General features: G+C 46.0%; 1 protein-coding gene across 7 annotated transcripts; it reads right to left on the bottom strand.

Annotated features, from left to right (window-relative positions):
• Positions 1–27,441: 27,441 nt before the first annotated feature.
• FAM156A (family with sequence similarity 156 member A) lies at positions 27,442–54,483 on the bottom strand. 7 transcript variants are annotated; one of them, XM_081792886.1, is made up of 6 exons: positions 43,344–54,481; positions 39,887–40,150; positions 33,039–34,723; positions 32,744–32,829; positions 32,168–32,468; positions 27,442–29,516 (listed from the first exon to the last, which is right to left on the bottom strand). In XM_081792886.1, the coding sequence occupies exon 3, from the start codon at positions 34,617–34,619 to the stop codon at positions 33,963–33,965; it is 657 nt and encodes a 218-aa protein (XP_081649012.1). In that variant the 5' UTR covers positions 34,620–34,723; positions 39,887–40,150; positions 43,344–54,481; the 3' UTR covers positions 27,442–29,516; positions 32,168–32,468; positions 32,744–32,829; positions 33,039–33,962. The 7 variants fall into 7 exon arrangements, with proteins under 7 accessions (XP_081649012.1, XP_081649014.1, XP_081649013.1 ...); XM_081792888.1 differs by lacking the exon at positions 39,887–40,150 and having other exon boundaries at positions 33,039–34,657; positions 43,344–54,483; XM_081792887.1 differs by lacking the exon at positions 43,344–54,481 and having other exon boundaries at positions 33,039–34,657; positions 39,887–43,323.
• Positions 54,484–61,787: the final 7,304 nt, after the last annotated feature.

Genomic DNA, 61,787 nt, shown 5'->3' with positions numbered 1-61,787 from the left:
TGGGAGAGTGGTCGCCTTTATGGCTTATATTACCCTGTCCTGGGTATTCTTTATAACCTTTTGAAGGGCCCTGTCTTGTACCCCTCCCCTGTCCAAGATCTCCCATTGAGAAAGGTAAGTGTAGTAAGCTCACTTCCCTCTCTGGAGGCCTTGTTGTGACATGGGTTCCTGACATTTTGGGTTATCTCTATGATCCAACACTTAGTTCTTGGGGCATGGGGTGACTGACAGAGAGCGGGTGTTTTTCCCTTGTAGCAATCTTTGTGGGGGGAGGTGAAGGCGCTGAACGCCCTTGACCCCCTTATGGTCATATAACAATCCTGCGGGCAAAGTTGGTAAGTGGCAGTTGTGAGGGTGAGAGAGGTTATCATAATATATAGGCAATACTTAATAATCCTCCCATCCAGAGGAGGTATGTGAGACCTGGCATGCACCTTTTGTCCCATGTCCAGCTTCTTGGTGCAGTCTCTATGGGCCCAACAGTAAGAAGATCAGGGCTATGACACCAGTAAGGGGCAAGGGCTGGCAGAGTTGCATCTAAACCCCTGGTTTCAGTCCACACGTTGATTCCTCAAGCTTCTGCCGTGCGCAGGCCAGCCAGCTTCCGGGGTGTGGCTGGAGCAGGGCTGGAGATCTCAGGGGCCAATGTCTTTTTGAGGGTCAGTTTAAGTGGGTTGACTGGATCTGGATCACTTCACCAGGTTGAGGGTTCCTTTGAGTTGGCCTTCTTAGCTCTGGAGTGATGGACCCATCACTCCATGGGACTCCCCATGGACTCCATGGGATGATACCTGAAACTGAATCCTCCATCCCCATGGACTCCATGGGATGATACCTGAAACTGAATCCTCTATTTGGTTGTATGTCTTGTAAGTCCACCTCCAAGTCTTTGAAAGGGGTGTGTTTCTGATAACTGTCAGATCAGGTTTAGGGAAGATATGGTTTGCATATTTAGAGATACATCCTGTTTTCCAGTTTAAATAATCATATACCCATGGGGTCTTATTATTATCCCCATACTATAACAAGCACAGAAGATTGCCTATATATGAAATACTGTGACAATTTTCTGAAGGTTATCTCAAGTTGTCTAGTTTAGGCAAACAACAAACATTTAAAGGCAATTATAACTAGAATTTAACATCCATAACGGTGCACTGTTGAAACATAGTTGTTCTCTCTAACTCCCCCCCCCTTTCCAGAGATAGCCAAATTGAGACCAATGCATTTGTAGGATAAATCCAGTCTTAACAAATCTGGCCTAATTATTTACATAAGCTCACCAAGAATAGCGATTGATCACGAGGATCTTTTAAAGTTTGCTTTGTTGGAACCTTTTATAAGGAAGCTCTGAGTTGAACTTTTAGTAACCTCTCCAGGCCAGAAGCCAAGCCAAATACTTGCCATCAGACAGGCCTGCAATACCTGTAGAATTGGGCGAATTCCTCTTCATGAGGTCCCCAAGATATCCTGAGGTTCCTGCACCTTCCAGGAAGTGACCTTTTTTACTTACCTGGTGAGGCTGTTGGGAACTCTGTAAGCAAGGCACCAGGCCAACATTTTCAAGGGGCTTTATGGCTCTATGTTTTATAAAGCCAACCCTAATTCCTTAAAGCTGTCTGGTCATATCTGTTTCTATGAATGTCACTCTCAACTATGACATTCCAGTCAAAGCCTTGGTAAAATAACCAGTATTTCCAAATGGTGACCTGTTACAAGATGAACAGATTCTTATTGAACTTATGCAAACAATTGCAATTGCCATGAAAGAAAGAATACTTGTTGAGAGTTTTGAATTTCAGGGGACTTATGTAGAGAGAAAAGATAAATGCTTTAGTTTACAAATGTATACTTTATGAAATTTTTGTATATCATATATATCTTAAGAGAAAGTTTCCTTAATCTGGAAGAGGAAACATTAGGGAACCAGCAATATTTTTAACAAGAATCAGAAAACTATAATCTTCCTCAGTTCATTTAATCCCTTGCTCCTAATTCTTGTTTAATTTGAATGCAGCTTTTAGTTCTGGAAATTCTTACCCATTTTAGTATTAATCTTAAAGATGCCAAATACCTGCATTTGTCCCCAAAGTCCTTTTTAGAAATCTCCTTGAAGAAGAAACACGTTTTGTGAGAGATAAGAACAATTATAAATGACAAAATCTCAGAAATAGACATCGTTAAAGATCTGGTGGGAGTTCATTATGATGTAATTGACAAAGAAATTCGGTTATTTCTGTGACACATAACATTTCAAATAATCAGAATATTAAGTGATGACCTTATATCAAAACATTAAAACTTTAGGAATTGTATATATTTGGGCACTTACAGTATTTACCTGTGCAATAGAACCTAAGGTTTACCATTGTATGACAGTGCTTTTCTAAGTAACTTAGCATCCTAAATAAAAGGGCCTAATTGGTCAAAAAGAGTTCATTTACTATTCAAATCCTGGGAAGTTTGTAAAAACCCCAGGAAGTCATAAGTGCATTCTAAATAGGATTACAGATCATTACAAATTTTTAAATTTTATTAATTTAACCAAAGTGGCAATAAAAGATTCCAAAGGTGAAAGTATAGCATTATACAGTTGTTATCAAAACCTAGCTCCTTTAACATTGAGAAGTTTTAACTAAGTATTCAAAGACCTGATAAAGATGAAACCTAAAACTTTGATTTTCCTGGAGGATAAACCTTTGTTTACATTGTCTTATAAGAGCAGATCAACAGTTCAAGAAAACTTTGTCATTTGAGTAGAGAGAAAAGCAGAATTTTAACCTTATACCAGCGTACTTTAAAAATTTTTATTTATCTCAACCTTCTACAACATTTTTTTTGCTTTTAAATTTTGTTTCAAAGCCATTTCTTTCCAAATAACCAGTCTCATTTAGGACAAAATTACTTTTTTTTTACCCTTACCAAAACTGTATTTTTATTTCTTATATCTTTTTTATATACCTCTTATTTTCCTATATACAGGGTTGCTTTCTTTATTTTCATCAGTCTTAAGTAAATTTAGCAGAATTTTAACTCTTAGGATATTTGGTCTCCAATTGAGGACTTAGTAACCAATCGAGAGGTGTTTACATCAGAAGTTTTGTAAATTCATGAACCAATTAAGATGGTAAATTCATGAACCAATTAAGTACAAAGCATGTTTTCCAGTAGGTCTTAATAGCCTTAATTTCTCAGCAATAAGAAGTTAAAAACACAAACCTATGTTCAATAATTAAAGCTTTAGCATTACACCATATTTGGAAAGTTTCAGGTTACCAAGGACCTTGAAAGTTATCTTAACAATTATCCATGAAAACTTTGAGACATACAAAATTAACTATCATTAAAAAATTGCAACAGAGATAACATGAGCTTATTTGACCTTTGCCGATAACTTTAAAGACAGGTCCAATAAACTTAAATTAGTTTAAACATTGAAAACGTTTCACCTGAGTCCACCTAAAAGTCAATCAATTTTTCTCCATTGTCAATTTTCATTTGGCGCTCCAGTGGAGATATCTGAAATGGGCGGTCCAAGGGGGGTGCACTTTGCTCCTTGACTTGGAGGGTGGGAGGAGGAACCAATGGTGCCTGAGACACTGGGGATGATATAGGGCCACACCCAAGTTGGTGCAGAAACATGAGGGGGAGGGGGAGGCAGAAGCAGCAACTGCTTGGGAATATTCCTTAAAGTCCCTGTCCTGAGGTAGACAAATCGCAGTTGGCTCCAATTATAGCTGTTAACCTGGGAAATGAAGAAGAATCCCTCACATCTATTAGGCAGAGGAACAGGGAGAGAGAGTCAGTGTCCCCTTTTAGTCTGATTCTATCTTGGCTAGACCGGTAAGGTCCCCTTCTCGAGGTTCCTCCTGATATTGGCTGGGTTTTTGGGACTTTCCCTGGTTGAGACACTTATTCTTTTTAATGTCCTTTCCCCTTGCAGTAGTTTCATTGACCCATTGCTAAGGAGGTTCTGGGCCTCCCTGCTTTTGGAGGCTAGACCTTTCCCCGTCCGTTTGTTGTGGCTCTCTTGTGCCTCTGGAGCAAACAGGGTATAAGCTTTGCATCACCTCTCATAATAATCCCCGTGAGAATCCCCTTGCTGCTGGGCATATTAATGGCCTTCTCAGCCCCCAGCTCTGATCCTCCGGAGTAGAGCCTCTTGATACTGGAGGATGTAAATGGGCATCCGGAGAGAGCCTGTGCCTGGCTGAGGGCAAGGGCGCAATCTGGCCACTGGTCTTTGTGGGGGAGGGTTCTCTGGCCAGGAAGGGGAGGAGAAATGGTGCCAGCAGAGACAGCAGCAAGACAAGGGAGGAGTTTCAAGCTTAGGGGAGGGGGAGGGAGCCTAATGAGTCATGAAAAGGCTGAACACTGGGGAGCAGTGGGTCTCTTCTTTGGATCCCTGGTTGAGTCTCCGGATAAAGCAGCTAAAAACCTTTGCCTGGCTCTCCTTGCTCCATCCCAACCCCACAATGCCACAACCCCACAATGCTCCCATGAGGCGGAGTTGCAAAGACAGACAGAGGGACAGGGGAACCCCCTCCAATGAGGAGACCAGCCAGATGCCTGCCTGGCCATGTCCCAAAGGAACCCAGGCAACGCTCAGCCCCACAGGTCCCAGCCCTGCTACCCATGATCAGAAACCACTCTGATATCACCACAGACCAAGTGCCATCCATCATGGAATCGCAGATGGGCCCACTCAGACTCCGTGGGCCCCTGGGGACCCCAAGTGTGCCCGCCCGTGGAGCCACAGAATCGAACTCGGCAGGCAAGCTAGACCGAGTCGCACATTCACACTCACATACACACCAGAGGTTATTACATTCCCTCCCACAGAATTCCTACCTGTGAGACCTCTGAGGTCTCTGGGAAGTGATCAGGTCCCCCTTCCACTCTTGCGAATGGGCCTGACTAGTTTGGGCCCCAGCCTTACCAGTTCCGACGTCAGGTCCAGGCCCTCACCTGCCAAGTCTCCTCGAGTCCAGCCGGAACTGCGGAGCGGGTGCCGGCCTGTGGCAACTGAGCAGGAGACTGCCGAAATTCAGGCAGGGCACGCCTTCTCCCTTGCGATCCTTTATTCCGTCACCGTCTCCCAAACCCGTGGCAACAATGGGCCAGCGCGGTTGGGTTTCCTGGTCAGCGAACCAAATATGTTAAGGAACCAGCTGGTACACTGGCGGAAAAACCAAGCAGCACTCGGAGATCTTGGTGGATCAGAGATTTATTTAACACCGGCAGGCTCAGAGGAGACCATTTCTCCGAAGATCTGAGCCCTGAATGCGAGCGGGAAGGGTAATTTATAGTTGTAAGCCTCCATATTTGTGGGGGGAGAGGGTTTCGCGCGCGCAGCAAAGGAAGAAGAACCAGGAGGAGGGGTCTCTAAGCTAGAGACCAGAGTTTGTTTTAGTCCAATCAGCCATCTTTGGTGTACTTTATCCATTTCTCCAACAACATTATAGATATCGAACACGCTTACCAGCTCAGCAATGAATTCAGTGCGGGTTTTTTTGCTCCCCTTCTATCCAGTCCTGAGAGTGGACAATCATGAAAATCACATCAGCCAGAGAGAATCACTTAACCACCGTGCCCTTGTTGTCTGAGGAGCACTGGTGAATCTGTGATCCCAGCTCACCATCCCCACAGGTCCTGCTCTGTCCACCCTCCAGTCCATCCATGTTAGAGGAGGATGGGTTATCCTTGCCTTGTCCTCTCCTTTAACTAGGACAACGTTTCATGTCCCATAAATGGACCCCCAAAGCAGAGCACAGAAAGAAGAGAAGACCAGACAGACACACAGACTGGAGTAACTCATGAGAACTGTGACTGAGGTGAGCAGGTCCTTCTCAAGTCTGTCATTGTCCTCTCCAAGTGACGCCAGGCTCCATTCTCCTTTAACAACACAGACCCCATTTTCCATGGCCTGAGCTGTGGTGCTTGGCTTCAGAAAATGCTGTAGCATCCTGTAAAGCTGGAGAAAATCACAGAAACACATTAGATCTACTGTGCTTTCATAGCCTTTGTAGCCTCCTGGGACTTCAGTGCTGTACCTGATGCTTTCTTTGGGGCTGTGGTCCCTCCCCCAGGTCCTTCTGAGGGCATCCCAAGATTACACCTCTCTCCTTGCATCCTCTGCTATACATCTATCCCTTCCCTCCTAGCCAAAGCACATTGCTATTCTCAGGTGAGATCAGGCCTTGAGAGGGAGGTAGAAGGGCCTGTGTGCTGGATGGGGGTGAGCTAATCTGTTGTCATGGCAACATTCTTCTGCTCAACCTCACTGGGTCACTCACTCAAAGGCATCAGCGGGGCTAAAGGTCCAGGACAGATGAGAAAGCACTTGTCTCCATCTCCCTCCCTTTCTGTGTTCAGCTGTTTGATGAGGTTTTGGAGTGATGTTGGGCTTCCTGGGGTCTGGAGCACCCACCAGGAAGTCTTTTGTGCAAAAAGGTGATTTTATTAAAGCAGGGGACAGGACCCTTGGGCAGAATGAGTTAAGAGTGCCTCCTTATATACCTTGAAGTTGGGGAGGTAAAGTCAAATGAGAGGCCTCCAGAGAGATTTTGATACTTAAAGAGGACTCCTAAGATACCTGAGGCCTTGCTATTGTCTAGGGAAGGTTGCTTTTCTGTTTAGCAAAGCATTAGCATTAAGACTGCAGGGAGTTCCTGGAGAAATGTTTTACTCTGACTGCCTCAACTATCTGTCAATGGGCTGCATTTTATAACGAAATTTAATTTTACCTGCCATTTCCTTCTTGCCTTTGTTTACCATATCACTGTGGAGGGGAGGGTGATGTTGGGGCTCCAGGGAACTAAGTCTATTGGTTTCTGGAGATTAGGCTATCCATAAGATTGCCATTTTCTTGTAATTTACTAAGATATTTGTAAACTGATGGAGACCCAGGTCCTGTAGGACTGTGATCTCTCTCAGTTGGCCATTTGTTTTCTTTCCTTCCCTTTGTCCTTGGACAGCCACTAGTGCTTGAGGAATATCACACACATCCCCCCTGGCGGTGGGTGGGGGGTGCTGTTACCTTGTACTCTGTCCTCAGCCTGCCCCAAGTGCCCTCATCACTTTGAGATGATTTAAAAAATAAAAAAAAAAAAAAGGTTACCAGGGTAACTGAAGCTTCATCCTTCTGACTCAAGAGGTAAAAACAAAAAAACAAAAAACCAAAACAAAACACAACACACACACACACACACACACACACACAGTAGAAACTAAACCACAGGATGTATTGTGGGAGGCCACCCACAGAGACCGGGGCCTGTCAATGTGCTTGTGTCAAGGGTCCTGTGCATGCAGTCACGTGGATTCTGCAGCGCACACCTTCCAGCCCAGAGCAGCACAGTGACTGCTACATAAGGTACGGGGAGACAGGGGATGAGACAAGGAGGAAAGAATGCAGGCTGACCCAGATCAAGCAAGGTTAGAGGGGCAATTTACCCTTTCAATATTGTTATCTACGGGTTCTCCAAAGGCTTATTTGAAATATTTATTTCATTTCGACCCATCTGTGCAACTGCTTATTTAGAGCAAACTCTATGATAAGTCACCTGCACCTGAAACATGTTTTTCCTCGCTTTTGTGGTGGTAAAATTCCCATCACATAAAATTTACCATGTTAATTATTTTTAAGTGAACAGTAGCATCAGGAAATTCACACTGTTGTGCAACTGATGAGGTTTTTTGGGTGATGGGAAGGGTTCGTGGGGTTCGGAGCCCAAGGCCAAAAAACAATTCTGGAGACGTCTTTGGTGCAAAAATGATTTTGTTAAATCAAGGGGACAGGGCCCATGACCAGAAGCACCGCCCAGCACCTAGGGTAGAGACTGGTTGTATATTTGAGATTTGGGGGAGGTAAAGTCAAAGGGAAGTTTCCAGTGAGATTTTCATATGCTAAGGAAAACTCAGAATACTGGAGGCCCAGGTGTGGTCAAGCTATGGTAGTTTTTCCCTCTAGCAAAGTATTAGCATTAAGACTGTAGTGAGTTCCCAGGAGAAATATTTTACTCTTCCGGCTTCCAGTATTTGTCAATGGGCTGCAGGTTATAAAATTTAATTTTATCTGCTATTTCCTTCTTCCTTTGTTTCCCACACCACAACCATCGCCTAATCATCTATGTCCAGAATTTTCATCACCCCAACTGTATCTTTATACCTTTTAGTTAAGAACTCCCCACCAGCGGTTCCCATCTGCACCTGGTAACCACTAGGTGTGCGGGGAAAGCCAATAAACAGAGGACTTAAAGCCAATAAACAAAGATGCAAGAATAAAGTAGCTGAGGAACCCAGTCAGCAATTTAAGAAAAGCAACATGAAAGGCAGAACTTTTTGTACCAGGGTGCCCATTGCTATTGGAGCCCTCACAGAACCTAGAGGAATATTTAGGCCAGGCAGCCTAAACCACACAGGCGCAAAAAGAAGGCCCTGTTTTTTGAGAAGTCGGCTGCGAGTTTTTTTAAGTGCGAAAGGCGGGGTAGGAGGCCAGCCAAATGCCAACATGGCGCAGCACTGCCACCTACTGGCCAGAGAAACTGCGTGTCACACACTGTGATGGAAAATCCATCTTTTCTGCTGTTCTCCAGTTAACATCCCTGCAGATTATAGCTGAGGGAGCAAAGAGGAATGCCGCTGAGTGGCAGAAAAAGCTGTAGTACCACCGAAGTGGTCAATTATGAACCGCCTCCCTTGGTACAGAAGTCTTCCTCTGCCCCGCCCTGGAACTGTGCCGGCAGAAGCAGGAAGTTCCGCTCCCAGAAGTTCCGGCACCGCGGAGGGGTAAAGCCGGGACTCGGCCCTGCGTTCCGATTGGCGGGTTCTAGGCCTGCAGTCGGGGATTGAGGTGTCTGGTAGTCTGTGTTCCTGGATCCAGCCCAGGGTTTTTAGACTGCTCCGAAGGGACGTAACCCCTGATATCGGGGTCCTGTCCCCCAATTCCCGGGCATTCCGACCACCTCTCTGGCGACGCGTGAATGTATTCCCTGGTCATTGTCCTTCTGCCTAGTCCAGCCTGTGAACACGCTCTTTCCTTGGCACGCGCGCTGTCTTCTCAGCCCTGACTCCGCTCCCTCTGGGCCTCCTCGTGACTCCAGTAGACCACCAGGCCACTCTGGTCCTCTCTGTCCTCGGGTTTGTTCTCCCCAACCCGAGCATCCCGCTGCCAGCGGACCTGCCCTGGTCATCAGAAAACCCTGTTCCCATCCCTGGTGTCGCATTCTAGCTTTCCCCTCTTTCATCATCTCCAACAGGGAAGCTACCTCTCTAATGCCTCTATATACACAGTATTCAGCCTCTTGGGAACCTCCAGTCCCCGCAACTCACAGCCACTTCATGTTCCACCAGGACGCATACCCAGGGATATACTTTTCCCCCAGCAAACACAGGTCTTTTGCTCCTTCCTCCCTCCTCGCCTGGTACACCCCAATAAAGAACAAACTCTGCACCCTCCACACCTGTATCTTCTCCCCCCACTACCTGCAGTAGTCTTCCAGAGCTCCAGGGCCCAAGCTTCTCAAGAAGTTCAATGGTAATACATTAAGAGGAAAAGAAAAAAGAAAAAAAGAGAAGCTGTCAGGAACTCTCACCACTTCCAAGCAACACATGATCTGCACCTGTATCTCTATCCCTGTGGGAAAAATGACCCACTTGAGGCCAGGCCCTTTACCTGGATCCCATGCCCATCTGCAAAGAGTAGGCCTTTGCAATGATCCCGAATTACCACCTGTACATTTATTTCTCCATCATTCTGTTATCTATGAGCACACTTTTATTTCTCATCCCTGATACAAGATGAAGTAAACGTAAAGCCATCCATTATCCCATATCTTTCTGAGATGCTGCCATATTTCCCTGATGCTGCAAACAGCAAGGCCCCCCTTGCTTGCTCCCTTGCTCCCCAGTGTAATTGTGCTTCTATCAGCCTGCCCCCCAAGAGTAAACTTGATTTGTCAAGGGCACCAGTGACCTTTAGATAACCAACACCTTTGATGATGTCTTCTCATTCACTGTACTTCTCAGATGTCTCTGGTACACTGAACAATTGCCTCATTTTTGAAAATGTCCCTCCCTCCCTTTCTTCTAGTTTGTATTTTGGCCTATTTGACAATTTATTCTTTGGGTGATGTTCTCCCAAACCCAGTGGCCACTGTGCTCCTTGTCAGTGTTTATTGCTCACTCCCTATTCCACAGGGCTTTTAACAGGGCCCTTCCCATCTACACTCTCTCTGTGGGTTGTTTCATCCTTGGTGCCAGCACAGAGCATGGACACAATGGGACCTCCCACGTTCGTACCTCATGCATCAACCTGTCCCCTGAGATCCACATTTGTCTGTGTCTTTGCTGGATGACCAGAAGGGAGCAGACACTTAACATGTCCCAAGCATGCCTCTTCATGTGACATGTTCCTTTGGTCTCCACTGCAACCCAGCACCACGTCCTCTGGATTCGATCTTCTGAAAACATCCTGTATCCATCCCGTTCTGTGCTCATCTACTGCTACTGTTTTCATATCCAAATAATCTGCTCATCTCTTGTCTTCATGGCAGTAACTCTGGCCTACTCCTGTTCCTCGAACACGCTTCTTCCCTCCTTAGGACATTGATGATCACAGTTGTCTCTGCCTGGAAGAGTCTCCCTGGATCCTTACATGGTGGGTTCCTTCTAACCTTCTGGTTTCTGCTCCATTATTGCCTCCTCAGAGAGGCTCTCCCTGACCACCCTGTGTAAAGTAGGTTGTTCCTGGCCTAGGACCTGGGTTATTTTCTTCATAACACTCAACCCACTAACTTCTTTATTTGTTGGTTGTTTGGTTGATGTTCTCTCACTCCCCAGATAAGTGCTACGTGACCAGCTTGTACAAGAGCACCACGCACCTCTTAAGAGAGGCTTTCATTAATGTTATGTTGGATAAAAGGTCACCTGACACCTGATGTTGCTTTCTTGCCAGTTACTGAAGGGGCAGTAAGGAGGTGGAAGAGGGTTCCTGGAAAATCCCCTTTAAACCCACAGGAGCATGTGTGTGCCCCATGGTAACTCCTGCAGGTTTTGAGGTGTTTGTGTTTAAGACACAAGGAAAAACTTCCTTCTCAGTGTTTAAATTAGTTCATTGCTACTTAAACTGACATACATATGATAAAGGAGTCACGGCAACATTCTTCTGCTCACCTTCACTGGGCCACTCGTCCTAAGGCATCAACCTGGCTGAAGGTCCAGGGCAGAGGAGAAAGTACTTATCTCCATCTCCCTCTCTGTGATCACACACTGAGATGATTACACACACACACACACACACACACACACACACACACACACACGGTTACCAGGGTAACTGAAGCTTCATCCGACTCAAGAGGAAAAAAACCCCTAACCATACACGGAGTAGAAACTAAACTACAGGATGTTTTGTGGGAGGCCACCCACAGACACAGTGTCCTGTTAATAAGTGTGCCTGTCCCAAGGATCCTGTGCGTGCACAGAAAGTGCACACGTGGATAATGCAGTGCATTCTTTCCAACCTGCCTCTCTCCCTCTCCCTGCCTGCTAGATCTCACTTGAGAATGGGAATGTGCTCTGGCTAGGAGGGAAGGGATAGATGTATAGTAGAGGATGCAAGGAAAGAGGTGTAATCTTGGGATGCCCTCAGAAAGGCCTGGTGGAGGGACCACAGCCCCAGCAGCACAGTCACTGAGGGAAAAGTACTGGGGGGAGAGAGGGGATGAGACAATGAGGAGGGAATGCAGGACGATTCAGATCAAACAAGGCAAGAGGGGCAATCTACGTTTTCAGTAGTTACCTACAGGTTCTTTAAAGGCTAATTTGAAATATGCATTTCATTTCGACCCATTTGTGTAATTTATTTAGGACAAACTCTATGGTAAGTCACTTTCACCTAAAAGACGTTTTTTCTCGCTTTTGTGGTGGTAAAATATCCATCACATAAAATTTACCATTTAAGCATGCTTAATTGAACATCGGTTCCATCAGGAAGTTCATACTGTTGTTTAACCATCACCAGTATCATCTATCTCCAGAATTTTCATCACCCGGACTGTATCTTTGTACCCTTTAATTAGGAACCCATCAGTACCGCTTCCCCTCCATGCATGGTAATAACTACCTGCTAATGGCGGGGAGAAGCAAAAAAGCGGACGACTGAGAGACGCAGAAATCCAAATTGCCGAGGAACCTAGGCAACAATTTAAGAAAGGCAACTTGAAAAGTAGAATGGTTTCGTTCCAGTGCTGAGCGTTTTCTGTGGGTCCCTAACACGCAGAAAAAAGGCTAATCTAGCCAGGGCAGCCTAGCACGCATGCGTAAAACGAAGGTCCTGATTTTTGAAGGGAAGGCGGCTCTGCGTTTTTTCAAACTCGGAGGGCGGGGGTGGAGGAGGTCAGATCGGTACAACACTGCCACCTACTGGCCAGAGAAACGGAGTGACACACATCGCGAAAGAAAATCCATCTTTTGCACTGCTCTCCTGTGAAGAGCCTTCTAGATCGTAACTGTGGGAGTGAAGAGGAATGCCCCTGAGGGGCAGAGAAAGCAGAAGTACAATCGAATCATCTTAGGCACTAAAGCCTTCCGCTATCCGCCCCCCCCGCCAAACTCCGCCATCAGAGGGAGGAAGTCCCTCTTCTGGGAGGGGAAAAGCCTGGGCTGGGAGTGGCGTTCCTATTGGCGGGCTCTGAGCCTGCGCATGGGGGCTGAGTGAGGCCGTTGCCAGCGTGCGTGGCCATCTGTGGAAGGTTTCCAGATCGTCCTTGGTCCCAAACCGCTGCTATTTGGGTTCTGTTCCCGATCTGGGCGCCCCGACTGTCCTTCGTGTGACATGTATACGGAACAACTGGTCATTGTCCTGCCAAGAGCAGCCTGTGAACACGCAAATCCCGTGGCACATTGGCTGTCCTCCTCTTAGCACTCTCTCTCTAGTCTTGGGACACCTCATTGCTCAGGAAGGTGACTCAGCCATCCCTGATCCTCTCCGTCTCCAGGGAATGTCTCCTTTTCCCCAACCCGAACATTCTGCTGCCCGAGGAGCTTCCCTGGGCATCAGGAAATCCCGCTTCCCTCCCTTGTGTTGCTGATGAGGTAGCGTGGGTCAAACTGAGGGCAAAGTACAGGCTAACAGCACCGCCCTCCGCCCCACAACAGATGGGATATGTGTCATATTCCTCGGACACTCTTGGCTATCCAAATACAACGGAAAAGGATTTAAATGCTTGGCATAGTAATGTGAGAAACTATGGCAAATGAAAAATTACATTTCCTTACTGCCTACAACCCATTGACAAATCCTTGAAACAAGCAGAGTGACCTCCCTCTAGGAGCTCAGCTGCCTTGATGATGATGATTTGCTAGGGGCAAAAGGGAATCTTGGCTTAACATTATCCCAACCTCGAGGATCCTGTAAGTCTACTTTAACATGTAAAAATTCCTTTGGAAACTTCCTTTATCTCAACGGCCTCAAGATATATGCTGGAGATTATACTCCAAGCTTATGGTGTCCCGATACACATCTAAGGGTCTCATGACTGAGGTTTTAAAAAACGGTAATAAGTGGCGTTTTTTTCCTAATAACAGCTAGTCCCTCAAGGTCCTGGAAACCTTGCTTCCAAAATTCCTTAGAGACATACACTGTCCCTAACTCCTTCCCAGCCTGAGAGTATATAATCAGTTACCCTTCACAACCTCCGTGCACCTCTTTCTTCCCACGGGTCCTGTCCCCATACTTTCATAAAATCACCTTTTTGCACCAAAGACGTCTTCAAAAATTCTTTCTTGGAGGTTAGCTCCAAAACCCTCACCAGCACCCCCAAAACCCCATCATTGCTGCCCAGCATTCCTTAATCTCATCACCCTGAATTTGTTGCCCTGGTGCTCCAGCTCCCTCCTTTTAATGCCTCTACACCCACAGCATTCGGCCTTTTGGGGACCACCAGTTCCCGGGGATCCAGGGCCACTTCACGTTCCACCAGGCCACTCCTTCCCTAGCTTACCCAGGGCTATAAACTTCCCCCCACCCCGCAAACACACATCTTTTGCTCCTTGCTCCTTCTTCCCTCCTCTCCTGGTACATCCCAATAAAGAACAAACTCTGCACCCTCCACCCCTGTATCTTCTCTCCCCACTACCTGCAGTAGCCTTCCAGAGCTCCAGCACCCATGCTTCTCAAGATGTTCAATGCTAATACATTAAAAGAAGAGAGAGAGAGAGAGAGAGAGAGAGAGAGAGAGAGAGAGTGTCAGATAGGAACTGTCGCCACTTCCCAGCAACACCTGATCTGCACCTGTGTCTCTGCTATCCCTTTGGGAAAAAGGACCCACTTGAGGCCAGGCCCTTCACCTGGAACCTATGACCATCTTCTGGAGGGGGAGTAGGCCTTTGCAATGATCCCCAATTGTCACCTGTCCATTTATTTCTGGATCATTCTGTTATCTGTGAGTATGCTATTTCTCACCCCTGATACAGGGTGAAGTAAACCTAAAGCCATCCCTTATCCCATATCTTTCTGAGATGCTGCCATATTTCCCTGATGCTGTAAGCAGCAAGTCCCCCCTTGTTCTGTAACCATTTCCCTTGCTGCCCACTTCACTCCTGCTTCTATCAGCCTGCCTCCCCCAAAGGAAAACTGATTTGTCAAGGGCACCAGTGACCTTTATATCGCCAACCCCTTTGATGATGTCCTCTCCTCAACTTACTGTACCTCTCAGATGCCCCTGATACATGTCACAATTGCCTGGTTCTTGAAAATGTCCCTCCCTCCCTTTCTTCTAGTTTGTATTTTGGCCTATTTGACAATTTACTCTTTGGGTGATGTTCTCCCAAACCCAGTGGCCACTGTGCTCCTTGTCAGTGTTTATTGCTCACTCCCTATTCCACAGGGCTTTTAACAGGGCCCTTCCCATCTACACTCTCTCTGTGGGTTGTTTCATTCTTGGTGCCAGCACAGAGCATGGACACAATGGGACCTCCCACATTCGTACTTCATGCATCAACCTGTCCCCTGAGATCCACATTTGTCTGTGTCTTTGCTGGATGACCAGAAGGGAGCAGACACTTAACATGTCCCAAGCACGCCTCTTCATGTGACGTGTTCCTTTGGTCTCCACTGCAACCCAGCACCACGTCCTCTGGATTCGATCTTCTGAAAACATCCTGTATCCATCCCGTTCTGTGCTCATCTACTGCTACTGTTTTCATATCCAAACAATCTGCTCATCGCATGACTTCACAGCGGTAACTCTGGCCTACTCCTATTCCTCAAACACACCAGGCTTCTTCCCTCCTTAGGACATTGGTGATCACAGTTGTCTCTGCCTGGAAGTCTCACCCTGAATCCTTACATGGTTGGTTCCTTCTAACCATCTGGTTTCAACTCCATTTTTGCCTTCTCAGAAGGTTTTGAGGTGTTTGTGTTAAAGACAAAATGAATACTTTGCCCTGTCTTGTTTACTTCTAAATGATTAAATTAGTTCACTGCTACTTAAACTGACATAAGCACGAAAAATGAGAGGGAGAAAGAGAAGAGGTGGGCCCATCATAAGGTCACCTAGGGTGGTCAGCAGTGCTGTCTCAACTTCATCCAGTAAGCTCTCTGGCTGCACGGTGGCAGGCCATGTCTCCCTGTGCCTTGGTTTCTCCATCTGCACTTAGAACAGTCAGGACACGTGCCCACAGCGTGACTTGAGATTGTCCATTCTCAGAACAGGGCTGGCACCAGGAATTCTCAAAATGAGTTTGATAGATCATTGCTTTGCATGTGTGAGCGACTGTCTGCGGGAGAATCAGGAGCCTGAGAAGAGTTGCTGGAGGCCAGAGTGCTCCCACCTGTCTTGTCTTGATGGAACCCACAGCCATGAACTAGCTAGGGAGAAACTGCCCTGGTTAGGACTGAGCAAGGAACCTGTACTGTAACTTCAGCAGGAAGGCCACTGAAGGCATTGTGCTCATAATTGGAAGTTCTCAAGCAAACATTTTCATTTCAGGGATATTATCTTTTAGACAGTTGTGCTTTCATTCTGTTTTCCAGTCATGTAGACTGTGCTCCCCGCCCCCCCCCCCCCCCACGGTAATGAGAAAAGTATTTACTTTGAAACATTAAACTATGGAGCCAGTCTCTGTGCTGATCTTTTAATTTATTATGTGGTAAATAGGAGACTGGAAAAAGGGTTGCCAAACCTCAAGGATATTTCTGGACTAGTCAGATATGAAGATGCACCCAGGGTTTCCTCGTAACTCCTGGAAGACATCACAAGCTTTGGGTAAGTTCATCTCTGCTGCCAGAGTATCCTTAATAGTTATGAGGTGCAGGTGGGAGCAGAGGATTTAGGACTGAAGCTCTCTGGGTACCGACATTACAACTGCTGACAAGCATCTCCCAGTGATGAAGTTTTCGGGTGATGGTGGGGTGGTCTGGAGCTGACAGCCAAGAAAGAATTACTGAAGACGTCTTTGGTGCAAAACAGTGATTTCATTAAGGTATGGGGACAGGACTCATGGGCAGGAAGAGCTGCCTGGGACCCTTTGGAGAGACTGTTTATATATTTGGGAGTTGGGGGAGGTAAAGTCAAGTGGAAGTTTCCAGTGGGATTTTCATATGCTAAAGAAGACTCACAGGATACTGGAGGCCTATCTATTTTCCCTGAGTCGGAACCCCACCCCCCAGCTTCCTCCCCTGCCCTCCCCCCCTCAGGCTCTGTGCTGACAGCTCAGAGCCTGTAGCCTGCTTCTGATTCTGTGTCTCCCTCTTTCTCTGCACCACCCCACCCTGCCCCTCTCGCACTGTCTCTCTCAAAAATAAATAAACAAACATTAACAAAAATGGTGTAGCATCCTGTACTGCTGGAGAAAATTACAGAACCACATTCGATCTACTGTGCTTTCATACCCTTCGTAGCCTCCTGGGACCTCAGTGCTGTACAGGATGCTTTTTGGGGGGCTGTGGTCCCTCCCCCAGGTCCTTCTGAGGGAATCCCAAGATTACACATCTCTCTTCGCATCCTCTGCTATACATCTATCCCTTCCCTCCTAGGTAAAGCACATTCCCATTCTCCGAAGAGATCTAGCAGGCAGGGAGAGGGAGGGAAAGGGGCCTGTGTGCTGGAAAGGGGTGAGCTATTCTGTTGTCATGGCAACATGAGCTCTGCTTGACCTCACTGAGTCCTGGCATCAGGCTAACTGAAGGTCGGGGCAGATAAGAAAGCACTTGTCTCCATGTCTCTTTCTTTCTGTGATCACACTTTGAGATGATTAAAAAAAAATGGTTACTAGTGTAACTGAAGCTTCATCCTTTTTACTCAGGAAAAAAACAGAAACCACACGAAGGAGGAGAAACTAAACCACAGGATGTATTGTGTGAGGCCACCCACAGACACGGGGTCCTGTCAATAAATAAGCTTGTATCAAGGGTCCTGTGCACGCACAGACACATGCACATGTGGATACTGCTGCGCACTCCTTCCAGCCCAGAACAGCACAGTGACTGCTGAATAAGGTATGGGAGGGGGAGACAGGGGATGAGACAAAGAGGAGGGAATGCAGGCTAACCCAGATCAAGCAAGGGAAGAGGGACAATTTACCTTTTCAATATTGCTAGTATTCGTTTTTTTTTCATGCATTATTTGACATCTGTAATTTATTTGGATCCATTTGTACAACTACTTATTTAGAAAAAACTCTATGCCAAGTCACCTTCACCTGAAACATGTTTTTTCTCGTTTTGGTGGTGCTAAAATATCCATCACATAAAATTTACCATGTTAAGCATGTTTAAAATGAACACTCTGTAGCACTGATGAGATTTCTGGGGTGATGGTAGCGGGTCCAGAGCTGACGACCAACAAAGAATTCTTGAAGACGTATTTGGTGCAAAAAGGTGATTATATTAATGCATGGGGACAGGACCTGTGGGCCCTAAGAGCTGCTCTGGGGTTGTGAAGAATGACTGGTTTTATACTTTGGTGTTGGGGAGGTGAAGTCAAATGGGAGGCCTCCACAGGGACTTTGATATACTAAAGAGGACTCCTACCTTACCTGAGGCCTTGGTATTATCAAGCTATGGTTGTTTTCCCTCTAGTAAGTCACTAACATTATGACGGGGAGAAATGTTATACTCTGTATTTGCCTTAAGTATTTGTCAATGGGCTGCAGGTTATAAGGAAATTTAATTTTACCTGTCATTTCCTTCTTGCCTTTGTTTCCCATATCACTATGGAGGGGTGATGTGGGGGCTCCAGGAAACAGTCTACAGGCTTCTAGAGATTAGGCTGTTGATAAGATTGCCTTTTTCTTGTAATTTACTAAATACTTGTAAACTGATGGAGATCCAAGTCCAGTAGGACTATGATCTCTTATCAGTTGGCCATTTGTTTTCTTTCCTTTCCTATGTCCTTGGGCAGCCACAAGTGCCTGAGGAATATCACACACATCCCACCTGGGGGGCGGGGGATGGCAGGGGTGCACTAGCTTGCACTTCGTTCTCAGACCGCCCCACACCCCCTCATCAGAACCATGAAGTTCACACTGTTGTACAATCAGCACCACAATCATCCAACTCCAAAAGTTTCATCACCCCTAACTGTATCTTTCTTTGTACGCTTTAATTAAGAACCCCCCCCCCCCCCAGTACCTCTTCCCCTCAATGCCTGGTAACCACTAGGTGTGGCAGAAAGTCAATTAGACCACTCAGAGACGCGCAAATACTATTTGCAGAGGAACCTGGCAACTATTTTACAAAGCATTAGAGTTTTGTCCCAGGGCGCCTGAGTGGCCCAGTTGGTTAAGCCTCCACTTTGGCTCAGGTCATGAGTTAGTTCGAGCCCCCAGTCTGGCTCCGTGCTGACAGCTCCAGGCTTGGAGCCTGCTTCAGATTGCCTCCTTTTCTCTGCTTCTCCTCCGCTCGCACTCTTTCTCTCTCTCTCTCTCAAATATAAACATTTTAAAAAAGATGTTCTACAGCTGTGCATCTTCACTGGTGTGCTCACCTACTGAGAGGTGACAGAACCAGGCTAGACTGCCTAACCGCCCAGGCGCAAAACAAAACAAAACAAAACAAAACAAAACAAAACAAAAACAAGTCCTGGTTTTTGAATAGAAGGCAGCTACTCTTTTTTCAAGCACAAAGGGCAGGGTGGAAGCCCACTGATCGGGGCAACACTGTCACCTACTGGCTAGAGAAACTGAATACCGCATATCGCGAAGTAAAATCTGTCTTTTTCGTTAGTGTCATAGGAAGAGCCCTGGAGACCATAGCTGAGGGAAAAAAGAGGAAGGCCACTGAGGGGGAGAGAAAGCTGGAGCCAGGCATAACTGGCCCGGCCACACCTCCTTTGGCACAAAAGCCTTCCATCATCCCTCCCCGGAACTATGCCTGCAGAGGCAGGAAGTCCCTTCACCCAGGAGGTAGAATGCCCGGGCTTGGGGCTGCGCTCCGATTGGTGGGTTCTGTGAGTGCCTACCGTGGCTGAGTGAGGTCGTGGACTGTGTGCTTGCCTGAGTCTGATGAGGTTTCCCGACGCGTCCAAAGGCCTGAATCGCTGATATCCCAGTCCTGTGCTATTCCCGGGAGCCCCGACCATCCCTCTGGCGATGCGTGTATGGATCCCCTGGTCATTGTCCTCCTGTTCACCCCAGCTTGTGAAAACGCTCCTCCCTTGGCACACTGGCTGTCCTCTCAACCCTCCTTCCTCTACTACCTCCTGGCCTCCTCAGGGTTCGAGTAGAGCACCTGGCCACCCCCGGTCCTCTCCACCCTCAGGGTTCTTCTCCCGAACCGAACATCCCGCTGCCCGGGGACCTGCCCTGGGGTGTGGGCATCAGGAACCCCGCTCCCCTCCTTGCTGTCGCTGCCAAGCATTCCCCTTTCTCCTCACCCCCAACAGGATGCCCTCCTTCTCCAGCTCCCTCCCTCTAATGACTCTACATCCACAGTATTCAGCCTCTTGGGGGCTTCCAGTCCATGGACCCCTGGGCCACCTCGTGGCTCACTGGTTCACGCCCAATACCAAACACTCCCTGCTTGTATCTGAGCACCAGAGCATTCATGACAAAATTTAAAATCCTACTGAATTCTTTCATCTTAATCCCATGGTCAGGAGAGAATGGCTTATCACTCCCACTCATCCTGCCCACACTACTAACTACATCACTCACTTGCAATCCTCTTCCATTCCAGTGCACCTCCCTAATAATTCACGGAGAAGACAGTAGCAATCAGGTGGGGCTTCTCAGAGCTTCCCAAACCCAACCTACCTGATTCTGTCCTGGCATTCTCTGCTGCCCCTCTGCATACCAGCCCCTCACTGCTGCTCAGGATCCCAGGCCTCCCACCTTCTCAGAGACTCTGCTCCTGCAATTGTCTCTCCTCTATCCTGAACCATCACCTGCTCTCTCTACATTGGAGCATTCCACACCCAAGGGCGGGAAACCCATCTTCTTCCCACATGTCATCTTGCAGCTACTGGCACATCATCTGTGCCTTTCAAAGCAAAACTGCTTCAACTTCTCCTGAGACCATTAGCTCCTCGACCCCCTTCAACAGAGATTCTGTCCCTGTCACTCCACTGCAAGTGTTCTTGTCAAGGCCACCACTGATATCCATGTTGCCTGACCCCACTCACACCCTAAGCACATCGTAGGCCACCTCGGAGGAGCCTTTGGCATTGTGCCCATTCATTTCTCCATCTCTTTTTTTTTTTCAATATATGAAATTTATTGTCAAATTGGTTTCCATGCAACACCCAGTGCTCATCCCAAAAGGTGCCCTCCTCAATACCCATCACCCACCCTCCCCTCCCTCCCACCCCCCATCAACCCTCAGTTTGTTCTCAGTTTTTAACAGTCTCTTATGCTTTGGCTCTCTCCCACTCTAACCTCTTTTTTTTTTTTTTCTTCCCCTCCCCCATGGGTTTCTCTTAAGTTTCTCAGGATCCACATAAGAGTGAAACCATATGGTATCTGTCTTTCTCTGTATGGCTTATTTCACTTAGCATCACACTCTCCAGTTCCATCCACGTTGCTACGAAAGGCCATATTTCATTCTTTCTCATTGCCACGTAGTATTCCATTGTGTATATAAACCACAATTTCTTTATCCATTCATCAGTTGATGGACATTTAGGCTCTTTCCACAATTTGGCTATTGTTGAGAGTGCTGCTATAAACATTGGGGTACAAGTGCCCCTATGCATCAGTACTCCTGTATCCCTTGGGTAAATTCCTAGCAGTGCTATTGCTGGGTCATAGGGTAGGTCTATTTTTAATTTTCTGAGGAACCTCCACACTGCTTTCCAAAGCGGCTGCACCAATTTGCATTCCCACCAACAGTGCAAGAGGGTTCCCATTTCTCCACATCCTCTCCAGCATCTAGAGTCTCCTGATTTGTTCATTTTGGCCACTCTGACTGGCGTGAGGTGATATCGGAGTGTGGTTTTGATTTGTATTTCCCTGATAAGGAGCGACGTTGAACATCTTTTCATGTGCCTGTTGGCCATCCGGATGTCTTCTTTAGAGAAGTGTCTATTCACGTTTTCTGCCCATTTCTTCACTGGGTTCTTTGTTTTTCGGGTGTGGAGTTTGGTGAGCTCTTTATAGATTTTGGATACTAGCCCTTTGTCCGATATGTCATTTGCAAATATCTTTTCCCATTCCGTTGGTTGCCTTTTCGTTTTGTTGGTTGTTTCCTTTGCTGTGCAGAAGCTTTTTATCTTCATAAGGTCCCAGTAATTCATTTTTGCTTTTAATTCCCTTGCCTTTGGGGATGTGCCGAGTAAGAGATTGCTACGGCTGAGGTCAGAGAGGTCTTTTCCTGCTTTCTCCTCTAGGGTTTTGATGGTTTCCTGTCTCACATTCAGGTCCTTTATCCATTTTGAGTTTATTTTTGTGAATGGTGTGAGAAAGTGGTCTAGTTTCAACCTTCTGCATGTTGCTGTCCAGTTCTCCCAGCACCATTTGTTAAAGAGACTGTCTTTTTTCCATTGGATGTTCTTTCCTGCTTTGTCAAAGATGAGTTGGCCATACGTTTGTGGGTCTAGTTCTGGGGTTTCTATTCTATTCCATTGGTCTATGTGTCTGTTTTTGTGCCAATCCCATGCTGTCTTGATGATGACAGCTTTGTAGTAGAGGCTAAAGTCTGGGATTGTGATGCCTCCTGCTTTGGTCTTCTTCTTCAAAATTACTTTGGCTATTCGGGGCCTTTTGTGGTTCCATATGAATTTTAGGATGGCTTGTTCTAGTTTCGAGAAGAATGCTGGTGCAATTTTGATTGGGATTGCATTGAATGTGTAGATAGCTTTGGGTAGTATTGACATTTTGACTCCATCTCTTTCTTTATACATATTTTTTGAGTGGGAGGGATAGGTCACCACAATTTCCATTGTTTTTGACAATGTGCCAATTTCTCCTTATGCTCCTTTTCACCTGGATATAGCATGGGAGGTTGGGTCAATAAGAAAGAAGAGCCAAAGAAAGAGTGTCCGTTTCAGTCCAGGGCAGCAAGGCCCACAGAGCAAGTGGTGGCAGAGGCAACACAGCTCAGACAAGGGATGGGTGTCAAGAAGCGAGGAGGAACACCAAGGAAAGGAGGGTTTCACCTCATTCACACTTGGGATGCACAGGTACCCTCTGCCCAATGGCCGTCCTCTCTCTTTGGGTAGAAGGGCAGCTGGAGTGTGGGTATGTAGCTTTCTGGAGCTGAAATTAGTTCTTGCTGTGGTGTAGGTGAGACCTGGGGGTGGGGGTGGGGTGGGTGGGTGAGGGAAGCTGTACTCCACCCTGGGGGATGTAGAATGTGGCTGAGCTCCTAGCCAGAGGTTCATGAAGGAGGCTTTAACCTGGCTGGAGACTTAGATGCCTCTGCAGCTGAGCCTGTGGACTGGAAGCTCTTGCCCAGGGGTGGGGTGGAGGATGCAACCCAGATTCAGAGGCACTGGCAGATGCCAGCAGAGTGAGGTAAATCTGAGTCAGTCAGGGACTACCAGGACCCGACCAAGAAGAGAGGGACAAAAGTGCAAGTTACACCAGCCCCATGCATGGCATCACCAGCTGGACCTGGGAGACAAGTGTTGTCCTTCCCTCAGAGACCACGAGGGCACTGTGAGCCACATAAGTGTGTCATAGACCTGCTACCCACATCATCGCACAGATTTGTAGCCACACATACCTCTTCCTCATCTTGGGAGGAGGATGCAGGGGGTGGAAATGTGAGAACACTTTCACTTAAAGAGACTGAGCATTTGTATATTTGGACAATTCACTGATTACATCTGACCACACGTAGCTATCATAGTGGATGTAAATTAATGGCTCTTCCTCCCCCCTCCCCTTGCATTCCATAGTCCAGAGGGTCAGCTCTCATGGTGTAGATCAGATCAGTCAGGGACCAAATAAGCCAACGTGCCCATGGGGTCTGAGGAGCATGAGTGGCTCTGTGATCTCAGCTCACCATCCCCACCTGCTCTTCCTCTGCCCACTGGCCAAGCCGTCCATGTGAGAGATCAGCGGTCCTTGTCTTGTCCTGTCCTTTAACTCAGGAAGCTTCAAACATCCACAAACAGACCCCCAGAACAGATGAGGGAAGGGAGCCCCACCCCCCCGCCCCCCGCCCCAGACACGCAGAGTGGACTCAGTGACAAGGGCTGTCACCGAGGTTAGCAGGGCCTCCTGATGGCCTCCTTGCCCTCCACGGGCAATTTCTCCTTTGCTACACAGACACTCACTTCAGTGCCAGTGTTGTGTTGTTGGGTTTCATAAATGTTCCCAGAACCAGAGGAGAAAGCCTGGAGGACCGTGTACAAGGCCACCAGTTTTTATTAGAAGAGGTAGAGGTTTTCCTTTCCTGTGTCCTTGGACGGTAAATCATGTGGGTTTCCTCCTGAGAGTTGAGAGGCAGGGGTGACAATCCCAGTGGTTGCTGTCAGACCTGGCAATATCTCCCAAGTTCTTTTCCCCCTCTGTTGGGTCCTCAGCATATCTAATCTCCAAGGTAGATCCTCCCCATGTCCACTATACCTGACATGGCCTCAGGTAGGACACTGGCTTTTGTTCTGAGAGACCAACAATCAAACTTCCCCTAAAGGACATGTCTCACGTCTACAGTTGCTGTCATTGGCCCCCTGAGTGTGCTTTCCATGAAGGAGAGCCCATTAGGTAACAATAACACAATTATGCAGCAGGAACAGTACTCCATTCAACAGGCTTTCTTTACAGGAGGCTGTAGGACTTGGAACACATTGATATACCCATTGTCCCACTTGGTTCTCGGAATTCAAAAAGTCGTGCTTTCTCCCACCCTTCATCTTCATGGGACAGTGGTGCCCTGAGGTCCTAGAGTCTCTCAAATGGAAGCCAGGGACTAGTCCTGAAGAAGCCTACACCCTATTGTGTCACTCTGGGGATGGAAAGACCTGGAGCAAGGCCTTGGTCTCTTCTTCCAGCCATGGTCCACCTGGCCTCCATTCCTCATTGGGGCTCCTCTCAGATAATGGCCTGTCCCTCCCTCCCCCATCAAGCAGTGAGAAGGAGCTTTGGAAAGATGGGGTTCCCATCCCAAAGACCTTGAGCTCTGACAGTGCCTGGGCTGTGGCCATGTAGCAATGGCAGAATTTGCTTTGGGATTGGACCTTGGTCCTTCGCCTGAGAGCATTCGCCTGAGTTACTTCACGGTGGCTTGCCAGGTGGCCCTGGTGTGTGATCTTAGAGCTGGGCCACTCCCTGTACTTCCAAAAACCCACTGCAACCTGCACCCTGCACCCCCTTCATGGGGATCCGAGGATACACTTTGTGGTGGCGGGAATCACACGGGAGTTCTGTTCTGCTGCTCTACGGCCCAGCCTCTCTGTTCCTCATCGGAAGGACCCCCAAAGCACCCTCACCATCAGATAGGACATGTTGAGGCCAATCTCTTGAAGAGGCCTTAGTTTTACAGAAGACTCAAGTCTATCCAGGCACAGGCCACAGACAAGGTTGCACCAAACCAAGAAACATCTTTTTCGCAGATACTGGGTCTGAATGTGGTGGCCTAATGCCCACATCCCCAGCCCTGCCATCACCCCAAACCCAAGCCCCTTACATCCATTGCTCTCAACGGCATCACTGCTCTGAGCACCCCCAACAGGACTCCTGTCCTCTGATGTCACCTCTGCCAGAACTTCCCAATCTCTCCCCCTCCGTTCCTCTCTAGTCTGACAACTCAATGTTGGACTCTCCCCGGACACCACCCACTGAGGCTTTTACCTGGAAGATGTTGAGTCTCTGTAGCCACATCTGCATGGGTCACAGGGGTAAGGATGGCGTGGGAGATGATGGAAGACTTCCTGTAACCCCACTGCTACCCAATCCCACTGCTCTGCCCTGAAAGAAACACCTGTGAGACTCATCCAACTCTCAACTCGGTCATCTGTTCAACAGTGCTCACCATCCAGAGGAGGTTCCAGAACCTGCATCTTGTTTTCTGTCTTGCTTTTGGGGACAGAAAAGAACATCCCCTGAAAGCACACAGCCAATTGTCTCTACCACCCTGGCCTTGATTCTCTTCAAGCCAGGCTTCTTCAAAGTGTAGACTGAGGAGAGTACTTTTTACCTCTGGATTTCCCTCTACCGTGTCCCCCACCCGTGGAACATTCCTTTGCTAAATTCTCCAAAGAGCTCCATGTTGCAAAACCAAAGTACCCGATGCTGTCTTGGCAGCCTGAACATTCTTTTTTTCAAAATGCTGTCTTTCCTCAGCATCTGTGACAGCAGCCCACCCAAGCTTTCTTCCTACTTCTCAGTCGTTAATTGTAAGTCTCCTTGTTTGATCCCCTCCTAAATCTTTTTCTTTTTTCTCCCAGGGTTCCAACTTCTTCCCTGTGCTCTCCTCATCCTAATACATGATCCGTGGGTGACCACATGGCCATCCAGAGCTCCACGCATCTAACTTGATTTCATCTATTTCCCCTTGTATGCTGATGGCTTTTCCCATCAACAAGTCTACCTAAGAAATGTCTGCTGGGCCCCAGGACCCCATGGGCTGAACCTATAGGACACCTCTACTCAGGTGCAAATCCCACAAGCCCTACAAACCTGCACAGGACCCCAGACCTCTATTCCCTGTCTCATGGCTGGACACTGCCATCCACCCAACTCCCGAGGGCAAAATCCTAGAGATACTGCTAGGTGTGTTCTCCATTGTCCAATGACTCTCTGGGACCTGCTCTGGAAAAGGCTAAGCCATGATCTTCACCTTGCCACAGATGTGTGTAAAGTCCCCCAGGAGGGATCCTCCTCGGCAGATGCACTCTGATCGCATCCTGAGCAGAGATTTCCCCTGGTTTGGGTGGTTCCACACAGGAATTCCGAGCAGAAGACCTGGGCCCTGTAATATATCTGGGAGACTGCACTCCTCATCTTCTGTAAGAACTCACAATGTCTAACCTCAATGGATTAGGCATAGCAGTAAGCCCATGATTTGGAATATGGACTTGAATATCCAGAAGGAATCGCTAAAAGAGAAAGTTTGGGGAGGCACGTGTCCATGCACGAGCATGAAACAAGGGACTGCTCAATTTTATTTTTCATCGTAAATACCTGGACCTAGTTGGTCTCTTATCTGAGCATGTGAATTCATTTAAACATAAATTATAATAAAAAGTTAAAAAACGAAACTCCATAACTTGGCAGATAAGCCTGACCGCTGATCCATCTACATCAACTGATACAAATCTCAGCCAATCCATCTTCAAAGAATGATTGTGATCTGTCTGGAGAAGTTATCTATGCGATGCAAAGTTTAAAGTAAGTAAGCACAAGGGATCTTGACGAGCAGTAACAAGTCACACGCTTCAACAGCAAATCCAGGGTTTTAACTTCAAACTTTGGTTTTCGCCAACATTGAGAACAGCAGATACAATGTCAGTTTTAAAACCCGCATTTACATGGCATGTTTTTCCTCTCCTCAAGCCTGTGAGATCTGCCAACCACAGCAGGTAACGATGGAAACCTGCTTTCCTTGCAAAGGAGTCTCATATTTCTGATTTTAGGTTTTCTCCTTAAGGATGGTTCTATTTGCACAGCTGCAATCTAAGTTTTCATAGGAGACATTTCCAAATACTGCTTATGTGGGGGCCACATTCCAGACTCGCTAAATCAGGCTCTCCAGGGATGGAGCACTAGCATCTGACCCTGGGGTTTGTTTTTTTTTAGTACAAAGTTTATTTTAAATCCAGTATAGTTAACATACAATGTTAGTTTCAGGTGTACAATACAGTGATTCAACACTTCCATACAACACCCAGTGCTCATCAGGACAAGTGCACTCCTTAATCCCCATCCCCTATTTTACCCATCCCGCACCCCCCCCCCCCCCCCACTTCATGCCCCCTCTGGTAACCATCCCTTTGTTTTCTTGTTTAATTAAAAAATTTTTTTATTTTTATTTTTGAGAGAGAGAGAGAGAGAGAGAGAGAGAGAGAGACAGAGGATCTTGAAGCAGGCTCCATGCTGTCAGCACACAGCACCACGTGGGGCTTGAACTCCTGAACCTTGAGATCATGACCTGAGACAAAGTCCGATGCTTAACCGACTGAGCCACTCAGGATCCCCTTCATCCCTTTGTTTTCTATAGTTAAGAGTGTTTCCTGGTTTGTCTCTTTTTTCCTTTGCTCATTCTTTGTGGTTGTTAAATTCTGCTTATGAGTGAAATCATATGCTATTTGTCTTTTTCTGACTGACTTATTTCTAATACTCTCCAGCTCCTTGCATGTCGTTGCAAATGGAAAGAGTTCATTCTCTTTATAGCTGAATAATATTCTATTGTATATATATATACATCTTGTTTATCCATTCATCCTTCGATGGACATTTGGGTTGCCTCTGTAATTCGGTTATAACAAATGATGCTGCTAAAACATAGGAGTTAATGCATCCCATTTGAAGTAGTGTTTTGCATTTTTTATTTTATTTTTAAGGTTATTTATTTATTCTGAGAGAGAGATAGCGAGCGGTTTGGGGGCAGAGAGAGAATCCCAAGCAGGCTCCACACTGTCAGCACAGAGCCTGATGTGGGGCTTGAACTAACAAACTGCAAGTTCATGACCTGAGCCAAAACCAAGAGTTGGACAGTTAACCGACTGAGCCACCCAGGTGCTGCTAACAATTTTTTAAATGTTTATTTTTGAGAGAGAGGGAGGGAAGTGGGAGGGAAAGAGAGAGAGCACGAACAGGGGAGGGGCAGAGAGGGAGACAGAATCCGAAGCAGGCTCCAGGTTTTGAGCTGTCAGCACAGAGCCCCACACTGGGCTCGAACTCACAAACTGCGAGATCATGACCTGAGCCGAAGTTGGACACCTAACCAACTGAGCCACCCAGGCGCCTCAATGCTTTTATATTTTGGGGGGTAAATGCCCAGTAGGCGATAGCTGGATCTTAGGGTAGTTCTATTTTTAACTTTTTCAGGAACCTCCATACTTTTCCACAGTAGACGCACCAGTTTGCATTCCCAGCAACAGTGCAGGAGGGGTCCTTTCTCCAGATACTCGCTGACACCTGTTGTCTCTTGTGTGTTTGAATTTAGCCATTCTGACAGGTGTGAGGTGATAGCTCATTGTGGTTTTGATTTGCATTTCCCTATGATGATCGGTACCTATTATCTATTCATATGCCCATTAACCGTCAGTATGTCTTCTTTGCAGAAATGTGTGTTCATGACTTCTGCCCATATTTATTGGATTGTCTGTTTTTTAGGTGTTGAGTCATTCTAAACTGCTCCAGGAAAGATCTGATGCACAGATGATGTTGAGAAGCATCTCTGAGCTTCACCTGTCCTGGTTTAAATAGAATCTTGAACTTTAGAGCCATGTGTGTTACTACTGAAATTTAAAAACAAAAATTCCTTATGTGTCTTCTTTCAAGAGCTATTTTTTTTTTACATGAGTAAAGTTGACACACAATGTTACATTAGTCACAGGTGTATATCACAGGGACTTAACATGTCTAGTGTTATGCTCTGCTCACCACAAGTGTAGCCACTATCTGTCACCATACAATGCTACGACAGCAATTGACGACATTCCCTGTGCTATGCCTCTGATGCAATGACTTATTCATTCCTCCTTCTCTGAAGGCCTGTATCTCCCACTCCCCTTCACCCATTTGTCCCATCCACCCACCCCCTTCCCTGCAGCAGCCATCAGTTTGCTTTCTGTATTTATTAGTCAGGAGCTGTTTGTGACATATTTATTTTACAGCCACACTTAGAACAATTACAGGACGGAGGAGTGTGTTTATGCATCTGCGTCCCCTTCTTTACATGACAGGCAGGCAGAGGGGAGAGGGAAGGGCCTTGAGGCAGTGGGATTTCCATTGTCTTGGTTACCTCTCTGCTGTGTCTCCACACTGGGTTGCTGAGTGCGGCAGGGGGCCCAGTGGGGGGCGGACAACACCCCTCCCCACTCTACACATCTTCCTGTGGCCGGAAGTTAAAGCTAAGGATGAGGCTGGTTACCAGGGAAACTGCAGCCAGGTCCATGGGATTCCTGAAGAAAGGAAAACTCCTAAGTGGGTTTTCAGATGCAGGATGGACCCTAGGAGCCTGACCCCAGCCACGGATTTCTGAGCCAACCATTAAGTTCACCCAGCGGGTGCCTGCGCATGAGCGCACACACACACAGACACAGACACACACACTCACACAGACGTGTGCACGCAGCAGCATTCCTTTGTGATGTGCACAGTGACTCATTCTGGTGGGAGCACCTCACCCACAGGGAGGAGGCAGGTGATGATGGGTCGTGCAGGCAGGACCCAGAACATGGAAAGGGAGACGGGACAGTTCCTTAGTGTTATAAAATCAATGGCATACCTTTTCCACCATGACTTACTTAGACATTTGCATTACATTTTCCAAAGGGCTTTATTGGGCTCTAATTACACACCAGTGTCACCCAGTTAGAGAGTCCAATGCAGTGACTTGTAGTAAATGTACAGAGTCGTGCAGCCATTGCCACAGTTCAGTTTTAGAACATTTCCTTCTCTCCAGAAAGACCCTGTGTACCCGTCAGCGCTCACTTCCCACTACTACCTCCAGGCCGAGGCAGAGTCTAATGTAATTTCTATCTCTGTAGGTTTGCACTTTCTGGGCATTTCCTAGAAACTGACTCCTGCTTTAAGTGGACTCTCGTGTCTGTGTCTTTCATGTAGCTGAACACTCTGGGGGCTCATCCATGTTGTAGCAGAAATCAGAAGTTCATCCCTTTTCATAGATCAGTGGCATCTTACTGCATGGGTTGCCACATTTCGATTATCTATTGACCAGCTGACAGACTTTTTTACACTGTTTTGCTCTCTGGCGATTATGAATAATGCTGCTGTGAACATCTGAGTACAAGTTTTTGCTTGGACATAGTTTTCGTGTCCAGTTTCTCCATGTTTTCGTTCCTTTGCCTTGCATGATTGCACTGGCTGAAACTTTCAGTCAATGTTGGGCAGAAATGGTGGGAACCGCAATCCTTGCCTTGGTCTGGATCTCAGCGGGAAAGCATTCATTCACTAATAAATATGTGACAGGAGACATGTTTTTCTTGTAGATAGCCCTATCAGAATGAGGACGTCCCCTTCTGTCCCTAGTTGGACGAGCATTTTTATCACAAATGGGCCTCGAATTTTGTCAAATGTCTTTGTCCATCAACATGATCACATGGTTTCTGTCCTCATTATATTACTATGCTGGTTGACCCGAACTGTATTTTGAATGTTAAAGCGATATTGCAACCCTGGGATAAATCTCACTTGGTTAGTTGGTTTTCCCCTTGCAAATGTTGTTGGATTTGATATGCTATTCTGTTGAGGATTTATGTATGGATGTTAATGATAGATATTGGTGTATAGTTTCTTGTGTTGTCATGTGTGGCTTTGGTGCAGGGTAATATTGTCCTCATGGATGAGTTAGGAAATGTTCCTTCCTCCTCTCTATCTGGAACAGCCTATGAGGGATGGATATTATCTCTTCCTATAGTTTAACAGAACTTAGCAATGAGGCCAGCAGGCCCAGGGCTTTTCTCTGTGGGAAGGTTTTTAAATCAATTTTTAAAATTTATTCATTTTGAGAGAGAGAGAGACAGAGACAGAGACAGAGAGAGAATGTGGAGCAGGGTCAGAGAGAGGGAAAGAGAGAATCCCAAGCAGGCTCTGCACTGACAGTAGGGCTCGATCCCATGAGTCAGACACTCAGCTGACTGAGCCACCCAGGTGCCCCAGTGGGAAGGTTGTTAAATAACAAATTCAATTTCTTTACTTGTGATAGGTACATTGAGATTTCTGATTTGAGCATTCCACTCTACCCCCATGCTCTCCCTGTATTTCTTGCCTCCTGGTGGTTCTCCCTCTGCCTCTTGCCTAGAATTTGACATGCTGATGCTTCAGATTCTGTGTCTCCCTCTCTCTCTGCCCCTCCCCCACTCCCACTTTGTATCCTCTCTCTCCCTCTCCCTCTCTCTCTCTCTCCCTCTCCCTCTCTCTCTCTCTCTCTCTCTCTCTCTCAAAAATAAACATTTAAAAAATGCAGAATTTGACATGCTGAACATCTCTGGACATTAGTGGATTCCATCTCCTAGTCTATAACTTGGGACCGTGTGCTGACTCAGATGGGACCCCCAGATACCCACATACACTTGGTATGTGGGCAAGGGGACAATGACTTTGAGGCAGGGGTGGGATGGTACCACTGGGTCTGTCAGTCACACCTGCCCACCCATTCCCCATGTGCCCCAGTGCAGGCCATGAGTAAGTGTGGTCAGGAGCACCTTCAGCAAGCCCCACATCCACACTGCCCCACCCCGTTCCTTCCCACCCCTCTCGTCTCCTGGCCACAGAGCCACAGAGGGGCTCCATGACGGCTCTTTGCCACATGTATGGGCGTTACAGGTCTCCCTGATTAAAGGCTCAATCCCGAGGGCCAGGATTGTCTTGTGATTACTCCAAACTTCCCCACCCCAGCAGCCAGCCTTGCATGGAGTGGGGGAGGCAAGGGTGAGACGATGAAACCTTAACGAGTGGCTAAACATCTGTCTGTGGTTGGTGTGGCTGCTGCAGTAAAGCCATCTCTTTATGACTTCCTTGAACTCTGCCAGGTGGGTAGGAGTGCCCCTGCCCTAGTGCATTATGGGGAGGATTCAAGGAGGTATCTTACCAGACCTGAGGCTTCCAGCTGGGAAACGTCCACCAAAGTGACTGGTTCTCCGCACTTCACCCCCGGCCTCTATAGAGGTTAACGTTGGTGAGCTGGTTAGGAGTCATGTTCTGAATTCAGTCCGCCTAGGTTTGCCTGTCACCCTCTCCTTCAGTGCCTCTGCGACACTGAGCAACTCACCTGACCTCTCTGTACTCTGCTTTTCACACACAAAGTGAGATCGAAGTCTTGCTCAATGATGGGTTCTGGGAGTGGATTCCATAAGCTGATATATGGAGACATGTAGAATACTGTCTGATACCTAGGAGAAGATCAATAAAGTGAAATGCGCATGTTATCCTGCTAACCACACCCAAACGACCAGTGTAAATTTAGGCCTCAGAGTTTCAAGGAAGAACATCCCTGCTTTGTTTACCTTCTCCTGTCAAGTGGGACACGAGCCTGGCAGGGTCACCTGAGCACCAAGCTCTCTGGAGAGATCACACGTTCAGAACATAATAAACACACCTGCTCTGAAGCCACTTCTGTCTGCAGAAGACTCACAGATGTTTGCAGCAACACAGCTCTGGACATTACCTAATTACGGAGACTGGGCGCAAGCAGACTTTCTCTGTAGTTCAGAGGGACTGCACGGGCACTTCCTGGGTTACACAGCACTGGATCTGTGGGGAGGAAGAAGGATGATGCCTCATTAATGCCTCCTGAAATGAAAAGGCACACATGTAAGTCCCCAAACGACTCTGAAATGACTCCGTGATGCAGGCATGAAACTGCTGTTCGCATTCCCCAACCCAGGGACACCGGGCAACAAGGTACAGCCCCTGGAGATGCTACGCCAGGGGGGCCGGCACCATCCCCCAGGACCTCATACCGTGGGCGGTGGGCTGTGCTTCCAGCTCTCTGTGGGCAGGAAGACTCTTCAACTTGCTCTGCCCGGATGATCCGAAGGCTGCTCGTGCTGCAGGGCTGCAAACGGTGACTCGATGGTGTTCCCTGGTGCCCTCTAGGCCTGGCTCCAAACCTCCTGATAAACTGTGATCTGCTGCTCTAGAATTTAAATGCGGTGACCTCACACCTGACAAAGAACAACCCAATATGGATAAAGAACCTGAATGCAAAAGTTAGGTTTTTTTTATATGTATATTTATTTGGCAAGGATGATGAGGTAACGGGTCAGAAATTCCTTCGAGGGGAATACCATCCGTGTTATAAAGCAGGGAAACAATGTTCTACATTTAGCTCAGCATACTCATAACGGCTTACACAGACAACACAATAGTGAACCACCAAGTTCCAGTTCCAGGTCCCTTTCTGCACCTCCTTTAGCGTCAGTCTCTTGAAAGTGGATCTCCGTTCAGCACACGTCCATTCCAGCAGACCAGTGCTGCTGCTGGGAGGCAGTCCGTGAAATGGCACAAAAGCACATGGCCATCGACAATGGGGCATTCATGCTACAGAGAAGCTCTCTACTGTACTGACAACAAGGCAGGGAGGAGAGGCAGAGTTCGGGGTGGGAAAGTGACAACATGCATCACGGGAGCCATAATAAGGAAGTTGCGGACCCCTGGGGTATGCGGTGTCCCATAGAAAGCCCCACAGGGATCCACAAATTCAAGGTAGGAAAGACAGGACCTTCCTGGGATTGGATGAGGGCTCACGCCGATCGAATTTTCAGTCATCAACGCTGCTCTTGTCACTTCTCTGACGACTGCTTACTGGTTGGTCCCCAAAAGAAATCCACGCTCAGGATCATGTCTGGAGCCATTCAGACCCGTGTCACGTGAGGATGAGAGCCTCAGTTTTCTTTCAACCACTGCTTTAGGAGCCTCTGAAACATCCTTTTGCTTTCCTGCTGCATCTCCAGTTGGAGCTTCTCGTCTCTTTCCTGCTGTTGGAGCACCCCTTCGGGCAGCAGGCCAGGTCGGCTGGTGCTCAGGCTGAGGGTCAAGCCGCTGAGGCCCTGTACCAGTGTCTCCCAGGAGGAAGCATGGGGGGCCCCTTTCCTCTCTGCAGACATCCCAGAGACATTTGGCCTATGGCTCTGGCAGTATCGACATTCGCATCTGAATCTGTTCTGATCTCTATCACCTGAGGAGGAGATCCTGGCTTTCCTCTCCACCCGATAAGGTGCCACCTGATCGAGGTGCCGCCGTCTCATGTGCCCCAGAAGGGTTTTCTTCCTCTGAGGGGACGCTGACCTTTCCCACCGCCTCTCTTGTAGGGTTTTCTCATCTCTGTAGCGCTGCTGGAGCAGCCCCTCTGGAAGAGGGGCAGGGTATTTGGTGCCAGGACTGGTTTTGAGGTCACCCAGGCCCATCATAAGCAGTTCCGAGAAGGAAGGAGAGGAGGCTGCCGTGACTTCCCGGGAGGTCTCTTCAGAGATCATCGGGGAAGACTCAGAAATCAGTGTTGAGCTGCATTTCCGGAGTGGATCCATGGAGGTGTGGTCCATGCTCACAGCTCCACCTGGCCCTTGGTCTAGACAGGAAGCTGAAGACAAAGGTTATCAAAGAGCTGGAAGCTAGCAAGGGAGGTGTGTGGCCAGAAGGACCCAGACTACATCAAATGGTGATAAAAGAAGAAAGAAAACTCCGTTATTATTCATCTGACTTAACGTTTCTGAGCCTCAGCTTCCTATCTGTTAAATGGGGATAATAATGAGCCCTACTCCCTACGATGGTTCTGGGCTTTAAATAAGAGTATACATTTCCAAGCTCAGAATTCGGATGGCATATAATCAGGATCTCAGGCATGAGATTAATCATCAAAATCACATCACAGGTAATGAAAAATGGTGCCCTGCAGTCAACCATGTGAATCCCCTGCCCACTTTTTGTTGTTGTTGTTGTTGTTGTTGTTGTTGAAAGAGAGAGACAGAGGGCGCGAGTGAGCAAGGGGGGGGGGGGAGAGAGAGAGAGACAGAGAGAGACAGAGAGACAGAGAGAGACGACAGAGAATGAATGAATAGGGAGCCTGAAGCATGGCGCAAGCTCAGTCAACCCTGCCGACTTTTTATAACCATTCAACCATAATTTTAAGAACACTCCATGTGTGACCAGCATCTGCTATACTCGTAAGTGTCCATGTACTTTCCAAAAGGAGACAATGGCTAAAATTTCCACCATGGTGACACATTCTTTTGAATTTTCACTGGCTTTTATCTAGGTAAAAAGGATGTTCAAACCTAGGGAAGTCATTTCGTAATCCTCAGTAAGCAGCAGTAAGAATTTTACTAAAATACAAGAACAGAGATCAATGAAATTTCTAACAAGACAGATTAGAGAAACTCAAATTAAAAGATGCTTCTTTGGGGCGCCTGGGTGGTTCAGTCGGTTAGGCGTCCGACTTCGGCTCAGGTCATGATCTCGCGGTCCGTGAGTTCGAGCCCCCCGTCGGGCTCTGTGCTGACAGCTCGGAGCCTGGAGCCTGTTTCAGATTCTGTGTCTCCCTCTCTCTCTGACCCTCCCCCATTCATGCTCTGTCTCTCTCTGTCTCAGAAATAAATAAACGTTAAAAAAAAAAGTTGCTTCTTTGATGGGGTGCCTGGCGGGCTCAGTCAGGCGTCTGACACTTGATTTCAGCTCAGGTCATGATCTCGAGGTTCGTGGGATTGAGCCACATGTCAGGCTCTGGGCTGACATTGTACAGCCTGCTTAGGATTCTCTCTCTCCCTCTCTCTCTGCCCCTTCCCCGCTCACATGCTCTTTATCTCCCAAAATAAATAAGTAAACGTTTTTTTAAAGAGTTGCTTCTTTGAAATAATCAATAAAATTGATAAACCTCTACAGGACTGAAGAAGAAAAAAAAAGAGAAGAGCAAAGAAGACACATCACACTTCTGACTTCTAGCCATACTACACAGCTAGAGTAATAAGAACAGTGTGTTACTGGCATAAGAACTGACACGTGGGCTAACAGAACAGAATCGAGAGCCTAGAAGTAACCCCATGCATGTATGGCCAACTAATATTTGACAACAGAGTCAAGAATACTCAATGGATAAAGAGACAGTCTCTTCAATAAATGCTGCTGGGAGAATGGACTATTCACATGTAAAAGAATAAAGCTGGATTCCTATCTTACACTCACAAAAGTTAGCTTGAAATGGATTAAAGGCTTAAATGTAAGACTGGAAACTAAAACTGCTAGAAGAATACATAACGACAAAGCTCCCTGACACGGGTCTTGGCAATGGATTTTTGGATATACCACCCAAGGCACAAACAACAAAATCAAAAACAAGTGGGGCTATATCTAACTAAAAAGCTACACACTAAGGAAACCACCAAGGTGAAAAGACAACATATGGAATGGGACAAAATATTTGCAAACCGTATATCTGACAAGGATTTAATATCCAAAATATAAAGAACTCATACATCTCCACAGCAAAAACAAAACAAAATAAACTGAAAAAAACAACAACAACAACAACAACTAATCATCGAATTTAAAAATGGGTAAAGGTGGGGCGCCTGGGTGGCTCAGTCGGTTGAGCATCCAACTTCAGCTCAGGTCATGATCTCGCGGTGAGTTCGAGCCCCGCGTCGGGCTCTGTGCTGACAGCGCAGAGCCTGGGGCCTGCTTCTGATTCTGTCTCCCTCTCCCTCTCTGTCCTCGCCCCTGCTCATGCTCTGTCTCTCTCTGTGTGTCAAAAATAAATAAACATTAAAAAAATAAAATAAAATAAAATAAAATAAAATAAAATAAAATAAAGTAAAAATGGGTAAAGGCTATGAACAGACATTTTTCTAAAGATGACATACAAATGGCCAATGGGTACAGGAAAAGCTGCTGCAAACCACCAATCATCAGGGAAATGCAAATAAAAAGCACAATGAGGTATCACCTCACACCTGTTAGAATGGCTAGCATCAAAAATACAAGAGATAAAAATGCCAGCTTCCATGTGCAGAATAAAGAATACTTGTGTACTTTTGGTGGGAATGTAAATTGGTGCAGCCACTATGGAAAACAGTATGGAGGTTTCTCAAAAAATTAAAAATAGAACTACCATATGATACAGACATTCCACTTCTGATAGTATATCTGAAGGAAATGAAACCACAATGTCAAAGATGTATCTTTACCCCTATGTCCATAGCAGTATTATTTACAATAGCCAAGATATCGACACAGCCTAAGCATCTTTGATGGATAAATGGATCAAGTAAATACACAGACACGCAGGCAGGCAGGCAGGCAGACACACACACACACACACACACACACTATCTGGCCATAAAAAGGAGGAAATCCTGCTATTTGTGACAACATAGTTGGACCTTGAGGGCATTATCTCACTTATGTATGGAATTGAAAAGGAAACTTCCAAATATACAGAAAAAGCTATCAGATTTGTGGTTGTCAGAGGTGGTGATTTGGGGAGGGAGAAGAAAATTGGAGGATGATGGCCAAAAGAAACAAACTTCCAGGTATAAGAAAAATAAGATAAATAACGAAATATAATGTACAACATGATGACTATAGTTAACACTGCTATGTGATATAAATGAAACTGTTAAGAGAGTAAATCCTAAGAGTTCTCTTCACAAGGAAAACATTGGTTTCTTTTTCTTCTTTTTGTGTCTCTGAGATGGTGGATGTCAACTAAACTTACTATGGTAACCATTTCATGATATATGTGAGTCTGATTATTATCCTTTATACCTTATCCAGTGCTGTCAATTATATCTCAATAAAACTGGAAAGAGAGAGAGACAGAGAGAGAGAAAGAGAAGAAATTAGTTACTAACAAGAGGAATGAAAGAGGAGATTTCACTAGAGACCCAGGAAATATGAGAGAAACGATATTATTAATATTACATGAAAATCTCCATACATAAATGCAACAATGTGCAAATGGATTGATTACTCAAAAACCATAAACCACCAAAACTTACCCAAGGTGAAAGAACATGCATATTTCAGTGCCATTTACAGAAACTGAATCAGTTGTTAAAAGCCTATGATGAAAATCCCACATGGTATCACCAGTGAATTCTACCAAATATCGACAGGAATAAAAACACTCACACACAAATTCTACACAATGTCCTCCAGGAAACAGAAGTGGGGGAAATACTTGCAAGTGATTTTATGAGGCTAGCATTTCACTGATACCAAGAAAAGTACTGACCAATATTCTTCCTTAGCACAAGAACAAAATTCCTCAACAAAATACTAGCAGATGGAATCCAGCAACATATTCAAAGGAAAAACAGCATGATCAAGTGGGCTAGCTCAGGAAAGCAAAGGTGGTTCAATAATTGAAAACCAACTAATGCAATCCTCAGATTTAGAATATAACTGATTAATCAATCAATGTAATCTATAGTTGAAGATGAAAGATTAAAAAGAAAAATGATAGCCTCAATGCTATTCCTCTCAAAACCAAATGGCATTTTTCAGTAAACAATTTTAGAAAAACAAGTTTAGAAAAACAATCCTAAAATGCATATGAAACAACAGAAGACCCAGAACAGCCAAGGCAACCTGCAGGAAGAACAAAGTTGGAGGTACCCACCCTCCTCATTTCAAAACATATTTCAAGGCTACAGTAAGTAAATCAGTATGGTAGTGACAGAAAGACAGACACTGGCCAATGGGACAGAAGAGAACCCAGAAATAGACCCACGCATGTACAGTCAGCTGATCTTGACAAGGGTGCCAATAATACGCAATGGGGAAAGGACAGTCTCTTGGACAAATGGTGCCGGGAAACCTGGACACCCACGTGCAAAAAGGACGATATTGGACCCTACGTTACACCACACACAAAAATCAACCCCAAAGGGATTGAAGATTAAGTATAAGACGTGACACTGTAAAACTTCCTGGAAGAAAACATAAAGGAACATCTGTGTGACACAGGTCTTGGCAAGTGATTTCATGGAAACGACACCAAAAGCACAGTCATGAAAAAGCAAAAACGGCCAAGTGGGACTACATCAAACTTAAAAGCTTCTGCACAGCAAAGGAAAACATCAACAAACTGAAAAAGCAATCTACAAAATGGGCAGAGATGTGCAAACCATGTATCTGATAAGGGTTAATTTTCAATATTTATAATAAACTTTTCTAACTCAATAGTAAGAAAACAAACAAACCAATTTAAAAATATGCAAAGGATTTGAATAGACATTTCTCCAAAGAAGACATACAAATGGCCAAAAGGTATATGAAATGATGCTCCCCTTCACTAAGCATTAGGGAAAGGCAAATCAAAACCACAATGAGATGTCACGTCACACATGTGACACGTGAGGATGGTTATTGTCAAACAAACTAACAAAGAGCAGATCACAAGTGTTGGAGAGTACACAGAAAACTGGAACCCTCGTACACTGTCGGTGGGAACGCAACTGGTGCAGCCACAATGGACAACAGTATGGAGGTTCCTCAAAAAATTAAAACTATCATATGATCTTGTTCGTATCCAGATGTCCCCTCCAAAACAACTAAAAACAAACAAACAAACAAACAAACCGCCAAAAAACCCATCATCTGGTCCAGCATCCCACTCCTGGGCATATATCCAAAAGAACTCAAGCCAGCCTCTCAGAGATGTCTGCATTCCCATATTTACTGCAGCATTAATCGCAGTAGCCAGGATAATGGAAACAACAATCCTGTCAATCAACAGTGGAATGGATAAAGGAAGTGTGACACATCTATACAATGGGATATTATTCAGCCGTATAAAAGGAGGAAATCTTACCCTTTGCATTCCAGGTGCTGTGGATTAAAGAAGCGAAATAGATAATGCTGTTTCTTATCCAGTGCCTTCCATGTGCCAGCTAACGTCAGCTAGGTGTTTTACATTTGTTGTCTCCTGGAGGTCTCCCAACAAACCTTGAGTAGGCAGGATTATTGCCTTTAACCAGGAGGAATTTGAGGCTGAAGGAGAGAGACTGAAGTGGCAGGGTCTGCCCTGGAATCCAGTGTGAGTGTAATCCGAATTTTAGGGCGGAGGGAGGTGAGTCTGGAAAGAAAGGCAGGCACTAGGATGCAGACAGCTTCCGATGCCGTGTGGGTGTAAGGGAACATCATGTGCTCCGTTACCTGCCCTGGGGTACCCCCCACCCCCACCCCGGCACCAGGACCAGGGCAGGCTATCTGAGGACATAACTGGAGTGTACTGGATTGATGCACACAGTGTAAGACGGTGTGTATTTGTGGTCCACAGGTGGGAGAGTCAGCCCTCTGGTGACGGATCGTCCGTGCATGACGCAAAGGATGAGAATGTGTGGCAGAGGAGGAGAGTTTCTAGGGCTGAACACAGACGTGTAATGTGATCTTTATGTTCTTTGCTCTAGCTCACGTGGTGTAAAGCCTGACCTGCCACCTCTCCCATGGCAGCATCAGTAGGTGTAAAGATAGGGAATGTGGCAGATGCAATTCTGTGAACCATCCTTGCATTACCTCATTATGTATTCACAAATGCAACCCTCTCTGCTTGGTATTGTCACTATTAAGAATAATAAGCCCATTTCACAGGTGAGGATAGTAAGGCACAGGGCCAGGTACACTTCTCAAAATGGCAGGACTGCAAGTGGCAGAACTGAGTTGGAAGGAAGGTTGTTTAGGAACAGAGCTTGTGCCCTTACCCACGACACGACATGGCTCCCACAGAAAAGAAAACCAAACCCCACGATGCTCCCCATATCCAGAAGTCTGCTTTGTGCTGTGAGTAAAGAGGAAACCCCTCCTCAAACAGGTCTAATCACAAAGGCAATTCACAATCACACAGAATGAAATCAGAAGTAAGGGTGGGTGCAGGCGGGGCATATTCTGGGGTCTGGTGACGCCATCAAGGACCTAGGTTCTTTCCAGTTCTCTGATCTTTGTGTGTGTGTGTGTGTGTGTGTGTGTGTGTGTGTGCGCGCTTTCCATCTTGTGTTTGTCAGAAGAGCCCTGGAAGCAAGGAAGGCAGGTACTGCCATCCCCATCTTAGAACAACAGAAGCTGCATGGCCAGGTCTGGACATAGTGGCCCCAAAGACAACAGGCACTCAGCTATTGCAGGCAGGGCCTTATCCTCTGAGTTTCTGGTCAGACTATGGCTACTGGAGAGCAGGGATCTTCCCTCAGCATTCAGGGCCCATGGTTCAGGCTACAAGTGATGCATGAACACAATTCCACTCATTTGAGGAGCTGCTCAGGGGCTGGCCTGCCTTCGGTGATAATTTGACCTCCCGTTTTCTTGGGTGCCCCTCTGCCTTTTAGTCAGAATACTAGGACATTCTCCAGGTTCTTCTCTTTGGTTCTAGACAAACTCTTTGGCTCTTAGACCCAGGCCCCCGCACGTTTGCTGGCAATGCCTCTCCAGATGATCTGTCAGCCCCAAAAGCAGAACCTAGAAAGTATCCCCAAGGGTGTGAATTCAGGGTTCACGAAGAGGTGACCTTTCAACAAACATTGTGAACAGGGAGAGGAATCTGACAAGCACATTTCTGGGGTCAGGACTTTCCTGTCAAGAGGGAACAGTTGGGAAGAAGTGTCTGAGGCAGAGGCTTCCAGAAACAGTGCAGATACTGCCAGAAGGCTGGAGCAGCTGGGGGGTAGGGGAAGGGAGTGAGAGTCTAACAGAAAGCAGGGGAGAACAACGGGTGACAGGCACTAGATCCTGCTGTGCTGAGTCAGCTTCTGTTCAGTCAGCTGGACTGCAAAGGACACCCAAGGATCACAGATGCCGAATGACAGCCTGTATCGGGCTGTAAGTTAGGCAGAGAAGGGACATGGAGAGGACCACTTAGAGAAGAGGCAGGTTTGGACAAAGAGCTGGAAGGACAGTGAGGAGGAGCGCCTTCTTGTGAGGCTGACAGCAGTCACCTGGATTGACACAGCCTTCACCCGTGTGTTCATGTCCCGTCCCCCAAGGCGATTTGTGCTCTTGCCAGAGCATCCCATATTTAACTAGCAGCCTTAATTCACTCAACAATCCACCTACTGGACAGATCACTGTGGGCACCTACTCTGTGCACCAGTCGCTCGGGACTTGGAAAACATTCTCTGAGTTGCCTGGAGCTCCAAGGATCTTGACCCAAGTTCCACTGTGAGACCAGAACTGTGGCCGATGGGGCAACAGTGACCCACACATTGAAAATCCCTCTATAGCCTCTTTAAGTTTCTGGAATTAGAGATGGTACAAAAGATCCAATCTTCCTCCTCCTCACAGAGAATCTGAGTACAGAGATGTCCCGTTTACTCCATCCTCCTGTGTCATAACCGGTACACGAGCTGCCCTTTGGGATGAAGGACCCTGGGTGAAGGTCCCTCCTTCGCTGAAGAAACATGTTCTAAGCACCACCCGAATTCATGTGTCAGTTCACTGGACTCAGTGGGGACACAGGGATCACACAGGGTGTAGTCTGCAAGCAGATGACCACTGCACATTGTGTGAGAAGAGCAGTGGCAGAATTGAAATCACAGTACCTTAGGGACACAGAGGAGGGCCTCTTACCCCTACTTAAGTGTATGTGTGTGTGTTTGGTCAGGACACACCTCTCAAGGCTGGGGAGGCTGATGACACAGGCACTTTGCTCACCCACAGTGTACAGACACGCACGCCGAAGAACAGAGAGACACCTAGTTAGAGTCGGACTGCAGTCCTTGGGCTACTGGGCTTCAAATCACCAGTGGGGTCTGGTCAGTGCTACGGCTGTGATGCAGCTACTAAAAGCACTTCCTCTGCTTGCCTCTCAATTTGTAACACCTGGTCACCAGTGAGACAGGTAGAGACCTAATTTGGGTGGTGGGGTTGCTTGCAAAGGCTCTCTAACATGGCAAAGTACCGCTCCACGGGGGGAGCCCTGGACATTGAAGTCCTGCTTGGCTGTTGGTTCTGAGGCAAGCCTTCCATGCCAAGGGACTCCAGGTCTGTTGGCTTCAGGGCAGCTCATCGGAGGACAGGCACAAAATCTTAGAACCCTCCAAGGTTGCTGAGTACCTCCATTTCAAGGTGGACAGGTGTTGGGACCATGATGACTATACAATACTGGAACAATATATGCATTTCAGCAGCTGAAACACAATCCAGGAATATCACTGTGAGTGCAAAGTCGGGCTTTGGAGTCAGGCGAAACGGAGGTGTGATGCCCAGATCCACCCTTTCCTGCACCAGCGACCTAAACCTTTCCGTTTGTTTCCTTGTCTACAGTGGGCTTTGACACTTACCTGAGTGTTTGGGTAATAAAACTGTATATACCAGCACAGCTGAGCTCCTCAACAGCCAGGCTGCAGAAGAGACAGTCACACGGTGCCCTGTGTGAGGGACATGTCAGCATGGAGCAAGTATGCCAGGACCTTGGGACTCTAGTCCACGCCTCTGGCTGAGGTTCGGGTTTGGGGGTTGTGGTGGTGGCTGGACCGGTGGTTCCATCTTTTCTCTTGTCCAAGGGACACACTTCATTTCATGCCTAGGCAGAGGAGTTACAGTGAATGAGGTTAATGCTCACAGTTGAGTCTATGACAAGACAGAACCAGCAGGGGGTGCTGCTGCCCCCTGGACCCCACAGGAACTGACAAACTTTCCTCCAGGGGTTTCTGGCACCTGGTAGGGACCCCTAAGGAGTTCTATGAAGGCACTGTCAGGATCCCTTAGAGGGCTCCAATAGTGAGCAGCAGCTGATCTTTGCCTCCTTGATGGCCACAGGGACTAACAGACCAAACCCCTTGTAAAAGGAAGATTAGTTAGTACACTTTCTCTTGTCCCAACAGAAACTCAGGCTGCAACTCAGAGTGAAACATTATCAAAACAAAGTCCAAGGGAAGTAGTGGAAGGCATTTAATTTCTTGGGTCAAAGGTGCCATAAAGTGACATATTCTTTCCACGTTTCTGCTTATCCCTCCTCACTGGAAGGCAGGGCCCCTTCACATTGGGAAAGTTTGTGACACATTCCAAACTCCGTGTCCAAGTGCATCAAAGGATCCATATGAAAGGAGATGAGATCTTTGCTGTGTGTCATCCTATTCCTAGCAAGGAAGCCTTTTCCAGAACAACTGTGCTGTCAGATTGGATCTCCAATTAACTCACTGTGAACCAGGGTAAAACATCTATTTGGGAGAATTTATAATGAAATCTCCATCACTTTTCAGTAAAAAGTTTTATTAACAGTGCCGTTTCATCCAGGGATTCCTAGGGTTAAATGGAAATCGCTCTCTACTTAACCTGATAGCTTGCTTGAACATCAGTAGGAATCAGGCAAATGAAGGCTGGGGACAGGAGACGCAGGGAGGAGAGAGAGTGCCCGAGCCCAGTGGCCATCTACTGAACAGAAAGAGGTTTAAGTTGGCTGGAATATGAAGTGGGGGTGGAGGAGGCCATCTGCTGAAGATGAGGCATTTGAGGGTAGGCAAGGCCTGCTGTGCCTGGTCCAGGAGGCTGGACGTTATCCCAAGAACAGCAGGAAGACCCTGCAGAGTTTTGAGCAGGGTACACAAGACCAGATTAGGATTTAAGAATGGTCCCTCAGGTAGCGGGATGAAGAAATTTGTGGCCAAGGGTTAATATTGGTGGCAGTTATCAAGCAGAGAGGAGGGTCATGTGGCCTAGGGAACTAACTGTAGTGATGGAAGTAAGTGTCAAGATCTTATTTTGAAGGACGTAGGAGGTTGGACTGGACGGACTTGGTGTTTGAGGGGGTGGTGAGAGAGGCAGCAAGGAAGGACGGCTCTAAGAGTCGCTGGCCGAAGCAGCTGGGTAGAAGGCTGCTTTTCACTGGGTTAGGCAACACTGGAGGAGATGCCGATGCATGGGGAGTGGGGGTGGGTGCAGGTGCGTTCACTTTTGGACATGTTGTGTATCATTGCCTGTGGGGCTCAACCACTTAGTACCTCAGTGACTTGGGGGAGCTGACCTAGCCTCTCTGTGCCTAAGATGCATCCTCTGTAATAGGAGAATGATGCTAATAATTAGAAAACACAGCTAATTTCTGATTCATTTAGTCCAGGATAATGTTCTCTACTTGTACAGCAGAATGCTGTTTTCAAGTTAGGCAGTCCCTAGGCAAAACGGGAGTCTCTCTGCTTATCCATGTATTGGTTGGCTTTACTTATCTGCCGTGTGTATTTTCAACATGCAGTGTGTTTTGGCAGTGCTAAAAGAAAAACAATTAATTCAAAGAAATGTGTTTAGGGGCACCTGGGTGGGTCAGTTAAGGTTAAGCGTCTGACTTCGGCTCAGGTGATGATCTTGTGGCTTGTGGGTTCGGGGCCCACGTTGGACTCTGTGCTGACAGCTCAGAGCCTGGAGCCTGCTTGGGATTCTGTGTCTCCCCGACTCTCTGCCCTTCCCCTGCTAGTGCTCTGTCTCTCAAAAATAAATAAACATTAAAACAAACAATCAAAAGAAATGTGTTTATCACGTGTGATAGTTAGCCTGTCAGTTTGTCCCTCAAAGACACAGCCCCCCTTCAGACCCTCCAGTCTTCTTCTTGTAGCCTCACTCCCTCAGAGGGCGGCGGGTGAGCCTTTGGGACCTACTTTCTCCAACAGTTCTCTTCTCTGTAAAGTCATCTTTACAGAGTCCCAGAGAGTGCCTAGCACCTGTTGAGTGCAATCTGTCTGTGAGCCTGTCAGTTGTCTCAGGTGTGAAGTTAGGGGACAGGAGAGAGCCGGATGTGTAGATCTGGAAACCAACAGTGTGTGCCTGTATTGCAGGCAGGTGGTGAAGCCATATGTACCAAGATTTGAATCAGGGCCCCATCACTTACTCCTTGTGTGACTTTGGGCAGGTTACTTCACCTCCCTGTGGTCAGTTTCCTCATTTGTAAGATGAGGATGATGATCCTATTCTAGGATAATGACTCATGGTTGCCTCCTTCTTTTAGATCAAGAAAATACTACCTTTTAAAACTATAAAGTGCTCTTCAAGTGTAGATTACTTCCAGGGTTAAAAAGAGAATCTCTGCTTATCTAGCTATCTGCTTGGACAGGCACGAAACATGCCATGCTCATTTTTACCCTGCAGACAATGTTGAACTTCACTCGAGCCCTGAAGAGAGCCACAGTCAAGAAATCTCGACAGGCTTTCGTGTTTCAGAAATGGCTTATCACAAAAGACCACTCTTCCCCCTTTAACCTAGAAAAGGCTTGCTCCTCACGCTTTGTCACGCCCTACCATATGTCTGTCGGGTGGCTCCTGGGTTTACATGCGACAAGGCCAAACACAGACCTTTCTCCTTTTGCTGACTGGGCCAGACACACAATCCCTCCAGCTCCCTGATGTAACTGAGATCAGAAGTCAGCCCTCCTGAAACTAGCTAGACACAGAGAGAAACATTTCTTGTTCGTGGAGACTAATCCTGAATGCAGAAACATCCTACCTTAAATCTCCCCCACTATAATGGGTCTACTCAATCCTTAGGGGAAAAGAGGCAAAACCACCCTGCGCAGACCGTGTGATGTTCAGATCTGGGCTGCTCTCAGCATTGCAACAGCCTGAATAGTGAGGTGCTGTACTAGTTTGGTTTTTCTTTCCTAGTATGCACGCATGCAAAAATGACCGGTAAGAACACAAAGATCTGAAAGTGGTACTTCCTGCCACACGTGCGCCCTACAAAGGAAGTAACCCAACGTCACTCGTCACTCGCAGCGCCTGGAAACTCTCCCTACCACCTCAGGAAATATGTATCCTGTGCAGTCACTCAGGTGCGCCACAGTCACTCTGGGGTGGGTTCAACCTTCTCTACTCCCTGCGTGGTTACAAGTCCCGGATTCCAAGTACCCACGCCACGGCCCACGGAGAGGAAGCCACTTCGCCCCGGGGCACCCCGTTGTCCCTCCCTGCCCCGTGCAGCCCGAGGAAGGTTAAGGAGCACCCGGCTTCTCCATAGTGTCCCGTGTCTGTGATGTCACACGTAGTCCCGCAGCCCCTCCTCCTGTGGCTGGTCTCTCTAGGAAGTCGGGAGGACTTCCCCTCTCGGTGGTCTTAGCCCTTCTCTTCTGGGGAGGTGGGGGTTCAGACCTGGGGCTGAGGATAGGAGGGGGTGCGCTGGCGCAGGGATGGAAGGAACAGGATCCCGGGAAAGAACATGCATGAGAGCAAAAGCGGGAACCTAAGAATAAAAGTGGGAGAATCTCCCTAGAACAAGCCGGGCGTGCATTCGTGTCACAGGACCACCGTTCTTTCTGCGCCACACAAGAGCAGTGCTCTCTGAAAGAACAGCTGTTTTTCTCAGAAGCCTGCCTCTGCAGTGTCAGAACTGAGGTTTGACAACCTGTGTGTGGCATATTTCTCTTTCTCTAATTGAGGATGCCATATTTAGTGGAGACGAGTTTGACACTTCCCATGGGCATTGCTAGACACCCCCCCCCCCCCCGCCCCCAGGCCATAACTGGGCTCCAGTCCGTGTTCCACGGGTTCAGAAACAGTCTGTTTCCTTGGCATCACCTCCTGTATTAAACCATCTGAGGAATTCTGTCTAGGAGGTGACATACAAAAAATAGGCTCTGTCATTCCTACACTGGTATACAATTATTTAGAGTGTTGTAATCAGATTACAAGCTCCAATATATAATATTTACAAAAAGAAGGCATGTTTGGTTGTCCAGTTTGCTGAAAAACAGCCAATCCTGGGCAGCAGACATATAAGTGTGATGAGAAACTTGGCTTTATAATTAATCACAGAATTCCATTTAAATTTCCAATACAATTTCCTTATATTGACTACTAATGTGTGTATTGGGTGGGTCGTGTGTGTGTGTGTGTGTGTGTGTGTGTGTCTACGTGCACACGCGTGTGAGTGTTAGGGTGTTTTGTCAAAAACCTAAAAGTGAATGGCCTGTCTTGCCCGAGCCTCTCAAGGTACCAGTAACAGAGAGAAAAGATTTTTTAAAATTCCATATTGGAAGGAGCAGATTTGTGAACAACTTCCTATTGGAGTGTCTTACCTGGAACCTCCTGGGATTCAGCAAAATGTTTTGTGAATAGTTTTTTTTAGGGAAGCACTGGTTCTACTGTTTTTAGTTGAATATGGACTACATTTAAAACTGTACTTGAGATTGTATGAAATAGGTAAGCTAAAGCTCGAGATTGGGAGAACCCAACCCTAGGGAAGGGTCTCAGGGAAGCTAACCACACAGAGTCAATGGTCTAGACAAGGAAGACAGGCTGTTAGGAGCTGGAACAGACGAGTTCAGTCAGTCAACTCAGATCAAGCTCTGTCTTTCTGGACAGTTGTCAGACTGAAACATCAGGAAGAGGCCACAAATACCTCAAGTATGAACTTCAGTGTGTGACAAAGGCTCTCTAATCAGGGTATAAACACTCATGTGGCTCAGAAGTGTCAATCCCTGGAAGAAAGCACTGAAGACAGAGGCGAGTTTCCTCACCCTGGGACCCAGATCTCTGAAGCATCATACCCTAGACACAGACTCCCAGATACTTCATGGGCCTCCCACTATGGCTCTCAAAACCCAAAATATCCCATTGACACACTGAGGGAAGCCAACCACATTGACTCAATGGCCTAGACTAGGAAGCCAGGTTGTTCGAAGCTGGAGTGGATGAGATACAGACCCAAGAGAAGGCAGCTAGGAGACCTCAATGCATTGGACATACAATATCAAACCACCCACAGAATTCAAACTCCTATGGAACTCGAGATATGAGGAGAGACACAAAACAGCTCAGAGGCGATAAATTCTGTAATACAGATCCACATGCATTTTAGCAACCTGACAACCTGCAACATAGAAACTTAATAGCTCACAGACCTTACACCTTGCACACAGATGCCATACAATCACAGAGCTGACAACCTTGCATGTAGACACACAAACAGCACAAAACACCTGTACCGTGAACACAAGCTTGCTCAGATACCTCCTGTCCCATGACAAATAACCTTTGCAATCTCACAACCTAGAATATGGGCCCCCAGGAGCTCAAATATGCCAACCTCAACAGAGACCCTCAGGAGAGCTCAAACCCTAATTCCTGAAATACATAATGGGAACAGCCCCAGACAACTTACATTCTGCACGCTGCACCTAAAACAGATCACATACCTCACTCACCAGGAGAGACCCCTAACAGCCCAGACAACTCTCACTTGGACACACAACCCTCCACAGCTCAGTGATCTCCCATACTGGACACAGACCCTCTCACAGCTCATACATCTCAAATCCTGGACCCCAAAATGGCTCGTAAAACGACATCTTGTTTTTGAACACAAAAAGTCACTCCATACAGGACACATGTCAATTAGAGACACAATGAGGTCTCACCCAGCCCCATGAGTGAATAGCACAGAGAGACTGAAATACAGAATTACAGACAGCCTTTCTTGGAAACCGCTGTCTCCACAGTATTAGCCCCCATCCCAGTGCACCCATCCAGGCACGTGAGGAACCTCTTTTCCCAGGGATAAATGACCCCAGGTTTTGCCATCATTGGCTGTTTCTGGACAATGACTCAGCTGCACTGGTCCCAGGCCACAACTAGGAGGGAAGCCCCCGCTCACATGTCTGACAGACAGTAGAGCCCTCCACCCATCAAAATGGGGAGACCTTCTAGGTTGGAAGGGTTCATGCCATCTTCAGGAGACTCCCACTGTCCTTAAGGCCCCAGAGCCCTCCTGCTGAGGAGCCATTGCCCCATCGTGGGGATCGGAACCTGTGGGGAAGGCAGAACAGGACAGTCCCACGCTGCTCAGGGTAGATCCACGCCCTCTCAGTCTTGTGGAAGGCCTGGCCCTCATCCCATTCACCCTGAACACACTGCTCTCTTCAGCCTTCTCAGCTCCTAACCCTTGGAGGCACTGCAGCCACCCAATTTTCCCAGTGTCCATGTGAGCCCCAAACACAAGGACACCTTCAGTCAGCAGGTCTGTTGCAAGCCAGTGAACACCAGTGGGGGAAGGAGATAGTGAAGGGGTTCACATTGCCGTGCCAGGATGACCTGCCACAGACCACTTACCTGACCACTGAGGGTGCCCCTGTTCCACCCGCTTCTCTACCTTATCATCTCCCCATCCACCCAAAGGAAACCTGTCCCCTTCTCTCAATGCCTAATTCTGCTTTAAAGGGGAAGGTGGCATGAGGGTGTCCACAGTTCCTGTGGGGCTTTGTGCAAACTGTGAGGCGCATACGTTCCCCCCCCCCCCCCCCGATCTCCCACCATGAAGCCAACACCAGAGCAGGCCTATTTGCTCACGTGGCAGAATCCACGGCGAGGCTGACTTGGGCCTGCCTGGTGCGTGCACCTTGTCCTCCTCAGGGGACACACACACTGGCCCATCTCTCATGCCATTGTGAATTTCCCTCCCCCAGGAACACAGTCTTGCATCTGCAGCCTTTCAGGCACAGGTGTGAATACAGTCAGGGCTTAAGGAACGACTGGGGAGAAGTTCATGGACATGAGAACCCACCTATCTCTTACTTGCCTGCCCTCACTCAAACATCTCTCCTGTCTCATGCTTAAAATCCTATCCTCTAAGTGTTCACTTCTCTGGGTTGAGTAGGGCACCTTGTTTCCCTCAAGAAACTGGCTTGGAGTAGGTCATGAGCCCCTCTTTGAAATATCTCTGCCCATCCAAGACTTATAGTCTGGTGGACACATAACAGGACACTGGAGAAAGATTTAGTGATTTGTTATTGGGCTCATTTCACTATAGTGGGATCCTGGAAGCACTGTTAAAAAAAAAGTTGCAGGAAGACTGACTAAAGGACAGACTAAGAGAAGCCAGTGATCCCACTGACCTGGGTAGCATCTTCAGCTTCTTTTGCTGGTGAGCAGCCTGAGGTTCCACGGCATGATTCCAAACCCTCCACTTCCACCTCCACTCTTCAAAGCCCCACCTGTGCACCCATAAACTCTCTGAGAAGGACACCCCACCTCCAGCCAATGGGATTCTTTTCCTTGGAAGATCCTGGCAGGCAATCCCATCTAGACTAACCAGTCTAGTGTGGTCCTTAATCTCTGCTCTGCTCACCCATGAGGAAACCATTCATGTGCTCCTCTTCCATGTTCCCTGGTCCCTACTTGGTTAGAATCTGTACAGCTGACGGGCTGGGGCCAGAAGTGGGACGATGGTGACCTCCGGAGAGGTGGAGGTCCTTGCATGGTGGTGAGCTCCCCTGCACCCTGCCCGCAATGGTTTCTTTGGGAACACAAGACTCCCTCACTCCAGCTGTACCTCCCAGAGGAGACTGCTTCATCTGGGACTTCAGTGGTACATCCTATTACAGGAAAGTACAACCTGCTGCTCCTCTAGCAACCTTTCACCCTTTCCTGCCACCCCACACCCTGGTAATTTGCCCAGATGGGGTCACATCACCTCCAGCTCCACTCCTCCCCAGGAATAAAACTAATGGGCGCTGCATCCTTCCATCATAGTCTCACTACTCTTAAACTCCCCACAGGGATCATTCCACTTGCATACGCCAAGATCTTGCAGAGAGCCTGAGATAAAGTGTCCAGCCTCCTGTCTACATCTCCCACGTCATGAATGGGGTGCTTAGGGTGCCAGCAAAGGGGCATTTGTTACTCCAGTCACACCGAGGGTAGTGTGACTTGGCAAAAGAACTTTGCAGGGCTCTCTGACGGCGTCTATCAAAATTTGATTCTACTGTGTCCCTACCCTCAGTAGAATTTCAGCTTCATGAAAAGAGGAACATATGTGGGTCTTCTCTAATGTCTCCCCAGCACATACAGTGGTATCAGGCACACAAGAAGGTACTTCAGAGATGTTTCCTTAGCAAAAGGTTTCCTTGATCCAGCAATTTCCATTGCTATTAACTTGTCTTAAAGAAATATTTACACAGCCACAGAAGTATGTGTACAATGAGAATAGCAAATTTCGGGGAGTGGGGGTGGGCTCTAAATGGCCATTGGTAGTCAATGACCTTTGGGAGGGTAAATGAAAGATGAAGTGTTCCTATCCTACAATGGAGCACCCACTGGCCTTGAAACAGAATAAGAGGAGCAAATTTGTACTGACCAGAGATTTTTATTTTATTATTATTATTATTATTTTCAAATGGGGAGTAGCAGATCAGTGGTAATCCTAACTCAACCAGTGTCTGTAAGTGTATATGTATGTGCAGGTGCAATTTGTAAATACTGATAACAGGGACAAGACGGAAACACCTATCAGACTACAGTGGTCACCTCTGATGATCAAACTGGTGAAGGCAAGACCTGGACAGCGTATTACATCTTTTGGGGTAGGCAACTGTACTTCTAAAATGGCCAAAATCATATTCAAAAGCAAATGCTTTCCTTTACAATTTTTTTTCATTTTGTTAAGCTGTAAGTCACATTCCATAAAATTCACCCTTTTTTGTTGGCTTTTACTATGTACATATGGTTGTGCCAACCATCACCAACATCTAATTCCAGAAGAAACCCTACGCCATTAGCAGTCCCTGCCCAATCCCCCCTCCCAGGAGCCCTGGACATTTACTAGCAGCTTTATGTCTCTACAGATTTGTCCATTCTGGACATATCCACTAAATAGGATCCTACATTATGTGGCCTTTGAGTCTGGCTTCTTTCACTTAGCATAACGTGTTCAGTTTTCGTCCATGTTGCAGCAAGTATCACTACTCCATTCTTCTTATGGCTGGATAATATTCTACTATATGGATACATCACCACAGGTGATATATTCATTATTTGGTTGGCACTGGGTTGTTGGCACTCTGTTGTGATTAATGCTGTTAGGAACACTCGTACACAAGTTCTTGTGGGGGCTTATTCTTTATTTGTCTTGGATATATATACCTATGATGGCATAACTGTGTCATACAGCAGCTCTGTTTAACTTTTTGAGGAGCTGCCAAACTGTTTTCCACAGCAGCTGTGCCATTTTGAATTCTCACCAGCAATGTATGAGGATTTCAATTATTCCACACCTTCCCCAACACTTGTTATTTTCACTTTTTAAATTATATCCATATTAGAGGGTGGAAAGTTATAATTCATAGTGCTTTCAATTTTTGTTTTCCTAACGACTAATATTTTTGAGCATCTTTTCATGTGCTTATTTGGCATCTGCAGATCTTTTTTAATAGAAATGTCTATTCAAATGCTTAGCCCATTTTTTTAATTGAGAGAGACAGACAGAGAGAGAGAGAGAGAGCGAGAGAGCGAGAGCGAGAGCGAGAGAGAGAGAGCGCACACGCACATGCTCAAACGGGGAGGGGTCGAGAAAGAGAATCCCAAGCAGGCTCCATGCTGTTGGCCCAGAGACTGATTTGGGGCTTACTCTCATGAACCGTGAGATCATGACCTAAGCCAGAATCAAGAGTCGGTCACTTCACTGACTGAGCCCCCAGGTGCCTCCCTTATCCCATTATTAATTGGGTTGTCTTTTTACTCTTAGCTTGCAAGAGTTCTTTTTACATTCTGACTACTGGGCCCTTATCAGATATACAAATACTTTTTCCCATTCTTTTGTTTTTTTCACTTTCTTATGGTGTCCTTTAAAGCAAAAACTTTTTCTCATTTTGATGAAGCCATTTTTACCTAACTTTTCATTTATTATCTGTGCTTTTGATGTCCTAGCTAAGAATCCATCACCTAACCCAATGTCACAAAGATTTACTCCTACACGCTCTTACAGAAGAAGTTTTATAGTGTTAGTTCTTACATATGGACTTGGATCCATTTTGACTTAATTTTTATCTGTGGTACGAGGTTTGGATTCAAATTGATTCTTTTAAATGTTGACTATCCAGTTGTCCCAGCACCATTTACTAAAACGACTGCTCCTTCCCCATTTAATTGTCTTGGCACTGTTGTCAACACTTAACTCACCATAGACAGACGGGTTATTTCCAGACTCTCAATGCCATTCTGTTTATCTCTGGGTGTATCCTTAAATCAGTACCACGTTGTATTCATTACTGGAGTTTTGAAATAATGTTTGAAATGGGAATGCACGAGTCTTCCACTTTTGGCCGTCTTCTGCAAGATTGTTTAAATTAATTCTGGGTCCATGAAATTTCCACATAAATTTCAGGAGCAGTCTCTCAATTTCTAAAAAGCTGCAGTTAGAATATCAATAAGGATTACACTGAATGCTTGGATCAATTTGGGGAATGTTGCCATCTTAACAATATCAAGTCTCCCAATCGATGAACACACACAGTCTTTCCATTTTTTAAAATTTGCTTTAATCTCTTTCAACTGTGTTTTGTAATTTTCAGTGTGTAACTCTCACACCTGCTTGGTTAAATTAATTCCTAAATATGTTATTCTTCTTACTCTATCGTAACTGAAGTTGTTTTCTTACTTACTTATTTGGATTATTCACTGCTAATGTACAGAAATACAATTGATTTTTGTATACTGATCTATCTTGCACCCGGAACCTGAAGTCTATTTTATATTTATTTTTATTTATTTTTAAATGTTTATTTAATTTTTGAGGGAGAGGGAGAGAGAGAGAGAGAGAGAGAGAGAGAGAGAGAGAGAGCGAGCGCGAGAGCGAGCACAAGCAGGGGAGTGGCAGAGAGAGAAGGGTACAAAGGATCTGAAGTGGGTTCTGTGCTGACAGCAGGGAGCCCAATGCAGGACTCAAACTCACGAACCAGGAGATCATGACCTGAGCAGAAGTCAGACGCTCAACTGACTGAGCCACCCAGGTTCCCAAGTCTATTTTATATTTAAAGTGATTATAGCAACACAGGACTCAAGCCCAATCAACTAATGGAAAGACTGATTCAAACACCAACACTGACATCCTGTGACAGAAAAGGAAAAGAAGAGACACATTACATACAAGGGAACAAACAGGACAGAATGGGCAGACGACTGATCAGAATCCATGCAAGCCAGAATTTTCTGATTAATGCAAATGTTTCTTGAAAATGAAGGTGAAACAAAAACTTTCAAAGAAATAAAAAAGCTGAGAAAATTCATTGCCAGAAGATCTTCCCTACACAACACGTTAAAGGAAGTTCCTCAGGAAGAAGGCAAATGAAATCCAAAGAAAATCTGGATCTATACAAAGAACTGAATAGTGCTGGATGTGGTAAAGTTGCGGGCGTATATGAATTTTTTCCTTATATTTAATCTCAGTAAAAGAGAACCATCTAAATAATACTAACAATGTGTTGTGGGGTTTACGACCTTGGTAGAAATAAAATGCAAGAAAGCAATAGCACTAAGGCTGGGAGAAAGGACATGGAGGTACATAGTCCTACGATTCTGACAGTGTACAGGAAGTGGTATAATATCATTTGAAGGCACAGTGTGAAAAGCAACAATATATATTAGAACCCTAGAGCAACCGTTTCGAAAAAATGTTTAAAGATATATAACTAGTAAGCCAATTGTGGAGATAAAATGGAATAACACCAAATGTTCAACTGATCCAAAATTATAGAGGGAATAGGAAAGGAAAATGTGAATAAAATATCCATAGGATAAAATATACAGCCAGATGGAAGACTTAAACGTAAACTGTTAACACACTGATTGTACACTGCCTACACATCAATTAAAAGACCTCATTTGTCACTTTAGGTAAAAATAGAAAGACCCAACTATGTACTGTCAAAAGGAATCTCACTTTAAATATGAATACGTAAATTGAGTTAAAAGTAACTGAAAGGAAAATTTATCGATAATGCTATGGTTTGAAGATGTCTCCTCCAAAATTCCTATGTTAAATCCTAACCCCCATACCTCCTAACCTAGGAGGTGTGGCCTTTGGAAGGTGATGAGGCCCTCGGGCAGAGCCCTCATGAACAGGATTAGGGCCCTTATGAAAGAGGTTCCAGAGATCCTTTGTCCTTCCACTATGTGAGGACACAACCACAAATCTGTGACTTTGAAGAGGGTCCTCACTAGAACCCAACTATGCCGGCACCCTGATCTTGGACTTCCAGCCTCCAAAACTGTGAGATACCAAGTTTGTTTATAAGCCTCCCAGTCTGTGGTATTTTGTTCCTGCATCCCCAACACACTAAGACACATACACCCAGCAAACGTGAATCACAGGAAAAGCTGGGAGGGCTAAATTAATATTACAGAGAATATACTTCAGAATGAGGATTATCACAAGGGGAAAAGACAGATGTTACTTAATAAAAGAGGTCCAGTCATCGAGAAGATCCAAAAATCATGAATGTGCATGCATTAGTAAAAACTGATGCAAGAGCTAAAAACTGATAAAACTAAAAGGAAAAACAGAGAAATCAGTTAGCTGAAGCCTTCAACATTCCCCCATCCACAACTGACAGTACAAGTGGACAACACAATCAGAAACTATATGGAGCAGTGGAGCAACACTATCAACAGCCATGACCTAACGGGTGCTTACAGAAGGACAGCACAAGACACCATCTTCTGAAGTGCACACACAAGGTTCACAAGACAGGCCATATTCTGTGCCATAAAGTAAATCTCAACAACTTCTAAAGGGCTGAAATCATACAAACTGGGTTCTCTGACCGCAAAGAATTAAACAGAAATTAATTGCAGCAAGGTATCTGGAAAACCACAGAATATTTTGAAATTAAATGGCATTTCTCAATAATGCAGGGATCAAAGAAGAACCTGCAAGAAGTAGAAAACCAAAACACAGTATGTCAAAATCTGTAAGGTGAATCTACAACAATGCATTGAGGGGAATTTTTATCATTAAATATTTACATTAGAAAAGAAGAACTGTCTGAAATCAACTGTCTAAACTGTCACCTTAAGAAATTAGAAAAGCAAAATCAATTTAAACCTAAGGGAAGCAGAAAAAGTATAATGAAGGTTTGAGCAGAAATCGACCTACTAGAAATCATAAAATCAATACAAAGGAATCAGTGAAACTAAGAGCTGGTTCTGTGACAGGACCAGTAAATCTAATAGGTTTAGCCAGACTGATAATAAGGAATGAGGGCAGAGTGACATGGATTACTAATATCACTACTGCCAGCAGAGACATCAATACAGATCTTTCAGACATGAAGTGGATGAGAAAATATTATTGAAAATATTATCCAAAAAAAAGATGAAATGGGAAAACTCCTTGAAAGGCCCTAGCTCGCAGGCCCCAGTCAAGAAAATAACACCACTAGCCTTATATCTGTCAGAGATTGAATTCACTAAATCAAACAGAAAACAAAAACCCTTCCCTCACATAAAACTCAAGGCTTGAATGGTTTCACTGTTTAAATTCTATCAAACACATATGAAAGAAATAATGCAGGTTTGAACAAAGTCTTCCAGGCAACTGAAGATGAGGTCACACTTCCTAACACATGTTATAGAGCCAGCAATATCCTGATATGAAAGCAAGACAAAAAATTAAGAAAATAAATTACAGACTCTGGGAAAAAAAAAAAAAAAAAAAAAAAAAAAGAGAAACCTCACTAGAGTCCAGAGCCTAGAAAGGAGAACCATACCACTTCAACATCAATTACAGGAAGAACTGTCAGTTATAGACCCAACAGAAGAATAATCAACATGAAACAATCATGTAGGCCCCAACAGGAAAAGATGTACATTGCATGTCCTGTAAGATATTGACTACGCCTCCAACTCAGCCAATGAGAAACTGTCATTACCCTGAACTCTTGCTTTTCTTCAATGGGCTTTCATTCAAAACAACCCTTCCAACTTCCTCCTTCTTCTCCATAAAATAACGTTCCTCTACTTTGCTTATTGGACTTGCCTAGGATTTTGCCTTAGGTTGCTTGTTCCAAACCGTAATTCACTGCTATTCCTGAACAAACTCATTTTGCTGGTAAAATAACTGGCTGTTCTACTTTTGAGGCTAACAAGAGCAATAGCACTCATGACCACAGATGCAATAATCCAAAATAAAATATCGGCTGTTTGAAACCAGCAACATAGAAAAAAGACAAAATACCATAGTGAAATGGTTCCACAGCTTTGAGAGTGGTTCAATGTTTCAGAATCACTCACGCTAACTGACCATAATAACAGACTAAAAATATATAAGCATCTCAATAGATGCATAAAGAGTATTTATTTGATAAATTTACTTGATAAAAACTCCTAGCAAACTAGGAATAAAGAAGGATTTCTAGCTTAGTCTCCTAGGGCTGCTGCAACAAAACTACCACAGACTGGATGACTTCTAAAAACAAGAGAAATCTATTTCTCATATTTCCAGATGCCAGGAAGCCCAAGATCAAGGTGCCAGCAGATTTGGGATGTGAGGCCCTGCTTCCTGCTTCACGGACTGCTGACTTCTTGTCCTCACATGGCGGGAGGGCTGAGGGAGCTCTCAGGGGTGGGTCTCTTTTATAAGGGCACTAATGCCATTCATGTGGGCTTCATCTGAATGACCTGATCACCTCCCAAAGGCCCTACCTCCAATCACCATCATACTGGAGAAAGGTTTCCACATGAATGTTGGGGAGATGGCAAGATTCATTCAGTTTATTGGCAACATCCTTAAACCGATAACTGGCATCTACAAAAATATCTAAAGCTACTGTAATCGTTAATCCTGAAGGTCTGAATGTTTCCCTCCTGAGACAGGGAACAAGGTAAGTATGCATACTTTCACCACTTCTAGTCAATATTTTCCTGGCTGTTCTAGCCAATAAAAAAGTCAAGCAGAAATAAAGAAGTAAAACAGTCATTATTCACTGGCAACACCTGAATCTGTAAGAAAAACCCATAAAACATTACTTGAATTAAGAAGCGAGTTTAGCAACGTGAAGAGACACATAGTCAGTATGTAAAAGTAAATTCTGCTTCCATATACCAGCCATAAACAATTAAAAATGGAAATTTTCAAAAGCAACGCTACATAGTGTAATGCTGAAAAACAGGAGAAAGAATGTGCTGCCATTGTCCCCACTCCCCAGCTACAGAGTTGTGGTTCAGAGGTTTTGAAGCAGATAGCTCCTCTCAGAGGAACAAAGTTCATTTGCAAAGGGGTGTTGAGGAGAAGGTCAAGCAAGTCTAAGGGCACTTGCAAAACAGTGGAGGTTGTGGTACAAGGCAAACGGTAGGAGACTGGTAGAAGTCTTGGACATAGAGGATCAACTGTAGGCTGGCCGGATTACCTGAGACAATCAGGGAGAAGAGACAGCTGCAAGGAGCCTGCCTAGGGTCAGAAAAACTCTGAAACAGTAACTTCAGCAGCTAGCCCTTCAAAGGAGCACGGATTTCACTGGTTTATATTATGAAGCAATATATCCAGGGTATCGCTGAAAACGGTTGAACAAGTAGCCCACAGTCAGCGAACCGGAACAGCTGGGTGTGGTCAGGCAAAGAGACAATCAGAGAGAACCTGACGCAACCAGTCATCCCAAGGGGACAGTAGGCATCCCCAAGTCGTCTCTCCCTGAGGACTAAAATCTGAAGCCTAACACAAGGGTGGGGGTGGGGGAGAGTAAGGAGAGAAAACAGACTCCACTAAAATAAACCAGCTAGACACTAAACAACTAGACAAGGAAATAGAAGTAACAAACCCAGGAAGGGGTGGGATGGATCAGTACCCAGTACTGCTCCAATATTTTAGATAGTTAGACACGAAAAAAATTATGATAATTCAAAAAACAGGAAAGCATGAATAAGCAACAGAAACTGCCGGTGCTTGCAACCAGATGTCAGATTTGATAAAGAATTCAAAGTAGCTGCTATAATCAGGTCCAAAGAACAAAGAAAACCACAATCAAAAAAGTAAAGGAAGGTATGATGAAAATGTCACATCAAAGACAGAATAACAATAAAGTGAGAAAAATTATTTAAAAAAGAACCAAATACAAGTTCTGCAGTTGAAAAGTGCAGTAACTAAAGTGAAAAATTCACTCGAGGAGATCGACACTAGTTGAACTACCAGAGAAAGATTTAGCAATCTTGAAGACAGATGGACAGCGATTATACAGTCTGAAGAAAGTGAGGAAAACAAATGAGGGCAATAAACTGAGCTGCACAAACATATGGAACACTCTTAACACCAACACGGATGCAGGAGAGTACCAGAACAGAGACAGAAAGGAGCAGAAAAAAATATTCAAAGAAACAGTGCCTGAAAGCAACTCAATGAACTCCAAGTAGGATAAATGAGAGATTCATAGACACATCACAGTAAACATGCCGAAAGCCAAAGGCAAGGAGAAAATCCTGAAAACAACAAGAGAAAATGACCAGTCACTTATGAGGGAAATACAATTAATAGCAGTTTACTCAGAAGAAAATATGGAGGCCAGAAGGAACTGGGTAATTAAAAAATTAAAAAATGCTCAACAACCAAGAATCTCATATCCAGTAAGCTATTTTTAAAAATGAAAGTAATGTTACTGAATTGGTTCCTTAGGTATAAGAATTTCTTTTTGTCAGAATCTTCAGGGTTTTACACAGATAAGATCATGTCATCTGGACGTGGAGGACTTGATGGCTACTAAAATAAACCAGACACAGAAAGACAAATACTGGGCCATCTCCCTTCTACATGCAATCTAAAATACTCAGACTCCTAGAAGCTGAGGGTAGAACAATGGCTGCCAGGGGTAAGGGGAGGGGTAAATGGTGAGGTGATGGTCAAAGGTACAAAGTTACAACTATGAAAGAGAAGTATGTTCTGGAGACCTACAGAGCGTAGTGCCTTTACCTAACAATACTGCGTTATATACTTAAAATTGCTAAGAGATTATCTTATGTTAAAAGTGCTCTTACCGCTAATGATAATCACATAATAACAACCACACCAACAAGAAGAAAGGGTTGTACATGTGAATACCTTTACCTATAGCTTTACCTATCAATCAGACCTCAATAAAACACACCTCTTTGGTACCACTAGTCACGGTAGTAATTTTTACATTGACTTATATGATTGTTAGATTAACTATTCTCGAATGATTTGGCTTAAACTCACTCCACGAAGGCAGTGATGTGTCTTTGTTTACTGTATCGCCCAGGCACCCAACACAGTGTCTACAGTGTCTAGGTAAGAGCTGAAACTTATTTAGTGAATCATACTTAAATGAATAGAGTCTCTCACCCTATATTTGCCACACACACACACACACACACACACACACACACACACACACACACGGTTACCATCATACTTATGCAACTCAGGGAGCAGTGCCTGGGCAGCCACCCCCAGCTGGATCAGGAGATGGAGGAGCACCAGTGGTGTTGCCAGATGGCAGCTTTGAGCTTCTGTAAGGTGAGGCAGTGTTACTCTCAGCAAGGCTAAGAAACTTTATGAATGTGTCTATGGTAAAGGCTGAGACCTTCGTGCCTTCACACACTCAGTGTCCCCTCGTTACTGTTCATGGCGGGTCATCAGAATGCTCATCACTAAGTGCAGCGATTCCCTCCCGGACCTCGGACCAGGGTAACCTCTCCCCACAATACTAGAGCACTCTATTTTCATAGCAGAAAAGCAAGGCCAGAAAACGGGATTTTCGCTGTTTGTCCCCTCTTAATGTGTTTTCTCACCTTGTACTCACTTCCATGCTTCTTCTTTGAGTCACCCACCCAACCCTGCTACTTCCCAACCAATGACTACAACACCTGTGCCTGCATCTCACTTGCTATGTAGGGCTCTACTGGAGGTGGCTGGATCTAACTATTGTACTATGCATTTGCTTTCTGTTTTCTCTTATGAATCCGCAGGCCTCCAGACTTCAAGTAACGTGCTCCAGGTGGCCCACAAACGGAGAATGCTTCAGGTG

This window comes from Panthera onca, chromosome X (assembly GCF_046562875.1).
Source record: "Panthera onca isolate mPanOnc1 chromosome X, mPanOnc1 haplotype 2, whole genome shotgun sequence".
NCBI classification, from domain to species: domain Eukaryota; kingdom Metazoa; phylum Chordata; class Mammalia; order Carnivora; family Felidae; genus Panthera; species Panthera onca.
Note: the sequence above shows the minus strand (reverse complement) of the source record. Positions and strands in the feature narration are given on the sequence as shown.

Excerpts from the sequence above, each read along its gene's own strand:
- FAM156A (XM_081792888.1), bottom strand. The coding sequence starts at position 34,619 with ATGGACCACACCTCCATGGATCCACTCCGGAAATGCAGCTCAACACTG.